The sequence below is a fragment of the Coregonus lavaretus genome (assembly GCF_964263955.1).
Source record: "Coregonus lavaretus genome assembly, contig: HAP1_SCAFFOLD_981, whole genome shotgun sequence".
Lineage (NCBI taxonomy): Eukaryota > Metazoa > Chordata > Actinopteri > Salmoniformes > Salmonidae > Coregonus > Coregonus lavaretus.
This window is the reverse complement of record NW_028161532.1, coordinates 30138-102226: the sequence shown is the minus strand read 5'-3', so window position 1 is coordinate 102226 and position 72089 is coordinate 30138. Positions and strand designations below refer to the sequence as shown.

The 72089-nt window shown below is 42.6% G+C and overlaps 1 protein-coding gene across 1 annotated transcript; it reads left to right on the top strand.

Annotated features, from left to right (window-relative positions):
- The first annotated feature begins 41485 nt into the window (after positions 1–41485).
- Positions 41486–54030, top strand: LOC311120448 (NLR family CARD domain-containing protein 3-like). Its single transcript, XM_084195039.1, has 7 exons — positions 41486–41663; positions 41793–42021; positions 42394–44152; positions 44607–44780; positions 45179–45352; positions 47335–47500; positions 52236–54030. The coding sequence occupies exons 2-7, from the start codon at positions 41811–41813 to the stop codon at positions 52752–52754; spliced, it is 3003 nt and encodes a 1000-aa protein (XP_084051165.1). The 5' UTR covers positions 41486–41663; positions 41793–41810; the 3' UTR covers positions 52755–54030.
- The last annotated feature ends 18059 nt before the right edge of the window (positions 54031–72089 follow it).

The window sequence follows — 72089 nt, the reverse complement described above, 5'->3', positions numbered from 1 at the left end:
TTAAACAAGGATAGCGAGTGAAAAGGATCTGGCTACACTCATACTGTCACTAACCATTACGCAAAACAGCTAATTGAACAATAAACTTCGGCGTCTCAACACTGTAACGAACTCCGTCGTTATTTCCCAACATCACCTCAGACCACTCTGCGCGTAACTGGACAATATGCTTGGCGCCAAACCGGACGTGGACGCGGGCAGTTCTGTACGTGGACGCGGACAGTTCCAGAACGCGGACATGAGCAGAGCAACACAATACATTTACATTTACATTTTAATCACTTAGCGGACGCTCTTATCCAGAGCGACTTACAGTTAGTGAGTGCATACATAACCCAGTCTTTACACTGGCTTACATTAGTCATATTCATTTATTTATTTTTATATGTAAAACAAACATTCAAAGTTTTTTTATAACAATATTTTGAGATCTTGGCCCATATCCACAAAGTGTCTCAGAGTAGAAAATGTGTCGTATAAGTGCTGAGAATAAAGACATTTTACACTTATGGGTATAAATTAAAGCTATGCATGAAGCCTCTAGTCCCCCCTAGTCGGCAGATATTTAGGACACCTCATGAGCTGTCCTAACCAGTTAAGAGTTAACAGCAGGTGTCTTGATAATACTATAGAATAATGCAGTGAGTCAGTGGTTCCTGCGCCACATGTAATTGCTTTGGAGTAGTTAAAAATAATATTTTTATATTTCTATATGATCAATCCATAAATAATATAGACCTACATGCAACCGTATGTCTTGTGCTTTTGGCAATGATTTCTGTATAATAATTATGTATAAGTGATACCATTAATGTCTGCATTGCATGTTGTCTTCATTTTGCCATATTAACTCATGCTTATTTCTGAAGAGTAACTCAGGTTTTCACCCAGCGGCTAAAGAGGTGGAGCTGTGGCAGGAGTTGGACCTATGGCAGAAAGGTGGCTGGTTCGAATCCCGGGCCGGGCGCTGGAAAAAACGCCCGGGCTTGATCTGACCACTGGAGGGCTGCTGGGTTCACATCCTCAAAACATTCACCTTTTGTTGATCAGAACTCTAGAGGTTCTTCTTCACTGAACCCAAAAATATATATAACTTTTAGTGGTTCCATATATTAAGGAAGTGATAGAAGCATTTCTGCTTCTATAAGGAACCTTCTTTTCTAAGTGTATAATAAACACGATTTTCTTTTGATTATTTAATTACCTACATCATGTTATTTCAAGTTATCCCTTTGGAGCTCAACATCACGTTGTTAAAAAATAATCATAAATTGGCCATGGCTATAAATTGGGAAATTGAAGGCATCTAGGGCGAAATATGTGTTCGATGAAAATGAACATTGTATGCAAAGATGTAGGCAATATTATTGACAAGGGACCCTGGAGCCTACGATGCCAAAGCTATTTCGAGTTGTTAAACGGGTGTGAAGAGTGTGTTGGTATAATGGTAATATTGTCAAAATTCTGCTTGTAACAACCATCAGAATTGGTTAAAGAAATATGCATTCCATTATATTAGGCAATAATGAAGAGTAGGTAAAGTGGTTGTGTCGTATTAAAATTCTATCAAATGTCTTCCATTGCAACGAGTCCAGTCAGGGTGCTGCAGAACCCCTGCAGTACCTCCGCTGACCCCGGATTGAGAACTCCTGATTTAGCAGATACTCTAATCCAGAGTGATTTACAGTAAGTGCATTCATCTTAAGATAGCTATTTATTTTGTAAATAAAATTAATACATTATTCATAAAATTGTAATCTCACCTCTTAGCTTTGGTGTCATGTTCCCCAGAGAGACGCATTTTAGAGGCAGGGCCCCCCTCCTCTCTCTCTCCAGAGAGACTCATTTTAGAGGCAGGGACCCCCTCCTCTCTCTCTCCAGAGAGACTCATTTTAGACCACTGACCCCTAAACAGAGATGCAGCATGTTGGTTGTGGTGAACACAGTGACAACTCATTCTAGAATGTCAATTGTTCTCTTTTACTCATGATCTCTTAGAAATAAAACATTTACTAACAGACATATCCAAACAGTCGGGTGATTTAATTTAATCACATGAACATTGCTACATTCCTCAACAATAAATAAAACATTGTCTCTCAAACAGAAGAAGGAACTAACAAAGAGTCACTAACAACAACCAAAACGAAACAGGTGGTTTTAGGAGGGGTTCTGAAAGACACTCATGGGGGTGTCCACTAGTGGTGGGAAACAGAGGCTTTTTGAACCCTTTGGGGCTTTGACCAAATTGTGCCGAAAATGCCATTGATAGATTTGAGTGCTAATAAACAACATTTAGTTAGAATGTGGGGTTCGCTTTTTGCCTCCAGGTTCACTATGTTTAATTTTACTCAAGTATGAGAATTGACTACTTTTTCACCACTGTTCTAATGTTCCATATGCGCCACAGTTTGAACAGACATTTTGTAACTGCGTAGGCTACAAAGTCACTTTCAATTCCAAATAAGGAAATGAAGTTATAACGGTGACTGGGTGAATTAGTTTTCCATTGGCCGGCTCCCCGGGTGGGCAGAGTTGGCACGTTTTAGACCATTCCATTGGTCCTTAAATTAAATGTCCACTCCCCCGTAGCACCGGGCCATGCAAAACGAACAGTACCACTGTAGCAGGGCACTGAGACAGAGTTCTGAACCCAGAGGCGTTTAGACTTCAGGAAACGCTTCAAGGTGTCTCCCCTTTACAACAGTAACCAGAGGGTGGCGCTAACAGTCAGTCTGAACCCAGAGGCGTTTAGACTTCAGGGAACGCTTCAAGGTGTCTCCCCTTTACAACAGTAACCAGAGGGTGGCGCTAACAGTCAGTATGAACCCAGAGGCGTTTAGACTTCAGGGAACGCTTTAAGGTGTCTCCCCTTTACAACAGTAACCAGAGGGTGGCGCTAACAGTCAGTCTGAACCCAGAGGCGTTTAGACTTCAGGGAACGCTTCAAGGTGTCACCCCTTTACAACAGTAACCAGAGGGTGGCGCTAACAGTCAGTCTGAACCCAGAGGCGTTTAGACTTCAGGGAACGCTTCAAGGTGTCTCCCCTTTACAACAGTAACCAGAGGGTGGCGCTAACAGTCAGTCTGAACCCAGAGGCGTTTAGACTTCAGGGAACGCTTTAAGGTGTCTCCCCTTTACAACAGTAACCAGAGGCTGGCGCTAACAGTCAGTCTAAACCCAGAGGCGTTTAGACTTCAGGGAACGCTTCAAGGTGTCACCCCTTTACAACAGTAACCAGAGGCTGGCGCTAACAGTCAGTCTGAACCCAGAGGCGTTTAGACTTCAGGGAACGCTTCAAGGTGTCTCCCCTTTACAACAGTAACCAGAGGGTGGGGCTAACAGTCAGTTGCATGCCACAGCAGTAACTCATGACATTGTACCGACTCTTGCTTCAGTTTTTTTTTTCTTATAGTCCTTCTTCAAGACATTTTTCTTACATTATTTTTGATAAACATATCATTTACTCTAAACCAGTTTTAGCTGTGTTTTTTTCCTCCAATAATAATATTAATAATAAATAATAATAATAATGTCTCACTTTCTCTTGTAATAATTTCACTCATTCTAGTGTGTTGCTTTGTTCAACAGGTCTGCTATTATTATGATATTATTGAATTTAATTCATAATATCAATGTTAAGAAAAGTACGTTCAGGTTTCATACCAAATTACACAGGAAGTAGGAGCTCATTGTAATTTTGAAAACAACAAATGTTCTTATATTCTGAAAGATTATTTAGAACTATGATAGATTAACATTTTTACAAATGGTAAAATAACCACGATATACGAATCCTATAATACGAGATATGAACAACAATATGTTTTTGAATACGACTTGCCTACGCCCAGTTAGCGCCATTTTGTATGATTGAACTGACACGTACCTGTCCCAGGTGAAATGAACTGTTAGATCTGAGTGTTCTACTGTCATTCTCTATACTATAATAACACCATATATTTAATTTCCCTACACACTTTACAATAATCCCTTGGAAGATTCTTACCTTGTAGCCTGTATTCACAACCAGAACATGTCAAGTCACTGCGATATTTTCCGTTGTGCTGAGAGAGCACCTTCCTGATGACAAGTGGCTCTGTATCTGTGTTGTAGGTACAGTTGATCTTTGGATGCAATAATATCTGGTCAAAGTCTAGTGGCACAACACCATAATATAGCATTAACATAACAGTAGTTTAACCTTTGGCCAGTAATGGCCATGGCATACTATAAAATGTAGAATCATTATGAGGGATCCAGTTTCAACATATCTCTAACTTTGAAGTATACAGTGGGGTCCCAAATTATTAAATTAAATGATTTTATACTAATACAATTGCTCAGAGAAAGAGATTTTGTTTAACAAGTAATGCTTTTTTTCTCAAAAAGGTAGGGGTCAAAATTGGCTCTCCCTTTCAATACCTCCCTTGCGAGGATAACGGCACTGAGCCTTTTTCTAAAAAAAATTCTGAGTTGGAGTGATCTTAGACCAGGGGTGTCAAACATACGGCCCGCGGGCCGGATCAGGCCCGCAAACGGGTTTAATCCGGCCCGCGAGATGATTTAGTTTTTTTTTTTTTAGTTTTTTTTTTTTTTTTTTGTATAAAAATGCGCTGCAATTTTTCAATAAAATAAACTGCTGTTCCAATTGCGTTAAGCAAGCAAACTGTTTATACCGGGGCAGAGCAAGTAGGTCAAGCACGTGCAGCCAATGAGCTACTTTGTTTTGCCCTCGATATTTATTACGGCTTCTACTTTTAACATTATGTGCTTTGGCACCCTCATTGCCCCAATATGTCTCTGTCAAAAAAGAGAAAAGTGGACGCAGAGTGCAGAGTGTTCCAAGAAAATGGTCATCCTATTTAATCACGGAATTGAATGGGAAAGCTGTATGTTTGGTGTGTTCAGAGCATGTTGCAGTGCTGAAAGAATATAACCTTCGTCGCCACTATGTGAGTCTTCATGCCGACAAATATGACAACTTTTAAGGACAGCGGAGATGAGAGAAGGTGAATGAACTGTTGGCGGGTCTGAAGAAACAGCAGTCTGTGTTTACTCACAGCCGAGACATCAGTGACGCTGCAGTGAAAGCTAGCTACCTCATTGCTAATGAAATCGCAGTGGCTTCAAAACCATTTAGTGAGGGTGAATTTGTAAAAGCATGCATGATGAAGGCAGCGGAGATTGTGTGCCCTGAAAAGCGGCAGGCTTTTGCAAATATCAGCCTGACAAGAAACACAGTTGCAGACAGGATTTCCGATCTTTCAGTGGATTTGGACAGCCAGTTGAAGCAAAAAGTAAAGTCATTTATTGCGTTTTCGGTTGATGAAAGCACGGACATTACAGATGTTGCACAACTGGCCATTTTTTCATCCGCGGAGTTGATGACACATTGACCGTCACCGAGGAGTTCGTGGAGTTGGTGCCGATGACAGATACAACGACAGCAGCTGATATTTTTACCGCACTCGTCGGCGCGCTGGACAGGGTCGGAGTGGACTGGTTCCGCGCTGTCAGCCTGGCTACAGATGGTGCGCCCTCAATGATTGGGTAAAAAAGCAGGCATTGTGACAAAGTTCAGAGAGAAAGTGCAATCTGCAAATGGAGGACGTGATTTTTTGACTTTTCACTGTATTTTGCACCAGGAGGCTTTGTGTTGCAAGTCATTAAAGATGGATAATGTCATGAAGGTGGTCATCCAAACTGTTAATTTCATCCGATCCAGAAGCCTGAATCACCGTCAGTTTGACAGCCTTCTCAGAGAGAAAGACCACATCTATGGCCTGCCATACCACACTGAGGTAAGATGGTTAAGCCGAGGTGCTGTGCAGAGGCGTTTCTTTGATTTACGAGAAGAAATTGAACAGTTCATGGAAGAAAAGGGCAAACCAGTGTTAGAATTTCATTCCGCAGAATGGATGCCGGACCTTGCATTTATGGTGGATGTTACAGAATACCTGAATAACTTGAACAAACAGCTGCAAGGGCGCAACAAAGTTGTCACGCAGTATTATGACAGCATACGTTCTTTCAAGTTGAAGCTGTCATTGTGGGAGACGCAACTTGCCGGTGGTGATGCAGCTCACTTCCCCTGTCTGAAAAATGTGTACGCAACCCAACATGTGGCAGACATGAAGCGGTTCAAAGATAAAATAACTGGACTGTTACGGGAGTTTGAGCAACGCTTTCAGATTTATGTTTATATGTTTTTATGTTGATGTGCTATTGTTTTTAATTGATTTTATTTTATTTGTATATTTAACCTATTCTTGACTCTGTGGTTCTTGCACTTGTTTGAGGAACAGGATTTCATTATTTTTATCTACATTTCTGCCTGAGAAATGACACCCTGATATAGTTCTGTGATCTGTGATATACTTCTGTGAATCACTGAGGCATTGTTTGTTTGTGTGTTCTTTGTCCTCAGAACTTTCAAATAACTTGAGGTGTTTTATGATTAATAGTGATGTTGTGCTTTTGGACACTGTCCTCAGGCTCCAGCTTTATGTTTATATGTTTTTATGTTGATGTGCTATTGTTTTTAATTGATTTTATTTTATTTGTATATTTAACCTATTCTTGACTCTGTGGTTCTTGCACTTGTTTGGGGAACAGGATTTCATTATTTTTATCTACATTTCTGCCTGAGAAATGACACCCTGATATAGTTCTGTGATCTGTGGAACAGTTCTGTTAATCACTGAGGCATTGTGTGTTTGTGTTCTTTTTCTTTAGAATTTTCAAATAAACTTGACGTGTTTTATGATTAATAGTGATGTTGTGCTTGTACTATTTTGGACACACTGTCCTCAGGCTCCAGCTTTATGTTGTATGTTGATCGTATTAAAACAAAGAAAACAATCTGAAGTTGTTGTTTTTAAGTTATATATACCATGATTTTTCCGGTCCGGCCCACTTGGGAATAGATTTTCCTCCATGTGGCCCCTGAGCTAAAATGAGTTTGACACCCCTGTCTTAGACCATTCCTCCATACAGAATCCTTCCAAATGGCCAACTACAGGAAGGTAAAGGTACAACTAAACACACAATAAAGAAACAAATCTCCCTAACTGACGGGAGGCTTGAATCTTAGTCATTTACCCACCGGCCTCTTACTACTAACTATCCCAATGTATAGATTCTACCAACATCATACATAAATAATCCCTGGTAGGATCCTTACTACTATCCCAATGTATACATTCTACCAACATCATACATCAATAATCCCTGGTAGGATCCTTACTACTGTCCCAATGTATACATTCTACCAACATCATACATAAATAATCCCTGGTAGGATCCTTACTACTATCCCAATGTATACATTCTACCAACATCATACATCAATAATCCCTGGTAGGATCCTTACTACTATCCCAATGTATACATTCTACCAACATCATACATAAATAATCCCTGGTAGGATCCTTACTACCATCCCAATGTATACATTCTACCAACATCATACATAAATAATCCCTGGTAGGATCCTTACTACTGTCCCAATTATATACATTCTACCAACATCATACATAAATAATCCCTGGTAGGATCCTTACTACTATCCCAATGTATACATTCTACCAACATCATACATAAATAATCCCTGGTAGGATCCTTACTACTATCCCAATGCAGTGGCGGCTCCTGAAAAAATTCTCAGGAGGGGCAATTTTTCTGATGATTTAGGTGACCTACACATATTTAAAAAAAGATATGTCCAGCAACAACATGAAGACAGGGGCAGCATATAAGTCAATACCAGAAGCATTTATTGACTGATCTCAAAAGTGTTGGCTTACCAGGGTTGGTGGAGCCCTCAGTTTCATCTTTGCCTCGCAAAGCTAACTCAAACACTCCGCAAAACTTCACACACTGGATTAGCCGGCTGAGGATGTGGCGGTTCTTGCTAATGTCGTAGTAAATATATTTGTTATAGTGAATATGGAATATGATATGTTGAGTAAAATGTTGTGCTAAGATCTATTTAGGTCAGGAGCTGGTTATAAGTTCTGTTCCTATCCAATAACAATGGACAAAAGGGTCCTATCTTGTCAGCCTTGTCAGCAGGTGGCCAAGGACAACACCCACGCCATAGGCCTCTCAGTTCTTCCAACTCACGAGTTCTTGCTCTGAGGACACACACACACACAAACACACACACACACACACATCATCACTGTTAAACACACACACACACACACATCATCACTGTTAAACACACACACACACACACACACACACACACACAAAAATCCCCTCTCTTAGGCTGAACATTTGAAGACAGAGAACCCGACTCAGAGCCAATGCAACAGTGACAGTAGCCTGGAGGGGACCTCGCCCAAGTCATCAGGACCAATCAGAAGATCAGAACTACTAGATTCAACCTACTTCATTTATTACATAAAATGTCTGCACACAATGTTTCGGGGCTCTCTTCAGATAATAATAATAATATGCCATTTAGCAGACGCTTTTATCCAAAGCGACTTACAGTCATGCGTGCATACATTTTTGTGTATGGGTGGTCCCGGGGATCGAACCCACTACCTTGGCGTTACAAGCACCATGCTCTACCAGCTGAGCTACAGAAAGTGGATACTCATGGATGCGCATTGCAATTGTAAAATGTCAACACAATTGGAGACACCACGTCATTTTTGGAGACATGTTATTGACAGTAAACTATTGTAGATGCGACTGCTAACTAAATAAAACATTTTAGCTGGCTAGCTAATCATCTTAGCTAAATGTGGGGCAAACAATTCAGTTATTTACCGTTAATTTGAGGGATTGGGGTGAAAGAAATCGAGTTACATAGTGATACTTTACGATATACTGTATTGACAATATCGCAATATTTGAGCGCTAGTTGGCTGTACCTGCACCAAAACACCATTATTGTTCCTTCATAGCTTGTTCTCAATCTTTTCACATTGGGAGCCAATTTGTTTTCAGCACTTTTATTTCCATGACTGATCAAAACTCGTTCTCATGGCTTTCTGATCCCTCTGCAACAGACATATGGTGCGCAATAAAATCACAGTATCGAATCGCAATACGTATAGAATCATGAGACTCGCAATGCTGATGCATATATCTTATCGTGAGGTTCCTGGCAATTCCCAGCCCAAGTTCATTTGCCACAACAAATCTCTTCGCTAGCAAACGCGATGTCTTCTCCAAAACGGCAATGTGTCTCCAGCAATGTTTACTTTTTTGACGTTCTATGGCATCTCCACTTTCCAAGCATATATGACCACATGTAATATTTTGGTAAGTGATGCAAATAGTGAACTATGTAGGGCCAGGATGTAAAATATATGTAGCTGCAGCAATTTCTCTTATCTGATATGGTAGAAACCTGTTGAATTATTAAATTTGGTCTGGGAGGTCCTAATTGTTTCGTTGCCAATTATCTCCATTTGTTTGCCGACAAAAAGGAACTTCTTTCAAACAATCCGCTCTTTTCTCAGTTACGTTCATGGTTACGTAACGTATGACGAAAGCGCGTAAGTGCAAGCCCACAGACACCCATTGAGATTGTATTGAAGGCTCTGAAATTTGAAAAAAATAGATTTTACATGGGAGTCTATGACAGACTTCTGGGCGATTTTCAACCTGACTGAAATCGCTCCAAAAGGGGGGGGAGCCATTTGAAGCACGACTTTAGCCTGATTCGACATTTAGTGGCAGTGTGGCACTGTGGCAGATCAGACGTATAGATTACAACACTGATAACTACTGTTGCCGTGATATAATTGATTAGAAAAAAAATCCCTTCCTTTTCCCGTTTGGCAGTGCGTCGCCCATATTGCCCTATTGAACAGGCCGCCCCTGTCCCAATGTATACATTCTACCAACATCATACATCAATAATCCCTGGTAGGATCCTTACTACTATCCCAATGTATACATTCTACCAACATCATACATAAATAATCCCTGGTAGGATACTTACTACTATCCCAATGTATACATTCTACCAACATCATACATAAATAATCCCTGGTAGGATCCTTACCTTGCAGCCTGAATTCAAAACCAGAACATGTCAAATCACTGAGATTTTCCTTTGTGCTGAGAAAGAAACCTTGGGAAAAGTTTATTCACCTCCCCAATGTCAAGTGACTTTGTGTCATTTTTGTTACTGATTAATTTAACATCTGCTAAAGTCTAGTGACATTGACCCCATGTAAGAATAATCAGAAAACCAGTTGAACCTGTTTAGGAGAAAAGGCATGGGTTTACAACATGGCTGTGTAGCTACTTCTAGAGGTCTCATGGATGGAATGGCATTTATATTTTTAATCATTTCATCATTAATAAACGGTTTGTTATATTTCAGTCTTCTGTCATGTATATAAAGTGTAATATTGGGATGTAAACTCAAAATGTAATACATTTCTACTCTATATCTGACATGGTACAGGTGTCTTCTTTTTATTAAGCCCATAACCATGTGTGTGAGGTGTGTACTTTGGTTTCAAAGTAGATTTGTTTAAGAATACCAAGAAACACTGTGTGACCCTGATTTAGCCCACTGCAGGACAAGGTTAATCATTAAAAACAATATGGTATGAACAACTGGCAGTGTCCAGGTCCAGTGATTCAAATCTGAAGTACCGTCCCAAATGACACCCTATTCCCTACATAGTGCACTACTTTAGACCAGGACCAATAGGGCTGTAGTAGTGCACTATATAGGGTGCCATTTGAGGAGGCAGACTGAGTGTTATCCAGTCCTCTCTCTCTCTCTCTCTCTCTCTCTCTCTCTCTCTCTCTCTCTCTCTCTCTCTCTCTCTCTCTCTCTCTCTCTCTCTCTCTCTCTCTCTCTCTCTCTCTCTCTCTCTCTCTCTCTCTCTCTCTCCCTCCCTCCCTCCCTCCCTCCCTCCCAGGCTGTTAGGTTAATGGACTATTGAAACCTACTGAGAATCTGCCATACAGAGAGAGCTACAAATTAACATGACTAAACTATTTTTGTAAAAGGAAATTGCATTAAACCGTGTTAAAAAACATTTCCATGTATGTTGTTCTCTCTCTCTCTGTTTGCAGGACTAGAAATGGGGTTTAAATCAGGTCAATATAGCCAGAGAATGAATGATATATCCTCAAACCGTAGACTCATGTCCGTCCACATGCTGACTCAAACCTAACCCTAACCCTAACCCTAACCCTAACCCTAACCCTAACCCTAACCCTAACCCTAACCCAACCCTGTCCCTAACCCTATCCCCAACCCTAACCCTAACCCTAACCCAACCCCCGTCCCTATCCCTAACCCTAACCCAACCCTGTCCCTAACCCTAACCCAAACCTAACCCTAACCCTAACCCTAACCCAACCCTGTCCCTAACCCTAACCCTATCCCTAACCCTAACCCAACCCTGTCCCTAACCCTAACCCTATCCCTAACCCTAACCCAACCCTGTACCTAACCCTATCCCTAACTCCAAGCAGCAGCACTGTGGAAAGGACTTATGCCAAGTTGTTTGGATGAATTGTGATCTGCATGATTTTTAACAAGCAACTCCACTCTACTACAAAGTTAATATTCAATGTGATAAAAACAACTTGTTCCTTACTTTTTATTTTGTTTTTAGAAACCACTTTTCAGACCTTGTTTTTCCATTACCACATTTAAATGTACCCCTTGATTTCTGTTGAAATATTTAGTGTTTGTGTGTGTATCTTGTTGCCACGTTTCCAGCAGAAGGGATCCAGGTGGGTATCCAGGTTCAATTGATCCTGATTGTTCACAGGTTTGATGCCAGGAACAACTAGTGAAGATTTCGACACACAAGAGTTTTCATTGGTTCTATGGTTGGTTCAACTAGATATGTATGCTGTACCTCATTATAGATCCATCTGTGGTTGGTTAAGCTAGATTTGTATTCTGTACCTCATTATACATCCATCTGTGGTTGGTTCAGCTAGATATGTATTATGTACCTCATTATAGATCCATCTGTGGTTGGTTCAGCTAGATATGTTTTCTGTACCTCATTATAGATCCATCTGTGGTTGGTTCAGCTAGATATGTATTCTGTACCTCATTATAGATCCATCTGTGGTTAGTTTAGCTAGATATGTATTCTGTACCTCATTATAGATCCATCTGTGGTTGGTTAAGCTAGATTTGTATTCTGTACCTCATTATACATCCATCTGTGGTTGGTTCAGCTAGATATGTATTCTGTACCTCATTATAGATCCATCTGTGGTTGGTTCAGCTAGATATGTTTTCTGTACCTCATTATAGATCCATCTGTGGTTGGTTCAGCTAGATATGTATTCTGTACCTCATTCTAGATCCATCTGTGGTTAGTTCAGCTAGATATGTATTCTGTACCTCATTATAGATCCATCTGTGGTTGGTTCAGCTAGATATGTATTCTGTACCTCATTATAGATCCATCTGTGGTTGGTTCAGCTAGATATGTATTCTGTACCTCATTATAGATCCATCTGTGGTTGGTTCAGCTAGATATTTATTCTGTACCTCATTATAGATCCATCTGTGGTTGGTTCAGCTAGATATGTATTCTGTACCTCATTATAGATCCATCTGTGGTTGGTTCAACTAGATATGTATTCTGTACCTCATTATAGATCCATCGGTGGTTGGTTAAGCTAGATATGTATTCTGTACCTCATTATAGATCCATCTGTTGTTGGTTCAGCTAGATATCTATTATGTACCTCATTATAGATCCATCTGTGGTTGGTTCAGCTAGATATGTATTCTGTACCTCATTATAGATCCATCTGTGGTTGGTTCAGCTAGATATGTATTCTGTACCTCATTATAGATCCATCGGTGGTTGGTTCAGCTAGATATTTATTATGTACCTCATTATAGATCCATCGGTGGTTGGTTCAGCTAGATATCTATTATGTACCTCATTATAGATCCATCTGTGGTTGGTTCAGCTAGATATGTATTCTGTACCTCATTATAGATCCATCTGTGGTTGGTTCAGCTAGATATGTATTCTGTACCTCATTATAGATCCATCGGTGGTTGGTTCAGCTAGATATGTATTCTGTACCTCATTATAGATCCATCTGTTGTTGGTTCAGCTAGATATATATTATGTACCTCATTATAGATCCATCTGTGGTTGGTTCAGCTAGATATGTATTCTGTACCTCATTATAGATCCATCTGTGGTTGGTTCAGCTAGATATGTATTCTGTACCTCATTATAGATCCATCGGTGGTTGGTTCAGCTAGATATTTATTCTGTACCTCATTATAGATCCATCTGTGGTTGGTTCAGCTAGATATGTATTCTGTACCTCATTATAGATCCATCTGTGGTTGGTTAAGCTAGATATGTATTCTGTACCTCATTATAGATCCATCTGTGGTTGGTTCAGCTAGATATGTATTCTGTACCTCATTATAGATCCATCTGTGGTTGGTTCAGCTAGATATGTATCCTGTACCTCATTATAGATCCATCTGTGGTTGGTTCAGCTAGATATGTATTCTGTACCTCATTATAGATCCATCTGTGGTTGGTTCAGCTAGATATGTATTCTGTACCTCATTATAGATCCATCTGTCAGCATCGTAAACAATGTCACGTCTAGAGTGTAACACACACACACACAAATCTGTAGGAATGTCACACACACACACTTTATGGAACCACGACTGTCTCACAACAGTTCCTCTGCATTACAGCCCCCCCCCCCCCCCCCTTGTGGTCAGGATCAGTACTGCAGATGTGTCTAAACATTTTTTGTTGTTGTTTTTTTTGCTGCAAAATTGTCTTTGTACAGAAAGGGCACACGTACAAGACACACATAACTATTATTATTAAAATAATTTAATAACACAACACTAACAACCAGGCTATACAGTAGAAGAACAGCAGAGACAAAACACCATTTACATTTCAGAATCCTAGTAGACAATACAGTAGTTGCTATATGGCGTATCACAAAGATTTAAAACAGTAATGCTCATTCGTTCATTAACACAATTATAATTAGTTGGATCCTAAACATATCCCCATTTTCCTTCATCAAGAAAACTGTTGTTGTTTATTAATGAACTTTGTCTGAAGGAGATGACTAGCCTGATGGCCAGTCTGTTCTTGCTTTCTTGCGAACTCTTTATGGAATTGTCATGTTTGACTTGACAATGACAAGCTAGGAGTTGACACTACTCTATAGTAAAGCAAAATAAACATTTAAAAGGTTTTTAAAATGTTCGCTTTTTCCCTAAACGCTGATATCACAGCTTTATCTCTTTGGCACAGAGGAGAAAGTATGAAAACAACAAGCGCTCTAACAATGAACTGAGCTCAACAAAGCAACTCAACCCCACTATGTACTAAAGGTGCTCTAACAATGAACTGAGCTCAACAAAGCAACTCAACCCCACTATGTACTAAAGGTGCTTTAACAATGAACTGAGCTCAACAAAGCAACTCAACCCCACTATGTACTAAAGGTGCTCTAACAATGAACTGAGCTCAACAAAGCAACTCAACCCCACTATGTACTAAAGGTGCTTTAACAATGAACTGAGCTCAACAAAGCAACTCAACCCCACTATGTACTAAAGGTCCTTTAACAATGAACTGAGCTCAACAAAGCAACTCAACCCCACTATGTACTAAAGGTGCTTTAACAATGAACTGAGCTCAACAAAGCAACTCAATCCCACTATGTACTAAAGAATCAACTCTCCATCTAAGTGGTCCACTACTCTCTTACATCCTGAAGTACGAGATACCAGAGAAACTGGTCATAACAGTGTTGTGAATATTTAGTCCACTCAGTGTATAACCTGTAGCTACACTCTGCAGTTAGCACCTTAACAGACGGCCCCTGTCTTTATCAGCATCATAAAAGATGACAGTATTTCAACCACATCAAATATGCATCCAAGCCAAAGACTAATGACACAGGAGTGGTATCTGATTCTACACTATAGGAACCTTTTCAAGTGGTTATGAGAGGTCATATTATTTCATATGAGTCTGCCATAAAACAAGGGAATGGCATGTGACTGGAGATCGTCTGCCCAACATCCTCTATTCTGACCAACAGAGACAAATCCAGTCCCTTTGAACTACCTAGATCTGTCCAGCAGGGTTGCCCACTCAGTCCTTTGCTCTTCGCTGTCTCCCTTGAACCCCTGGCGATACAAATAAGGGATCATCCTAATATCCAAGGTCTTAAAGTAGGAAACATAGAAAGCATCATTTCGTTATATGCAGACGATGTGCTTTTATACCTCTCAGACCCAGTAGCCTCTGTCCCTAACCTACTAGACTTAATCAATTCATTTGGCAAACTATCTGGAAATTCAATAAATTGGGGAAAAAGTGACCTCATGTGTATCTCAGATAATTGAACAACAAGTGAGCTAGAGAGGATACCATTTAAAGTGGTGCATGATCACTTAACTTACCTGGGACTAAACATACCTAGAAACCCAAAGTTTATCTTCAAGCTTAACTACAGTGATCTGGTTGCAAAGTGTTGTATCTGATGAGTGGTGGCAATTATTGCTGTCAACAAAAGGAGTCTGCTGATACTGAACGTTGATCATAAGGTTTATTCAGACCACAAGCTTCAGCATGAGTAACAGACTCGCGAGGTCTGGAGAACGGCTCCTCAGATTGCCATGGCCGTTCTGACTTCTTCTTCGTTTAACCCCCCTATTTATAAACAACGAAGCTGACCTCTTCTGGCCAATCCCCAGTCTCCAAGACACTTCCGGTCTGCTGGATGTGGCGTTACACCCAAAACATTCCCTCTTGCTACTAACACAACCAACATTCCATTTCTTCATGAAAAACATTTAACAAAGGCATAATCTTCAGATACGATATTCCCCCCTTCGAGACGAAATAAACGTCTCGAAAACAAACAGAATAGGATTATGACTATTAACCATTTATCTTATTGAGTATCTTTAACATTAAACCAAACACATTCTCCTCTAGAGTGTAAATACCTTTCTATGAAATAACTGTTTATGAAGTGTGAATACATTACTATGACATATGAACAAATCTCTATGGAGTGTGAATACATTACTATGAAATATGAAGAAATCTCTATGGAGTGTAAGAGCGAAAAACTGTCCGGCAGCCATCTTTTCAGATATCCATCCATCAATCAAGACAGTAAAATTCTCTCACGGTCCCTCTGCCCCAGGCAACCACCGTCGGTACTCCAGATAACCTCATTAACCATGTAAATGCATTTGAAACTATGATGCAATTAAATACACATGTAAGCCCCTGCAAACAAAATCCTATCCATAAACATCCATTGTACGGCTGGTCAACCCATAGGACCGTACAATGAAACTCTCCCTTCCTAGCCTCTCTGTCCCTAAACATTCACGAAATAAACAAAAACATCTAAGATCCTCCCATGTATCCAATTACATCAAACATCATTCTACAAAAATTAATCCCTGAGGCTATTACACAATTATGTATTACACATGTCTATATTTCATTGCCGACACTGGAATGTAGTCCACTACACTTCATCTCCCCGTAGTCCCCTCTTCCAATGGACTTGTTGATGATGGAATCAGCCACACCCTCCTTGTTTCATCTCCTCCAGTCATATTGTCCCTTCATATTGTCTTTGTTTGAGTATTTCAATCTCCACATGTTCCCCCAAATGCCTCTGGAATGAAAAGAAAAGAAACGACCAAACAGTATCTTTTGCAAAACAACCACTTTCAAATTAAACCTCAATTTCACCTAAGAATTAAAAAAATTATATATAAATGATGTATGAATCACATAAACCTATTCCCCCCTTTGATTCATAAATCATATCAAAATCACCCCAATATTGAAAAAAAAATTGAAAAATAATCAACTCATAAAAAATAAATAAAAATGATATTTATCCATCAGTAGTCCATCCATCTTCCTCCAGATCAGGAACAGTCAACACCGACATCTGAGTGTTGTCTCCAGGCATCACTCTCCAACCTATCTCAATATCATAACTTTCTCAAAGGTAAGTAACAAATTCACAGTGATATCAAAGCTGAAACTAAAATCTGACCCATCACTGCTCCTACTGGCCTAATTGATCTTGCAACCAAATCCTCTCAGATCTCCCAAACCTTCAATGATAGGCTTGAAGCCTATGACATGTCGCCATGTCACCCTTTTAACCCTAGATTTAGCTGTGTCCGGTGCTATCCCTCTTATAATGATAAAACCTCATATGGAAGCTTCAACGTTGACATGTAACCAAATCCTGTCCATCCATAATGTAAGAATATATGTATATATGCTTTATCACCACCAAACCCCTAAATATCTCTAAAATTCCCCATAGTCACATTGTCCGGCACAAGCTAATCTTTGAACCATCAAAGTCCTGCTTTCCTACTACCTGATACATAAAAATGACATTATATTTGTCATCTCTAACCTTATGTTCATGCTTATCCAAAGTTATCATATAACATCACACTCTGATCTTCCCATAAACATACCCCTTACCTCATATGTTTTATTAGAACAAAAACAACTTTTAGCCCTCAATGTTTCACCTGAATACTTCAGGGTTCTGTTGTTACCTGATTTTCCTTTCCCCTTTAACAATTCCCAAATTAATTCACTTAACCCAATTCCACCTACCCCTAGGCTTAAACCACTGTTCTGACAACGACATTATTTTATCTGTCAATGACTGTTGCTGATACCACAGTTATGACAAAGCATAAAACTGAACCATACCTGATAGAGGCCGCGCGACCGTCTAACATGTTCGGTGCTGGAATCCTCAACAGACATGGACCCTCAAGATTCCTCACTGATCTTACAGAATGAGTTAATCTATCTCTAATTTCCACAACAGAAGAACGAGCGGTACTGATCAGATACCTCTCCCTGTCTGTCATCAAAATCAAAGATCTCATCCTGTCCTTTCATGATGAATCTATATTCTCTCTACTACTCTCTGTTCTCCTATTTTAACCCTATCCGTACTATCATTGACAGCACTCTCCATCCGTAACATAAACCCCTGAGTCCTTCTTGCTAACCCCCTTTAATTTCAGAACAGTTGTTGTCGATGCCATACCCCCTACATCGTATCATTAATCCCTTCCAAAGTTACCATTAAAGTAGTTGATTTAGTTGCTGTATCAACCCTAATTACTTCTAGTGCAAAAGTTCCCATTATCCTCGGTGTATTATCTACTGTTGGAGTGACTACTGTCCATTCAGTTCTACTCCTCCTGAACTCCCTCAATGACTGTGGAGACTACAACAGACCTCAACTCTTCCATTATAAGCGTTACTTTATGAATTACATAGCCCTTTAACCAATAATTCTTAACCGGAACAAATTCTAATGCTTGCACTAGATAAGTACACATATTCTCCCTGACCTTTCTCTGTAACATTACGCAACATAAGTGAACAGTCACTCCTAACCTCTTCCACTTCATATCGTTGTACAAACTATCCCTCCTGTGACTAGGTGCAACAGCTTCTACTCCTGGTCCTGATAACAATACTTATTCTCCATAATTATCTCTCCATATGGGAGGAACGTCCCCATCCTAACCCTAATAACTATTCTTTCCCCTAAAATTGGTGCTGTATTGGTTCCCTTATAATCAAATGCGATATTTTATGACTTTAATAACTATCAATGTTGAAAGAGTTAAATTGCTTCTCACTGTTGTTTTACTAGACTCACGTGTTGATGTCCTTAGTTACTCCTAATTTGCCCCCAGTTTTCCCCTAAGACTTTGAACTCTTTACTTGTACTTCCATCTATCACCACTAGTGTCACCTTTTCCCCAAATCTCAGTCCTATCTCTAAATCCCTGACTTTCAAACTTTTGATTACACAAAATACCCCTATAATTACCTTGATCTTCCTACTCTACAGTGTCATTCATTACTGTTCTCTCTCTCTCTTATTACTAACTTTAAAACTTAGCTTACTGTCTCAGAGTTCCTTCAACCCTAATCCTCCTAACTTATTTTAATCTAATCTTTTCTCTCATAACATTTAAAACCTTTTCCCCTGATTTTCACAAAATCCCTTACCACCAAATGTTTAGACTATGTGATTGGGAAAGTTCCCCACCTGCTTCTGACTCATTACACACAGACTTGGCAAAACGACTAAACACCTTTTAGCCTAGCCTGAAATCTCTTAGTGTAAGAATGTAACCCAGAATAAACAGTCACCCCTTTTAACTTTTCCAGACAGATTGTCTAATAGACAGTTGTCTAGTGTACATCTTATTGTACAATTCAATTCTCTTCCCAACACTGCAATAACAGTATCTTCTAATATTAGTACCTTAAGAGTAATTAACCGTTTTACTACCTCAAATCCCTATCCTAATTAGTTATCAATTAGTGAGAGGTTTAACCTCTTTAGGCTGAACACAGATAAGTTTTTACACTATTCACCATTATTTCTCATAGTCCTCTGGTCGGTTGTTTTTACTTCAATTGTTGGCTATTTTCTCTTCTTCTCTAATCGATGCTCTCAGCTGGCACCCCCCTTCGTCTCTTCTAGACAATAACAGGTGATCTGCACTTGCTCTTTCATCTTCCTCTGTTGTTTTCTCCTGGCGCATTTCCATCCCAGGTAAAGTCTGAGAGTTGCTGGAAGTGTAGCCGAAATCTTCCTCCTCCTAAGTCTTCTCATCCTCTTCCTCTCATTCTGTGTCTGTCCAGAAACTGATTGTGGATATGGAACATCTGGTACCCCCCTTGGCTGGTACAATTGCATTTGATATTGTTCAGTTGAAGCTGTAACCGTGATTGTTGATTTGGTTCATTCTGATTCTTCATAACCAAAACTTATTTTCTCCTTCTCCAACTCTTGGGATTATTTTCTCAGCAGGTTTTCTTGATCCTGTTCCTTCTCGTCGTTGACATATCAGTATTCTTCAACCTTAGTTCTAAGTTCTGTCCTCGAAATATCATCTTCTATCATCTTCTTACTTTTCTTCTGTGCCAGTCCTTGTAGGACAAACTCCTCTTGAAAATAAAACACCTTTAATCTCCAAATCTTCATCGCTTTCTTCATCAGAACTCGAATCTCTTGTCTCCTTCGTTTCTCTCTTGCCAACTTCCTTCTGATCACAGAGTCATATCCACCCATGCATAACCTCTTCATCATCACTCATCTTCATCATCACTCATCTTCTTTAACTTCCCAGACATCTCGGTTTTCCTTCCTTCTGGAGTTTTGGATTCATCTTTATCGTCGTTTCTGCTTGTATTCGTCTTCATCTCTGATGCCATAATCACCCTCCTGGATGATCACTGAAAGCTTCCTTGTCATAAGGTGGGTGTCTTTCTGCTGAGTCCGTATGTGAGAAAGGTGTACTAACATCTGCCATTAGTTGTTCTAAATTAGCTTATTTTAGACTGTATAGCCTAAGGCTTCCCCCCCCTCTAATTTATTAATATAAACCTAACAAATCCATTAACAATCCTGAATAATTAAACCCAATTTTTATTCCTATGTCACCAATATCAATTAGTGTTGGCTATCTTACCACAACCCATCAAATGCAAGTAAATGAAGTTAGTCAACTTCAAAGCAATCCCCCAAAAACAAAGCCTCTAACCCCTTGCTCTATAATTACCATAAACCCTTGGTCTATCAGCACCTAATTATCTTAAATTTACCGAACAATGTCAGTCCTGGATTCCCAACACATCTGTAATTAACCCAAGTGTTGCCCATAGCCTCCAAAATGCAACTTTTAATGAAATAGCATTTGCCAAGCCTATGTAAAATCGTCACAACATCACATATTTTGTAACAGTCTCAAAACCTTATTTTTTGACTTGATCCTCTGCCGCGTCACGTGATCACTCCCTGTATCTCCTCGCTCCCCCTCTCTCCTGTCTCTCATGACACGGGACAAAGACACAGAAACAGCTTTTAATAGTTAATGCCATCACTGAGTATTTCCAACCATTCAATATTCATCCGTTCTACATTATTCACTCTAAGACTAAACTCAGAACTAAATAGATCGCTCAAAAACATTATTTTATTTTAATCCGTTATTTAATTATTTAATTCAATTTATTATAATCCGCTACCATATATCTAATTTATAAATTCAATAGGTTACAAAACAAGTTTCATCTTTAACCAATCGCAGTTTAAACTAGAATCATCGTGTTAAAATTTTCCTCTGTCTGTCTATTTTCTCCATCTCCCTGCAGCCCCCAGATGGGACCTATGACCTCAACCAACCATTTTGTTTTGTAGGCTCAGCGCGACCTCATGTCGTAGTTTTAGCCCCGTAAAATCAACACGTGTCCTAATCTCGTGTCATAAACTCCCCCTTTCTGTAGTGTAGTGTCGCAAAATTAAACGCATGCGCACAGCCATTCAAAAATACCTTTTCACCATGGAAGAAAGATTCTCTACTCTCTCTCCCCAAACAGACAGAATACCAGTCCAGCTGTAATTCCCATTTCCCCCCTATAGTCAAACAACATTTAACAGCGCTCACAAAACATATAACCTGACTTAAACACAGAGACAAATTTAAGAGACTTTAATCCATCGCAATGGAATCTCTAAGGATACGTTAGCATGTAGCACACAACACAATTAGCATTAGCATTTAGCCTTAGCCACTAGCTAACTGCGGCCTACCACACAGAAACATACCCTGCACTGCCCTATCAATTTTAACATATTTATCCTACCGTTTTTGCTACCGGGACTAATGACCATTACAGCGAGAAATCAGACCCAATCAAACATCCCGTCGGACGAAAGTCAAATCATAATCACAATCAGATAAACCTCATGAATCCGAGCTCTCTTAAAAAAAGAAACCCACCGTCCACCCATTCTATCGTGTAAACGGATTACCGGCCCAACATCTAAAATGGCCCCCCCTGGAGGTCTTAAATGGTACAGTGCCCTAAAGAATGCGCATATCTAAATTAACCATTGCCACCCGTTACCAATGGACTATACTTTCCAACCATTGTCAACCGTTACCAATGGACTATAACTTTCTAATCATTGTCACCCGTTACCAATGAAATCTATCTTAATGCTCTAAATTATCATTGTCTATCGTTACCAATGAAATATAAACTTCTACCGTTCCTTTTGCTCTAAATTTGTCATTGCCACCCGTTACCAATGAAATCTAAACATATCATTGCCCATAGTTACCAATGAAATATAACCTTATCACTCTAAATTATCATTGTCTATCGTTACCAATGAAATAACATTTTAGCAGACTCCAGTCGACCAGCAACAACGCCACCGAGGCCAGGTCATAATGGAACATCTCTCCAGTGTACACAAGTCATATCCAATCTAACAAACTCCGAAGCGGTAAGAACACTCACCCTTTTTTCCGGCCATGCCTCAGAGAGAGTTAGCCCGGCGATTGACTGAAACAAGGAAGAGACGCAAACCCAGCCCCACGTTGGGCGCCATTATGTCGTATCTGATGAGTGGTGGCAATTATTGCTGTCAACAAAAGGAGTCTGCTCATACTGAACGTTGATCATAAGGTTTATTCAGACCACAAGCTTCAGCATGAGTAACAGACTCGCGAGGTCTGGAGAACGGCTCCTCAGATTGCTATGGCCGTTCTGACTTCTTCCTCGCCTAACCCCCCTATTTATAAACAACGAAGCTGACCTCTTCTGGCCAATCCCCAGTCTCCAAGACACTTCCGGTCTGCTGGATGTGGCGTTACACCCAAAACATTCCCTCTTGCTACTAACACAACCAACATTCCATTTCTTCATGAAAAACATTTAACAAAGGCATAATCTTCAGATACGATAAAAGCTAAAACAAATCATAGAGAGCTGGGGAATATTGCCTCTTTCTATGATGGGGCGCATTAATGCCATAAAAATGGTTTCTCTTCCCAGGTTCCCTTTGTAACCAACTTCACATATCCCCCCAGAAGAAAGGCACACGGACACCCACACTTCAGGTTGACTCTGGTTTTATCTGCAGTAAAAGATATCAAACAGTGATGACAGGCATTGACAGGACGGTCACATCCACACGTTCACTGCTCTCAGAATATCTCTCTCAGACTGAATCCACAAAGTGATCGTATAGTATACATGCGTTGTGTTTAGAAAATAACAAAAAATATAGAAAAGCATACCTGCAGTAAAAGATATCAAACAGTGATGACAGGCATTGACAGGACGGTCACAGCCTCAGGTTCACTGGTTAGGTAGGACACAATATATATTTTAGATAGGAGCAACAGTAGTGAAACATACCCTCAATGTGAAGTAATATTAATCCATAAATACAGAGCACAAGTACAACCCTTTTATATAAACCTTTTAAGGTAGTAAGAAAATAAACATTCACTTAGTTTCAATAAGTCACCTGCTGGCAATAGCTAGCGTGACGTTGTAGTGCAGTGACCAACAGTGCTAGTTAGCTCATCATTAACATGGCTAGCTAAGCCAGCAAAAACTTGGTTCACTTGCTGAAATAGGTCTTCAATACATTAACGGCAAAATAAATATATACATAGCCACATTTGCTATTGACTTTAGGATATATGAACCCGTTTTCCAACAACACTTATGTTATACAGCTTTAAACCGTTTTTTATATACAGAGGAACACGAACCTGCTCTCAGAATATCTCTCTCAGCCTGAGGAGCGGGCAGACCAACTTCCCAAATAGGGGAGAGGCACTCCAAACCCACTAGTTGTTCTTTCAAAAGAAAATAGTACAAAAAATGCTAAGTCCGAAGACCTCTCGTATTACCAACCTTACTACAATGGCAGCAAATATTTTTATGAATTCAGTAACACAAAATGAAAGGAAACTTTATATATATCATCCCTTTTCCTGAAGTGAATGGTTTCACCCACTACTCTACCACGAACTGCACCGTTCTTTGATGTCTACATTGCGCCCAGGTTGATGGAAACTTTACATTTTCACTTTGTTACACTTGATCTTTGCCAGAATCTTCCTATTTGTCTTACCTCATCATTTTTTAAGACTTTGGACTCGGCAATCTTGTCATTTGTCTGGGGTTACAAAAACCATCGTATTGGTAAAGCCGTCTTGCAAAAGCCCAAGGAAAGTGGCGTCTTAGGCCTCCCCATCTTTAAGTATTATTACTGGGCAGCAAATGCCAGGGCATTAACGTCCTGCCAACTGGGTTTCCCTGATCAGTTGGACACTGTTGTCCCCCTGTGGCATTAACGTCCTGCCAACTGGGTTTCCCTGATCAGTTGGACACTGTTGTCCCCCTGTGGCATTAACGTCCTGCCAACTGGATTTCCCTGATCAGTTGGACACTGTTGTCCCCCTGTGGCATTAACGTCCTGCCAACTGGGTTTCCCTGATCAGTTGGACACTGTTGTCCCCCTGTGGCATTAACGTCCTGCCAACTGGGTTTCCCTGATCAGTTGGACACTGTTGCCCCCCTGTGGCATTAACGTCCTGCCAACTGGGTTTCCCTGATCAGTTGGACACTGTTGTCCCCCTGTGGCATTAACGTCCTGCCAACTGGGTTTCCCTGATCAGTTGGACACTGTTGCCCCCCTGTGGCATTACAGTTTTTCTCAATTGCTAAAACACTAAAACCCATTGGCTGAACAAAGTTCTCAGTTGCCTGGACTCATTTAGCTAATTATGCAGTCTGTTGTCAATACCTTAAACCATTTCACATGGTAAAACACAATTTGCAGATCTCACTTAGACTTTTCAGCAAAACTCTAAACACATTCTCATTCTCCAAACACATTCTGCACTCTAATGCACATGTCATCCATACTGGTAAACACAAGAGGCAACAATCAAATACAAATAGAGAACACATGTCATTGATTGAACACAAACAAAGAGTAGAGAGTGTTCCAGAGTAGAGAGTGTTCCTGAGTAGAGAGTGTTCCAGAGTAGAGAGTGTTCCAGAGTAGAGAGTGTTCCAGAGTAGAGAGTGTTCCATAGTAGAGAGTGTTCCAAGGTGGATAGTGTTCCAGAGTAGAGAATGTTCCAGAGTAGAGAGTGTTCCAGGGTAGAGAGTGTTCAAGAGTAGAGAGTGTTCTAGAGTAGAGAGTGTTCCAGAGTAGAGAGTGTTCCAGAGTAGAGAGTGTTCCAGAGTAGAGAATGTTCCAGAGTAGAGAGTGTTCCAGAGTAGAGAGTGTTCCAGAGTAGAGAGTGTTCCAGGGTAGAGAGTGTTCCAGAGTAGACAGTGTTCCATGGTAGAGAGTGTTCCAGAGTAGAGAGTGTTCCAGAGTAGAGAGTGTTCCAGAGTAGAGAGTGTTCCAGAGTAGAGAGTGTTCCATGGTAGAGAGTGTTCCAGAGTAGAGAGTGTTCCAGAGTAGAGAGTGTTCCAGAGTAGAGAGTGTTCCAGAGTAGAGAGTGTTCTTGAGTAGAGAGTGTTCCAGAGTAGAGAGTGTTCCAGAGTAGAGAGTGTTCCAGAGTAGATAGTGTTCCAGAGTAGAGAGTTTTCCAGAGTAGAGAGTGTTCCAGGGTAGAGAGTGTTCCAGAGTAGAGAGTGTTCCAGGGTAGAGCGTGTTCCAGAGTAGAGAGTGTTCCAGGGTAGAGAGTGTTCCAGAGTAGAGAGTGTTCCAGAGTAGAGAGTGTTCCAGATTAGAGTGTTCCAGAGTAGAGAGTGTTCCAGAGTAGAGAGTGTTCCAGAGTAGACAGTGTTCCAGAGTAGAGAGTGTTCCAGAGTAGAGAGTGTTCCAGGGTAGAGAGTGTTCCATGGTAGATAGTGTTCCAGAGTAGAGAGTGTTCCAGAGTAGAGAGTGTTCCAGAGTAGAGAGTGTTCCAGGGTAGAGAGTGTTCCAGAATAGAGAGTGTCCCAGAGTAGAGAGTGTTCCACAGTAGAGAGTGCTCCAGAGTATACAGTGTTCCAGAGTAGAGAGTGTTCCAGAGTGAGAGAGTGTTCCAGAGTAGAGAGTGTTCCAGGGTAGAGAGTGTTCCAGAGTAGAGAGTGTTCTAGAGTAGAGAGTGTTCCAGAGTAGAGAGTGTTCCAGAGTAGAGAGTGTTCCAGAGTAGAGAATGTTCCAGAGTAGAGAGTGTTCCAGAGTAGAGAGTGTTCCAGAGTAGAGAGTGTTCCAGGGTAGAGAGTGTTCCAGAGTAGAGAATGTTCCAGAGTAGAGAGTGTTCCAGGGTAGAGAGTGTTCAAGAGTAGAGAGTGTTCTAGAGTAGAGAGTGTTCCAGAGTAGAGAGTGTTCCAGGGTAGAGAGTGTTCCATGGTAGAGAGTGTTCCAGAGTAGAGAGTGTTCCAGATTAGAGAGTGTTCCAGAGTAGAGAGTGTTCCAGAGTAGAGAGTGTTCCAGAGTAGACAGTGTTCCAGAGTAGAGAGTGTTCCAGAGTAGAGAGTGTTCCAGGGTAGAGAGTGTTCCACAGTAGAGAGTGTTCCAGAGTAGAGAATGTTCCAGAGTAGAGAGTGTTCCAGAGTAGAGAGTGTTCCAGAGTAGAGAGTGTTCCAGGGTAGAGAGTGTTCCAGAGTAGAGAGTGTTCTAGAGTAGAGAGTGTTCCAGAGTAGAGAGTGTTCCAGAGTAGAGAGTGTTCCAGAGTAGAGAGTGTTCCAGAGTAGAGAGTGTTCCAGAGTAGAGAGTGTTCCAGGGTAGAGAGTGTTCCAGAGTAGAGAGTGTTCCAGAGTAGACAGTGTTCCAGAGTAGAGAGTGTTCCAGAGTAGAGAGTGTTCCAGAGTAGAGAATGTTCCAGAGTAGAGAGTGTTCCAGAGTAGAGAGTGTTCCAGAGTAGAGAGTGTTCCAGGGTAGAGAGTGTTCCAGAGTAGAGAGTGTTCCAGAGTAGACAGTGTTCCAGAGTAGAGAGTGTTCCAGAGTAGAGAGTGTTCCAGAGTAGAGAATGTTCCAGAGTAGAGAGTGTTCCAGAGTAGAGAGTGTTCCAGAGTAGAGAGTGTTCCAGGGTAGAGAGTGTTCCAGAGTAGAGAATGTTCCAGAGTAGAGAGTGTTCCAGGGTAGAGAGTGTTCAAGAGTAGAGAGTGTTCTAGAGTAGAGAGTGTTCTAGAGTAGAGAGTGTTCCAGAGTAGAGAGTGTTCCAGAGTAGAGAGTGTTCCATGGTAGATAGTGTTCCAGAGTAGAGAGTGTTCCAGAGTAGAGAGTGTTCCAGAGTAGAGAGTGTTCCAGAATAGAGAGTTTTCCAGAATAGAGAGTGTCCCAGAGTAGAGAGTGTTCCACAGTAGAGAGTGCTCCAGAGTAGACAGTGTTCCAGAGTAGAGAGTGTTCCAGAGTGAGAGAGTGTTCCAGAGTAGAGAGTGTTCCAGGGTAGAGAGTGTTCCAGAGTAGAGAGTGTTCTAGAATAGAGAGTGTTCCAGAGTAGAGAGTGTTCCAGAGTAGAGAGTGTTCCAGAGTAGAGAATGTTCCAGAGTAGAGAGTGTTCCAGAGTAGAGAGTGTTCCAGAGTAGAGAGTGTTCCAGGGTAGAGAGTGTTCCAGAGTAGACAGTGTTCCATGGTAGAGAGTGTTCCAGAGTAGAGAGTGTTACAGAGTAGAGAGTGTTCCAGAGTAGAGAGTGTTCCAGAGTAGAGAGTGTTCCAGAGTAGAGAGTGTTCCAGAGTAGATAGTGTTCCAGAGTAGAGAGTGTTCCAGAGTAGAGAGTGTTCCAGAGTAAAGAGTGTTCCAGAGTAGAGAGTGTTCCAGAGTAGAGAGTGTTCCAGAGAAGAGAGTGTTCCAGAGTAGACAGTGTTCCAGAGTAGAGAGTGTTCCAGAGTAGAGTGTGTTCCAGGGTAGAGAGTGTTCCATGGTAGATAGTGTTCCAGAGTAGAGAGTGTTCCAGAGTAGAGAGTGTTCCAGAGTAGAGAGTGATCCACAGTAGAGAGTGTTCCACAGTAGATAGTGCTCTAGAGTAGAGAGTGTTCCAGAGTGAGAGAGTGTTCCAGAGTAGAGAGTGTTCCAGAGTAGAGAGTGTTCCAGAGTAGAGAGTGTTCCAGAGTAGAGAGTGTTCCAGAGTAGAGAGTGTTCCAGGGTAGACAGTGTTCCAGAGTAGAGAGTGTTCCAGGGTAGAGAGTGTTCCAGAGTAGAGAGTGTTCCAGAGTAGAGAGTGTTCCAGAGTAGAGAGTATTCCAGAATAGAGAGTGTTCCAGAGTAGAGAGTGTTCCACAGTAGAGAGTGCTCCAGAGTAGACAGTGTTCCAGAGTAGAGAGTGTTCCAGAGTGAGAGAGTGTTCCAGAGTAGAGAGTGTTCCAGAGTAGAGAGTGTTCCAGAGTAGAGAGTGTTCCAAAGTAGAGAGTGTTCCAGAGTAGAGAGTGTTCCAAAGTAGAGAGTGTTCCAGAGTAGAGAGTGTTCCAAAGTAGAGAGTGTTCCAGAGTAGAGAGTGTTCCAGAGTAGAGAGTGTTCCAGAGTAGAGAGTGTTCCAGGGTAGACAGTGTTCCAGAGTAGAGAGTGTTCCAGGGTAGAGAGTGTTCCAGAGTAGAGAGTGTTCCAGAGTAGAGAGTGTTCCAGAGTAGAGAGTGTTCCAAAGTAGAGAGTGTTCCAGAGTACAGAGTGTTCCAGAGTAGAGAGTGTTCCAGAGTAGAGATGGTTCCAGAGTAGAGAGTGTTCCAAAGTAGAGAGTGTTCCAGAGTAGAGAGTGTTCCAGAGTAGAGAGACCCACAGTAGCTACTGTAATTGAGTACTGACAGTGTCTGCTGTGGCAGGTGGGAAGGTGCAAGTTACCTGAGAAATATCTAATCTCTCAATGTTCTAATCTCTCAATGTTAATCTCAAAGTGCATAAAATTCATGCATTTAGCTGTTGAAATGCTCCGGACCCCCATACTGTCTTTGGGCTAAGCCCCCAATGTCTTTAAATCCTAGAAAAGCCCCTGGACATGCCTCATTCCAGTCACAGCTACAACCACCACCACCGACTACCACTACTGTTACCTCTGGGAGAGAGGAACTTCTACCCCTGGGGAGAGAGGAGCTGCTACCCCTGGGGAGAGAGGAGTTGCTACCCCTGGGGAGAGAGGAGTTGCTACCCCTGGGGAGAGAGGAGCTGTTACCCCTGGGGAGAGAGGAGTTGCTACCCCTGGGGAGAGAGGAGTTGCTACCCCTGGGGAGAGAGGAGCTGTTACCCCTGGGGAGAGAGGAGCTGCTACCCCTGGGGAGAGAGGAGCTGTTAGCCCTGGGGAGAGAGGAGTTGTTATCCCTGGGGAGAGAGGAGCTGTTACCCCTGGGGAGAGAGGAGTTGCTACCCCAGGGGAGAGAGGAGTTGCTACCCCTGGGGAGAGAGAGGAGCTGCTACCCCTGGGGAGAGAGGAGCTGTTACCCCTGGGGAGAGAGGAGTTGCTACCCCTGGGGAGAGAGGAGTTGCTACCCCTGGGGAGAGAGGAGCTGTTACCCCTGGGGAGAGAGGAGCTGCTACCCCTGGGGAGAGAGGAGCTGTTACCCCTGGGGAGAGAGGAGTTGCTACCCCTGGGGAGAGAGGAGTTGCTACCCCTGGGGAAAGAGGAGTTGCTACCCCTGGGGAGAGAGGAGTTGCTACCCCTGGGGAGAGAGGAGTTGCTACCCCTGGGGAGAGAGGAGTTGCTACCCCTGGGGAGAGAGGAGCTGTTACCCCTGGGGAGAGAGGAGCTGCTACCCCTGGGGAGAGAGGAGCTGTTACCCCTGGGGAGAGAGGAGCTGCTACCCCTGGGGAGAGAGGAGCTGTTACCCCTGGGGAGAGAGAAGCTGCTACCCCTGGGGAGAGAGGAGCTTTTACCCCTGGGGAGAGAGGAGCTGCTACCCCTGGGGAGAGAGGAGCTGCTACCCCTGGGGAGAGAGGAGCTGTTACCCCTGGGGAGAGAGGAGTTATAATAATAATATGTGTATTAATATAGTTGATGATATTGTTATGTGTATTAATATAGTTGATGATATTGTTATGTGTATTAATATAGTTGATGATATTGTTATGTGTATTAATATAGTTGATGATATTGTTATGTGTATTCATATAGTTGATGATATTGTTATGTGTATTCATATAGTTGATGATATTGTTACGTGTATTCATATAGTTAATGATATTGTTATAGTGTTATAATAGGCCTACTCTCCTTAACATGTTTTCAATATAAATTAGATGTGGAATGTGAATTCGTTCTGTTTCCATCTGTGTGCCCCAGGGTGATCACTCCTACAGTATCTAGAATCTAAAAGGGTTCTTTGGCTGTCCCCATAGGAGAACCCTTTGTAGAACCCTTTTTGGTACTAGGTAGAACCCTTTTGGGTTCCATGAAGAATCCTTTCCACAGAGGGTTCTACATGGAAGCCAGAAGGGTTTTACCTGGAACCCAAAAGCATTCTCCTGTGGGGACAGTCAGAGGACCCTTTTGGAACTCTTTTTTCTAAGAGTGTACTGTATCATAGGTCTATAGACTTGTCTTCTCAAAACAGGCTTAAAACACAACAAGCAACAACATTTTCTCTTTCTAATCTACTGTTAACTCTTTTCACTCAGGAAGGTATGCTGTGTGAAAGAGATACAAATAAATATTGTGGAAAGGCTGTGTGTTCATTTGTGCCCACCGTAGCAAAACGTTTGGCAACAGAAACCGTTAGGGTTGTTGTACAGCTTATGTACTGTTTATGCAACATTTTAAAACTGTTGTCTGTGGTGTAAACTAATGTGCCCAGGTAGTAGCCTACAACTCGGCTGTTGATGCCTGCCTCATGCTGAAACCTGAACGTAGCCTGAGGGGTGTACTATGATGCAAGCTAGATATACTGTTTTTTCAAAGCTTATCTACATTTCAGTTAGCTTCACATTCCAGATCAGACTTCACCCATAAGAATACACAGAGTGCTAGTCATCAGGAAGGTGCTCTTTCAGCAGAACTGAAAATATCTCAATGACTTGACATGTTCTGGTTGTGAATTCTGGCTACAAGGTGAGAATCTTTCCAGGGATTATTATAAAGTGGTAGAGAAATGTAATGTCTGGTGTAATTTTAGTACTGAATGGAAGTAAAACACTCAGACCTAACAGTCGACTTCTACTGAGACAGGTACGTGTCAGTTTAATCATACAAAATGGAGCTAACTGAATGTGGGAAAGTCAAATTCAATATATTCATATATTATAGTTCTACATTTAACATTTCATATGATAACTGTAATTGTATCATAGTTCTACTATATTGTAGCGAACCTCGCTAAATGAGCCACGTCACAATTCCAACCAATTAACCCAATTGGCGCCAACGACACGATGCGTAGGTTGTTTGCCTTTTTACAAGTGCAACCTGGGTTCGCTTCCCTGCCCCACTGTTTGCTACATTGGTGTCAGAAGTAGTATGGTGTCTGTGAGGCCATCAGAATTTATGGTCCGGATGTATGAGGGGTCTGAGTAGTCGAAGCACGGGACTTTTGTAGGGGACAGTGTGAGTCAGGTTACAATTCCCATTTCTGCGATGTGTAGGGTGTTTGCCTTTTTTCGCCAGTGACCTGGGTTTACCGCCCTGCCGGCTGTTGATATCATAATCTTCCTGACATCGTTTGGACACACCTACTCATTCCAGGGTTTTTCTTTATTTTTACTAATTTTGACATTGTAGAATAATAGTGAAGACATTAAAATATATAAAATAACACATATCGAATCATGTAGTAACCAAAAAAGTGTTAAACAAAAATATATTTTATATTTGAGATTCTTCAAATAGCCACCCTTTGCCTTGATGACAGCTTTGCACACTCTTGGCATTCTCTCAACCAGCTTCATGAGGTAGTCACCTGGAATGCATTTCAATTAACAGGTGTGCCTTCTTAAAAGTTAATTTGTGGAATTTCTTTCCTTCTTAATGCGTTTGAGCCAATCAGTTGTGTTGTGACAAGGTAGGGGTGTATACAGAAGATAACCGTATTTGGTAAAAGACCAAGTCCATATTATAGCAAGAACAGCTCAAAAAAGCAAAAAGAGATGACAGTCCATCATTATTTTAAGTCATGAAGGTCAGTCAATACGGAACATTTCAAGAACTTTGAGAGTTTCTTCAAGTGCAGTCGCAAAAACCATCAAGCGCTATGATGAAACTGGCTCTCATGAGGACCGCCAAGGAATGGAAGACCCAGAGTTACCTCTGCTGTAGAGGATACGTTCATTAGAGTTACCAGCCTCAGAAATTGCAGCCCAAATAAATGCTTCACAGAGTTCAAGTAACAGACACATCTCAACATCAACTGTTCAGAGAAGACTGTGTGAATCAGGCCTTCATGGTCGAATTGCTGCAAAGAAACCACTACTAAAGGACACCAATAATAAGAAGAGACTTGCTTGGGCCAAGAAACACGAGCAATGGACTTTAGAACGGTGCAAATTTGTCCTTTGGTCTGGAGTCCAAATTTGAGATTTATGGTTCCAACCGCTGTGTCTTTGTGAGATGCGGTGTGGGTCTCCGCATGTGTATTTCCCACAGTAAAGCATGGAGGAGGAGGTGTGATGGTGTGGGGGTGCTTTGCTGGTGACACTGTCTGTGATTTATTTAGAATTCAAGGCACACTTAACCAGCATGGCTTCCACTGCATTCTGCAGCGATACGCCATCCCATCTGGTTTGGGCTAAGTGGGACTATCATTGGTTTTTCAGCAGGACAATTACCCAACACACCTCCACGCTGTGTAAGGGCTATTTTACCAAGAAGGAGAGTGATGGAGTGCTGCATCAGATGACCTGGCCTCAACAATTCCCTGACCTCAACCGATTTGAGATGGTTTGGGATGAGTCGGACCGCAGAGTGAAGGAAAAACAGCCAACAAGTGCTCAGCATATGCGGGAAGTCCTTCAAGACTGTTGGAAAAGCATTCCAGGTGAAGCTGGTTGAGAGAATGCCAAGAGTGTGCAAAGCTGTCATCAAGGCAAAGTGTGGCTATTTAAAGAAACTCAAATATAACATATATTTTGATTTGTTTAACACTTTTTTAGTTTCTACATGATTCCATATGTGTTATTTCATAGTTTTGATGTCTTCACTATTAATCTACAATGTAGAAAATAATAAAAATAAAGAAACAATGGTTTTGGGAAACAGCTTGGAGATTTAACAATACTCCTACAAAGGTTCTAACGATTAACTTAGCCTTCAGGTGCTTTAGGGAAACCGGGCCCAGGTGGTCTCTTTAGGAAATGTTTTGAAAATATTTGGCCTAGGCTACATGCCCTGTTATTTGGACTTAAAACCGATTTGTAGGTGATCAATCCTGCTACTGATAACCTATGTGAACTGATATGAACCGGTTTAGGCTGGTCATCTAGGATATGTAGGCCATATCAGAAGTACAGTACCAGTCAAAAGTTTGGACACACCTACTCATTCCAGGGTTTTTCTTTATTTTTAATGTTTTCTACATTGTAGAATAATAGTGAAGACATTAAAACTATGAAATAACACATACACATATTGCTCATGCCTAGGCTACATGCTCTGTCCTGCTACTGGTAGGCCTGTAACGTTATGGGAACTGATCTGAACAGGTTTAGGCTGGTCATCTAGGATATGTAGGCTATAGCTGAGGTATAGACCTCCATCTGCATATCACTAACAAACCTCTGTTATATATTATAACCTAGCCTACTTTACATAATATAAATCTCCTACTTGTTGCAAAAATACTTTCTGAATGTATCAATGATTTCCCCTCAGATCAATCATGCCCGTTTTAGCCCTTCTGTCTACATTCTCAGATACGTTTAGAAAAGAACAGATTGAAAGAAATAGTCTACTTTTAATAAATACACATTAGCCTGAGAGAGTGGAAGGGGTGAGAGGAATGTGGCCTTGTGTTGCTGCACTGTCTATAACTACCTTAACAAACAGTAACAGGGAGATGAGGTGAAATATATCAGTCACGACTAGATGTTGTTACAGGCTTTGGTATTTCCATTTATATTTTGAGGTTGGACGTTAGCACGTTGGCCGCACCTCTTGGCGCCACCTCAATAGACAGTATGCTTATGCCTGTGCTGGCTTGTCATCTCTTTAGTCAGAAGGGTTCCATCTGTTATGTGATATTGAAGAGCAGCTGGTCCAGTGTTCTGGTTGGCCTTAGAGATGTTAGAAGACTGGCACCTCTTTGTAGCTCTGCTTCTTTAAGTTGATGAACAAAGTCTTTCTGTCTTGTATCTCCCAGGGTTTGGTTTGGTCTGGTTTGGTTTGTTCTGGTTTGGTTTGGTTTGGTCTGGTTTGGTCTGGTTTGGTCTGGTTTGGTGTGGTCTGGTTTGGTCTGGTTTGGTCTGGTTTGGTTTGGTTTGGTTTGGTCTGGTTTGGTTTGGTCTGGTTTGGTCTGGTTTGGTCTGGTTTGGTCTGGTTTGTTGTGGTCTGGTTAGGCCTGGTTTGGTCTGGTTTGGTCTGGTTTGGTCTGTTTGGTTTGGTTTGGTCTGGTTTGGTCTGGTCTGGTATGGTTTGGTTTGGTTTGTTCTGGTTTGGTCTGGTTTGGTATGGTTTGGTTTGGTCTGGTTTGGTCTGGTGTTGTTTGGTTTGGTTTGGTTTGGTCTGGTTTGGTGTGGTCTGGTGTGGTCTGGTTTGGTTTGGTCTGGTTTGGTCTGGTTTGGTCTGGTTTGGTTTGGTCTGGTTTGGTCTGGTTTGGTCTGGTTTGGTTTGGTTTGCTCCACTTGTTTTTTTACTCCATATTGTAAGTTGGAGGGTTTTTATTTCAGATGTCCTCGTCTGGAGCCACTTCAATGGGCACTCATGGTGGGTGTCCTGTAGGTACCACTTTCTTGTTGCTAGTCAACATTCAGTGGACACTAGGGATTGGACGATTAATACCGGAGCTACGATGCGCCGTTGCAGTTTTCAAAGCACTACTGATTCGACACAACGTATCAATGCTTGTATCAAAGTAACAATACTACGTGATGATGACTGTCGAAGCTTCGGATATCACACTACCATCTGACAGGTGTCAGAAGAGCACTGACCTCTGCTGGAAGCTTTGTGTTTTTATCTATACAGAACACAAATATAAACGCAACATGTAAAGTGTTGGTCCCATGTTTCATGAGCTGAAATAAAAGATTCCAGAAATGTTCCATTCGCACAAAAAGCTTATTTCTCTCAAATTTTGTGCACACATTTGTTAACATCCCTGTTAGTGAGCATTTCTCAGTTGCCAAGATAATCCATCCACCTGACAGGGGTGGAATATCAAGAAGCTGATTAAACAGCATGATAATTGCACAGGTACACCTTGTGCTGGGGACAATAAAAGGCCACTCGAAAATGTGCAGTTTTCTCACACAACACAATGCCACAGATGTCTCAGGTTTTGAGGGAGCGTGCCATTGGCATGCTGACTGCAGGAATGTCCACCAGAGCTGTTGCCAGAGAATTGAATGTTCATTTCTTTACCATAAGCTGCCTCCAACATCGTTTTAGAGAATTTGGCAGTACGTCCAACCGGCCTCACAAAATGCGAGAGATCTCACTGATTTCTCCCTGGTGCCAGTGCTTTTTTTTTGTTGATGCAAAGTCTCTTTCAAACACTGACCTCTACTGGACACCTTATTTACACATTTAGTTTGATGTCTTCCAGTTTGTAGCCCCTGAATGGGAGCTCTGCAAGTAGGGACGGGGATTGGGATTTCCCATTGTTGTTTAAATAATTTGTTTTATTTAGTGTAACCTATGATAATCTTCTGTATTTAGTATCCTAAATAATACCACAGATGCATAGTTTTTGAAAACATAACTAACTAAATGTTATTTATTAGTACTCAAATCTATCAATGGCATTTTCGGCACAATTTGTTGAAAGCCCCAAAGGGTTCAGAAAGCCTCTGTTTCCCACCACTAGTGGACACCCCCATGAGTGTCTTTCAGAATCCCTCCTAAAACCACCTGTTTCGTTTTGGTTGTTGTTAGTGACTCTTTGTTAGTTCCTTCTTCTGTTTGAGAGACAATGTTTTATTTCTTGTTGAGGAACGTAACAATGTTCATGTGATTAAAATAAATCACCCGACTGTTTGGATGTGTCTGTTAGTAAATGTTTAATTTCTAAGAGATCATGAGTAAAAGAGAACAATGGACATTCTAGAATGAGTTGTCACTGTGTTCACCATAACCAACATGCTGCATCTCTGTTTAGGGGTCAGTGGTCTAAAATGAGTCTCTCTGGAGAGAGAGAGGAGGGGGGCCCTGCCTCTAGAATGAGTCTCTCTGGGGAGAGAGAGGAGGGGGGCCCTGCCTCTAAAATGAGTCTCTCTGGGGAGAGAGAGGAGGGGGTCCCTGCCTCTAAAATGCGTCTCTCTGGGGAACATGACACCAAAGCTAAGAGGTGAGATGACAATTTCATGAAGAATTTATTAATTTTATTTACAAAATAAATAGCTATCTTAAGATGAATGCACTTACTGTAAATCACTCTGGATTAGAGTATCTGCTAAATCAGGAGTTCTCAATCCGGGGTCAGTGGAGGTACTGCAGGGGTTCTACAGCACCCTGACTGGACTCGTTGCAATGGAAGACATTTGATAGAATTTTCACGACACGAACACTTTGCCTACTCTTCATTATTGCCTAATATAATGGAATGCATATTTCTTTAACCAATTCTGATAGTTGTTACAAGCAGAATTTTGACAATATTACCGTTATATCAACACACTCTTCACACCCGTTTAACAACTCTAAATAGCTTTGACATCGTAGGCATCAAGTCCCTTGCCAATAATGTTGCCTACTACGTTGCATACAATGTTCATTTTCATCGAACACATATTTCGCCCTAGATGCCTTCAATTGCCCAATTTATAGCCATGGCCAATTTAGGATTATTTTTTAACAACGTGATGTTGCGCTCCAAAGGGATAACCTTGAAATAACATGATGTAGGTAATTAAATAATCAAAAGAAAAACGTGTTTATTATACACTTAGAAAAGAAGGTTCCTTATAGAACCAAAAAGGCTTCTATCACTTCCTTAATATATGGAACCACTAAAAGTTATATATATTTTTGGGTTCAGTGAAGAAGAACCTCTAGAGTTCTGATCAACGAAAGGTGATTGTTGAGAGGATATGAACCCAGCAGCCTTCCAGTGGTCAGATCAAGCCCGCCCGTTTTTTTCAGCGCCCGGCCCGGGATTCGAACCAGCCACCTTTCTGCCATAGGTCCAACTCCTGCCACAGCTCCAACTCCTTAGCCGCTGGGCGAAAACCTGAGTTGCTCTTCAGAAATAAGCATGAGTTAATATGCCAAAATGAAGACAAAATGCTATGCAGACATTAATGGTATCACTTATACATAATTATTATACATAAATCATTGCCAAAAGCACAAGACATACGGTTGCATGTAGGTCTATATTACTTATGGATTGATCATATAGAAATATAGAAACATTATTTTAACTACTCCAAAGCAATTACATGTGGCGCATGAACCACTGACTCGCTGCATTATTCAATAGTATTATCAAGACACCTGCTGTTAATTCTTAACTGGTTAGGACAGCTCATGAGGTGTCCTAAATATCTGCCGACTAGGTGGGACTAGAGGCTTCATGCATAGCTTTAATTTATACCCATAAGTGTAAAATGTCTTTATTCTCAGCACTTATACGACCAATGTTCTACTCTGAGACACTTTGTGGATATGGGCCCAGATCTCAAAATATTGTTATGAAAAAACTTTGAATGTTTGTTTTGCATATAAAAATAAATTAATGAATATTACTAATGTAAGCCAGTATAAAGACTGGGTTATGTATGCACTCACTAACTGTAAGTCGCTCTGGATAAGAGCGTCTGCTAAGTGATTAAAATGTAAATGTAAATGTATTGTGTTGCTCTGCTCATGTCTGCGTTCTGGAACTGCCCGCGTCCACGTACGGATTGGCGCCAAGCATATTGTTCAGTTACGCGCTGAGTGGACTGAGGTGATATTGGGGAAAAACGACGGCATTCGTTACAGTGTTGAGACGCCGAAGTTTATTGTTCAATTTGCTTTTTTGCGTAATGGTCAGTGACAGTATGAGTGTAGCCAGATCCTTTTCACTCGCTATTCTTGTTTAATTGTGTGGTTCACCGGATTCGTCATCATCCTCGAGGGACAGACGAACGACCTGCTAGCTAGCCAAGCTAGTCGGTACAGCTAGCTAAGCTAGCTACTCTACCAGCAGCATCCTAGTTATCCTAGCTACCACTACATCATCACTGGCTGCCTGCATTTCTTGTGGACCGATGGAGATCCTTGGTTGTTTCTTCCACCTGTTAAATCCCGTGGAGGGCTTCTCCCTCTCTCGTTGACGGATGTTGGCCTCTGTCCGGTTCTCCTATCTTCACTAGATGGACGGTAACTTTAGTGTTTAACCCCTCTGTGTCCAAGGTCTGAACTTTTTGAATATTATTTTCGGGGCGCCTCAAGATTTTTTTTTTACAACGTTTATTTCTGATTAAATTTGTTCATTGCATTCACCATGGAGCCCAGTTTCATAATATTACCTTCTGTCCCTGGTTATGAAATAATCGCGAAAAAAACAGGCCTCATGTTTGGGCATTTTTCACCCTAACAGCTCCTATTAGTTCTATTGAGCTCCGTGACACCGACTCGCCTTCAGAACATTCTATTCCCAGCCCATTGTTCTGCGTCACAATGCCAGCTTCACTATTGTTATCAATGAGACCTGCCTGCGTTAACCCTGTAGGTTTACCTCAGGTAACTTATTATTAACAAGGTTACGGCTACTTGGTGAGCGTTAACCCTGTAGGTTTACCTCAGGTAACTTATTATTAACACGGTTACGGCTACTTGGTGAGCGTTAACCCTGTAGGTTTACCTCAGGTAACTTATTATTAACACGGTTACGGCTACTTGGTGAGCGTTAACCCTGTAGGTTTACCTCTGGTAACTTATTATTAACAAGGTTACAGCCACTTGGTGAGCGCGCACACTGTTCAACTGATTACATGTTGTGGTCACCTATAGTGAGGTGAGACACAGTTTTAGAGCTGATGGCTGGCGGATAGCCATCAAACATTAAACATTTTCTGATCATGGTTAACCATATTTGTTTTAAGAAAAAAGTGTACAATCTAAACAAAACGCATGTCCCTGTCCTCTTTTTCAAGATGTGGCGGATTTAAACAGCCAAAAGACATTCTTTAATTAAGAAATAACAATTTTTTTTGACGACTTGTTGTTTCTAAGTGGCTGCTGGGTAATTTGATATGCATCGAACTCTTCATTCGTAGGCATCAGTAGGCATCAAATTGAGCGAATGCTGCGCAGGTTCACTGAGTTGCAAACCAAATGGGTATAATGGGGTGATTGTTGTCTAATCGGGTGGTCTAGCTAATGGATTTGTAGATCTGACACAGTTGCTACCTCAGATTATGAGCCTAGCAAATGTCATGAATGAGTTATGTAGTACCCACATACGGCCACAAGGAGGAGCAAGAGTGCCATAAACCCATACTGTTTTTTGCCATATAAACCCTAAACCCAACAATCAATCAAATGTATTTATAAAGCTCTTTTTACACCAGCAGATGTCACAAAGTGCTATACAGAAACTCTTACCCTACTTATAACCTATTTTAGCCATGACCCTAACCCCTAATTCTAGGGTAGGGTAGCCTAGAACACTTTTAGAAACGATTTCAGTAATAATATTATCTTAGTAAATACAATTATAGTATTAAATAGCGTTTTGATTATTTTGTTGTCATTTTATTATATGTATAATTGCAAAACAGAACACTTGATAAATAAGACACATTTGTTTTATTTTTCAAATGTGGTTTGAATTGGGTGACCTAGTAACCTCTGTGTGAAAGTCCAGCAATTGGCGTGGGGCAGGTTTGCGACTGCTCTAATACACTTTATTTCTCAGCTGCCTCACCAACGTCTGTACGTGAATTAATAACTTTTAATTGCTAAATATGTCCAATAGATGGCAGCATAAGACCACGAAGCATCAGTTATAGGCTACAAGCAGCAATATGATTAACATAAAATAGCATGCAACCAAATACTATATGTCCCATGACTTTCTAAAATGGTGACTCATTACTTTAGTTAGCTATATATCTCGTATTAGGCCTGTGATGCTTTTGGAAGAGCAATTAAATAGTGACTATAGCAGGTGTTGAACCCCTGGTAAATAATCACTAGTCAGATGCTCCAACCTCAACCCTAGTATACATGCATTTAAAAATAGGTAATAATAAACATGAATCATCATTATATTATTTCACAGTAATCTGTTAAATGCTTTTTCAGTCGTTCCTCTTGCGTTAGCAGTGTGGAAAGGGACAGTAAAAAGTGTGTGCAGGAGTTTTCTTGTGAGGGGGAGTGGTGGTGTATCCAGGGAGAAAACTAAACTGATCTTCTGAAATGTCATTAATGGTCTTAAGCTGCCATCTATTGGAATTATTTAGCAACTGCAGTAGTACTGAATAAAGTATATCCTTACTAAAGTAGTATTTAATTAATTAGTTAATTTTACCACTAACAACCATAAAATAACTATTTATAGCATAACAAACAATGAAACTGACATAAACCAAAAACACCATACATTTAGTTAACTATATATATTTAAAAAACAATTTATTTAGATGGGGTGACATTATCTGCCACTGTAGATAAAGAAGAGCTCTCCAGTAGGTGTACCAAAACATTCAAAGACCATTTTCTCAAAATTGAGGTTACAAGTTTATCATCTTTCAAAGCAGAATTACTGTCCCATTGTTCCTCAACTGTAGTGTATGATTTACCTTTTTCTAGCTGAGTCTCTACTATTATCCAATGTAAAAAACACAATTAAAATTTTTGCTACATAAGATCGAATCGAGCCGGTCGGCCACATTTGACTGTGTAAAACCTAGCAGTACTACTTATTTCTCTGAGAGTGAGGCAGATATATTATTACTGTGTAAAACCTAGAAGTACTACTTATTTCTCTTGAGAGTGAGGCAGATATGTAGCATTTTGCAATAAAAACATGATTATTTGTCTCTCTGAAATGAAACCATCAAGTGATAGATTTTAAACAAATACATGTCTGTCATTGAACAATCGTATACCATGATTAGCTAGTGAAAAAACACACCTATCTCTTTCATAATTTCTTTAAACAATAAAAGCTAATTGACGAACATTTCTGAATATGGATATATAGCGTTTTAGAATGAAACTCTTGTTATGTTTCCCCATCTGAGCTCAGAGTAGATGAGAGACGTAATGTTTGTCTCTGTTGTGTTGAAGCCCAATCAAGCAGGAGAGACCAGCCTCCCCTGTACCCAGCTGTGTGTCCATGAAGAGTGACCGGTCTATGAGTCAACCTATATACTTCAGAGAGGGAGACTTTTCTACTGAACAAAGGTAAGAAGAACTCATGGGTCATGGTCAGGGAGTTAAACAACACTGTCTCTAGTCATTTCTCCTCTCCCATTTTCCCATTTATTGTTGTTGTTTTCATAATCCATAGGCTAATACTTTTTTCCATTTTCATAGTCCTGTTTGTGTGTTTGTGTGTATGTGTGTGTATGTGTGTGTGTGTGTGTGTGTGTGTGTGTGTGTGTGTGTGTGTGTGTGTGTGTGTGTGTGTGTGTGTGTGTGCACTCCCTGGATGAGGAGATGTAATCTCATGTTTTGTCCCCAGAAACCAACAGGAGAGATCAGAGTCAGAGATTCTCAGTGGTCAGTCTTCCCAGAGTCATCAAACAGACCTGGCCTCCATATTCAGTGTATGTGGTCCTGTTATGTACATTTGTTTTTGTTTACCTCAAGTAAAGTTGATCTGTCAATCATTCATTCATGTGTTAATGAGAAAGCATTTCTTCTCTTGCTTAACTTATTTACTTGATTTATTTCAGTTGCTTGAAGAGAATATTATGACATTTGTGAAGAACGAGCTGAAGAGGTTAAAGAGGATTCTTAGTCCAGAACTCCCAGAAGGCTTTGAGAGTCAGAAACAGGATAAGGAAGTGGTGGATGCTGAAGATGAGAAGCAGGAGAGCAGTGCCAGAGAGGGGGCTCTGAAGATCACACTGCACGTCCTGAGGAAAATGAACCAGAAAGAGCTTGCTGACACACTGGAGAAAAGTAAGAGCTGTCTGCCTCATGTTGAATGCTGTTTTATAACAAACATTTAAAAGCTGTAGCTAAAGTACAGCTAAAGTAGCTGTGTAACTCAGATATTGTAGCAGCCTTAACACAACACCTAGTGACCTCATCAAGTAGCAACAGGGATGTGTAGCAGAGAGAGAGAGAGAGAGAGAGAGAGAGAGAGAGAGAGAGAGAGAGAGAGAGAGAGAGAGAGAGAGAATTAATAATACCAATAATGTGTGTAATGCATTATGAAAATCAGTTAAGCGAAGAAATGATTATAATTAAATTTTTTATAACAGTCCTAGAATACTGTAGGCATTAAAACAGATGTTATATTAATATCCTCTGTGTTATTTCTTCATTCAGATGATCTTGCTGTGATTTGCCAACGTGAACTCAAATCTAATCTAAAGAAGAAGTTTCAATGTGTATTTGAGGGGATCGCTAAACAAGGAAACCCAACACTTCTCAATAAGATCTACACAGAGCTCTACATCACAGAGGGTGGAACAGGAGAGGTCAATAATGAACATGAGCTGAGACAGATTGAGACAACAACCAGGAAACAAGCAAGACCAGAGACTGCAATCAAATGTAACGACATCTTCAAACCCTTAACTGGACAAGACAAACTTATCAGAACTGTGCTGACAAAGGGAGTTGCTGGCATTGGAAAAACAGTCTCTGTGGAGAAGTTCATTCTGGACTGGGCTGAAGGAAAAGCAAATCAGGATGTCCAATTTGTATTTTCATTCCCTTTTCGGGAGCTGAATTTGATGAAAGGGGAAAAACACACTTTGACTGAACTTCTCAATCACTTCTCAATGGAAACCAAAGAATCAAGAATCTCCAACTACGACAAGTACAAAGTTCTGTTCATCTTTGATGGTCTGGATGAGTGCCGACTGCCCCTAGACTTCCAGAAGAACAAGATCTGTTGTGACGTCACAGAGTCAACCTCAGTGGATGTTCTGCTGACAAATCTCATCAAGGGAAATCTGCTTCCCTCTGCTCTCCTCTGGATAACTACCCGACCTGCAGCAGCCAATCAGATCCCTTCAGTGTGTGTTGACCAGGTGACAGAGGTACGAGGGTTCAATGACCCACAGAAGGAGGAGTACTTCAGGAAGAGATTCAGTGATGAGGACCTGGCCAGCAGAATCATCTCACACATAAAGACATCAAGGAGCCTCCACATCATGTGCCACATTCCAGTCTTCTGTTGGATTTCTGCAACAGTCCTTGAACACATGTTGAGTAGAGACAAGACAGAAGAGATGCCCAAGACTCTGACTGAGATGTTCATACACCTTGTGGAGTTTCATACCAAACAGAAGAATGAAAAGTATCTTGGGAAAGAAGAGGCAGGTCCACACTGGAATAAAGAGAGCATTCTGTCACTGGGAAAACTGGCTTTTCAACAGCTTGTGAATGGCAATCTGATTTTCTATGAAGAAGACCTGAAAGAGGCTGGCATTGATGTCAATGAAGCCTCTGTGTACTCAGGATTGTGCACACAGCTCTTTAAAGAGGAATGTGTGCTGTACCAGGACAAGGTGTACTGCTTCGTGCATCTGAGCATTCAGGAGTTTCTGGCTGCTGTATATGTGTTCCTCTCATTCATCAACAACAATGAGAATCTAATGGCCGAACCTCAAGTTACTGAAGTTACCGTCTACAAGAGTGCTGTGGATAAAGCCTTACAAAGTGAGACAGGAAACCTGGACCTGTTCCTCCGCTTCCTTCTGGGCCTCTCACTGGAGTCCAATCAGAAGCTCTTACGAGGTCTACTGACAAAGACAAGAAGCAGCTCACAGAGCCATGAAGAAACAGTCAAGTACATCAAGGAGAAGATCAGGGAGAATCCCTCTCCAGAGAGGTGCATCAATCTGTTCCACTGTCTGAATGAACTGAATGACCATTCTCTTGTGAAGGGGATCCAAAGATACCTGAGATCAGGAAGTCGCTCAAAAGCCAAACTGTCACCTGCACAGTGGTCAGCTCTGGTCTTTGTGTTGCTGACTTCAGAAAAGGAGCTGGATGTGTTTGACCTGAAGAAATACTCCAGATCAGAGGAAGGTCTTCTGAGGCTGCTGCCAGTGGTCAAAGCCTCCAGAGCTGCTCTGTGAGTACATAAAATGACATTTAAGTACTAATCATCAGGAAGAAATATTCAGTTTAGAGATATAATAATATAATATGCCATTTAGCAGACGCTTTTATCCAAAGCGACTTACAGTCATGCGTGCATACATTTTTACGTACGGGTGGTCCCGGGGATCGAACTCACTACCTTGGCGTTACAAGCGCCGTGCTCTACCAGCTGAGCTACAGAGGACCACGAGATAAATATATATTTTAATATGTATATAATATATTATATTATATTGAAAAACTTACTGAATCAGTGTATTGGTGTTCACATTGTTATAACAATATGACCATACAATTCTAGGAGACAGAAGATGAATCTATATGTTGTTTGAGAGAATAAACCAAATGCATCTGCCATTGTCCTTCTACACTACTGGTGTTAAATTAACAGTGTGTTTGTGAAATCATGATGATCTCTCTGTCAGACTGTCAGGCTGTGGAGTCACAGAGGAAGGCTGTGCTTCTCTGGTCTCAGCTCTGAAGTCAAACCCCTCACACCTGAGAGAGCTGGATCTGAGTAACAATGACCTGAAGGATTCAGGAGTGAAGCTGCTCTCTGCTGTCCTGGGGAATCCCCACTGTAAACTGGAGACTCTGAGGTCAGTATTCCTGTAGTTGGTCAACAAGTGATAACTGTTCACCAGATCCACATGTGTTTACCAGGCACACATAGTCCACACCATATGTGTTTGGACAGTGAAGCTTAGAGTTTTACATTTGGTGCTATGCTCCAGCATTTTGGATTTCAGATTGAATATTTCATTATAGAATGTCACCTTTTATTTTATGTTAATGGTGAGAGGTTAGCATGTTTTGTTGTAGCCTTTGTAACTTTCTCACTCATTATTATTCATGATTCATTCATGATCTTTCTCAATCATGGCATCATTAGGATTCATTCAGTAGTGTTTAGAAACATGTTATCTACTCACATTAAGAAAATTACTCACCACCAAAGAATAGCAGTGTGGTTTTAATATGATTTGACTCTTTGCAGGCTGTCAGGCTGTCTAGTCACAGAGGAAGGCTGTGCTTCTCTGGTCTCAGCTCTGAAGTCAAACCCCTCACACCTGAGAGAGCTGGATCTGAGTAACAATGACCTGAAGGATTCAGGAGTGAAGCTGCTCTCTGCTGGACTAGGGAATCCCCACTGTAAACTGGAGACTCTGAGGTCAGTATCCCTGTATCACTCAATGAACACACACACACTGGACACACACACACTAGACACACACACTGGACACACACACATACACACACTGGACACACACACACACACACACACACACACTGGACACACACTCATTGGACACGGACACACACACACACACACACAAACACACACTGGACACACACACACACACAAGGATTAATTTAGTAGTGTTTAGAAACATGTTATCTACTGTTAATAATGATACATTAATTCATTTATATACACTACCAGTCAAAAGTTTGGACACACCTACTCATTCAAGGGTTTGTCTTAATTTTTCTTATTTTTTACATTGTAAAATAATAGTGAAGACATTAAAACTATGAAATAACAAATATGGAATCATATAGTAACCAAAAAAGTGTTAAGCAAATGAAAATACATTTTATATTTGAAATTCTTCAAATAGCCACCCTTTGTCTTGATGACAGCTTTGCACACTCTTGGCATTCTCTCAACCAGCTTCACCTGGAATGCTTTTCCAACAGTCTTGAAGGAGTTCCCACATATGCTGAGCACTTGTTGGCTGTTTTTCCTTCACTCTGCGGTCCGACTCATCCCAAACCATCTCAATTGGGTTGAGGTTGGGTGATTGTGGAGGCCAGGTAATCTGATGCAGCACTCCATCACTCTCCTTCTTGGTCAAATAGCCCTTACATAGCCTGAAGGTGTGTTGGGTCATTGTCCTGTTGAAAAACAAATGATAGTCCCACTAAGCCCAAACCAGATGGGATGGCGTATCGCTGCAGAATACTGTGGTAGCCATGCTGGTTAAGTATGCCTTGAATTCTAAATAAATCACAAACAGTGTCACCAGCAAAGCACCCCTACACCATAACACCTCCTCCTCTATGCTTTACGGTGGGAACTACACATGCCGAGATCATCCGTTCACCCACACCGCTTCTCACAATGACACGGCGGTTGGAACCAAAAATCTCCCATTTGGACTCCAGACTAAAGGACAAATGTCCACAGGTCTAATGTCAATTTCTCGTGTTTCTTGGCCCAAGTAAGTCTCTTCTTCTTATTGGGGTCCTTTAGTAGTGATTTATTTGCAGCAATTCGACCATGAAGGCCTGATTCACACAGTCCCCTCTGAACAGTTGGTTGAGCTGTGTCTGTGACTTGAACTCTGTGATGCATTTATTTGGGCTGCAATTTCTGAGGCTGGTAACTCTAATGAACGTATCCTCTGCAGCAGAAGTAACTCTAGGTCTTCCATTCTTGTGGTGGTCCTCATGAGAGCCAGTTTCATCATAGCGCTTGATGTTTTTTGTGACTGCACTTGAAGAAACTTTCAAAGTTGTTGAAATGTTCCGTATTGACTGGCCGTCATGTCTTAAAGTAATGATGGACTGTCATTTCTCTTTGCTTATTTGAGCTGTTCTTGCCATAATATGGACTTGGTCTTTTACCAAATAGGGCTATCTTCTGTATACCCCCCCTAACTTGTCACAACACAACTGATTGGCTCAAACACATTAAGAAGGAAAGAAATTCCACAAATTAACTTTTAAGAAGCCACACCTGTTAATTGAAATGCATTCCAGGTGACTACCTCATGAAGCTGGTTGAGAGAATGCCAAGAGTGTGCAAAGCTGTCATCAAGGCAAAGGGTGGCTATTTGAAGACTATGAAATATAAATTATATTTTGATTTGCTTCACACTTCTTTGGTTACTACATGATTCCATATGTGTTATTTCACAGTTTTGATGTCTTCACTATTATTCTACAATGTAAAAAATAGTAAAAAATAAAGAAAAACCCTTGAATGTGTAGGTGTGTTCAAACTTTTGACTGGTAGTAGTGTGTATATATACATATATGAATAGATATGGCAGGTTTCAGGACACTGATGTATCTGAAATTGTTGAACGAATATATTTTCACACCAAAGAATAGCAGTGAGATTTTAATATGATTTTACTTTTGCAGGCTGTCAGGCTGTCTAGTCACAGAGGAAGGCTGTGCTTCTCTGGTCTCAGCTCTGAAGTCAAATCCCTCACACCTGAGAGAGCTGGATCTGAGTAACAATGACCTGAAGGATTCAGGAGTGAAGCTGCTCTCTGCTGTCCTGGGGAATCCCCACTGTAAACTGGAGACTCTGAGGTCAGTATTCCTGTAGTTGGTCAACAAGTGATAACTGTTCACCAGATCCACATGTGTTTACCAGGCACACATAGTCCACACCATATGTGTTCGGACAGTGAAGCTTACAGTTTTAAATTTGGTGCTATGCTCCAGCAATTTGGATTTGAGAGATAATGTTTCATATTAGGTGACAGTACATAATGTCACCTTTTATTTGAGAGTATTTTCATACATATCTGTGTTACTGTTTGGAAATGAAATCACTTTATGTATCTAGTTCTCCCATTTGAAAAAGTCTTTATAATTTGGACATATTCACTTATATTGTATTAAAGTAGTCATAAGTTTAGTATTTGGTCCCATATTCCTTACCCACAGTGATTACATCAAGCTTGTGAATCAACAAACTTGTTGAATGCATTTGCAGTTTGTCTTGGTTGTGTTTTGGATGATGTTTTTCCCAATAGAAACTGAATGGTGAATAATGTCCTGTAATTTTGGAGTCACTTCACTTGTATTGTCAGTAAGAACAGAAGATGTTTCTGAACACTTCTACATTCATGTGGATGCTACCATGATTATGAATAATCATGAATGAATCGTGAATTATGATGAATGAGAAAGTTACAGAGGAACAAGTATCATACTTCCTCTGTTATTGGTAATGGTGAGAGGTTAGCATGTTTTGTTGTAGCCTCTGTAACTTTCTCACTCATTATTATTCATGATTCATTCATGATTATTCTTAATCAAGGCATCATCAGGATTAATTTAGTAATGTTTAGAAACATGTTATCTACTCACTTAGACAGAAAATTACTCCAGTCATCATCCACCATTCAGTTACTATCGGACAAAACATAACCCAAAACACATCCAAAACAAACTGCAAATGCAACCAACAAGTTTACAACCAAATACTCAACTTTTGACTACTTTAATACACTGTAAGTGAATTGGTCAGAATACTTATGACTTCTTCAAATGGGGGGACTAGATACATAAAGTGCTTTCATTTCTAAATGTTGAAACAGATATGTATTAAAATATCCTCAAATAAAAGGTGACATTATTTACTGTCACCTCATATGAAACATTTGATCTTAAATCCAAAATGCTGGAGTATAGAGCCACATTTAAAATGTTAGCTTCACTGTCAAAATAGATATGGTGTGGACTGTATACTCAATACAATCTAAATCTGATACCTCACTGTCTGTCTTTTGACTGATACTGCTTTTTAAACTGCTCTGGTCAGTCTAATCAAATATCTGTACTTTATATTCTTCTATCTACAAGCAGTACTTTGATAATTTGTCATTTATAATAATGATACATTAATTTATGAATAGATATGGCAGGTTTCAGGACACTGATGTATCTTAATATGTAGAAAAAATATACTGCCACTATTTTCACCACCAAAGAATAGCAGTGTGGTTTTAATATGATTTGACTCTTTGTCAGGCTGTCAGGCTGTCTAGTCACAGAGGAAGGCTGTGCTTCTCTGGTCTCAGCTCTGAGGTCAAACCCCTCACACCTGAGAGAGCTGGACCTGAGCTGCAATCACCCAGGAGACTCAGGAGTCAGACTGCTCTCTGCTGGACTGGAGGATCCACACTGCAGACTGGAGAAACTCAAGTATGTAGAGGGTTTATGTCAATGTTCATATCAGACATGTTGGAGTTATCAGGCTAGTTAAGACAAACATTCTGACCACCACTTGGACTACATTATATAAAGACTGTGTGTGTGTATGTGTGTGTGTGTGTGTGTGTGTGTGTGTGTGTGTGTGTGTGTGTGTGTGTGTGTGTGTGTCTGTGTGTGTGTGTGTGTCCAGTGTATGTGTGTGTGTGTGTGTGTGTGTGTGTGTGTGTGTGGGTCCAGACACACACTCACACTGGACACACACACACACACTGGACAAACACACACACACTGGACACACACACATACTAGACTCACCCACACACACTGGACAAACACACACACACACTGGACACAGACACACACTGGACACACACACACACATACACACACACACTGGACACAAACACACACACACACACACACACACACACACACACACACACACACACACACACACACACACTGGACACACACACACACACTGGACACACACACACACTGGACACACACACACACTGGACACACACACAAACACTCACACTAGACACATACACACACTGGACACACACACACACACACACACTGGACACACACACACTGGACACAAACTCACACACTGGACACACACTGGACACACACACACACTGGACACACACACATACTGGACTCAAACACACACACTGGACAAACACACACACACTGGACACACACACATACTGGACTCACACACACACACACTGGACACACACACACACACACTGGACACACACACACACACACACACACACCCTAGACACACACTCACACTGGACATACACACACACACTGGACAAACACACACACACTGGACACACACACATACTAGACTCACCCACACACACTGGACAAACACACACACACACTGGACACAGACACACACTGGACACACACACACACACATACACACACACACTGGACACAAACACACACACTCACACACACACACACACACACACACACACACACACACACACACACACACACACACACACACACACACACACACACACACACACACACACACTGGACACACACACACACTGGACACACACACACACTGGACACACACACACACTGGACACACACACAAACACTCACACTAGACACATACACACACTGGACACACACACACACACACACTGGACACACACACATACTGGACTCAAACACACACACTGGACAAACACACACACACTGGACACACACACATACTGGACTCACACACACACACACACTGGACACACACACACACACACACTGGACACACACACACACACACACACACACCCTAGACACACACACACACTGGACACACACACACACACTGGAAACACACACACACTGGACACACACACACTGGACACAAACTCACACACTGGACACACACACACACACACACACACTGGACACACAAACACACACACACACACACACACACACACACACAGACACACACACACACAAACACACACTGGACACGCACACACTGGACACACACTCACACACTGGACACATACACACACACTGGACACACACACACACACACACTAGACACTCACACACTGGACACATACACACTCACAGGACACACACACACACACTGGACACACAAACACAGAGTGGACACACACACACACACACACACACACACTGGACACACACTGGACACACACATTGGACACACACACACACACTGGACACACACACACACTGGACACACAAACACTCACACACCGGACACACACCCACACACACACTGGACACACACACACACACACACACACACACACACACACACACACACACTGGACACACACACACTGGACACACACACAGATTGGACACACACAAACACTGGACACAGACACGCACACACTGGACACACACACACACACACACACACACACACACACTGGACACACACTGGACACTCACACACACTGGAAACACACACTCACACTGGACACAAACACTGGACACAAACTGGACACACAGGACACACACACACACTGGACACACACACACACACACACATACACACTGGGCACACACAAAGAGGACACACACACACACACACACTTGACACACAAACACACTGGATACACACACACTTGACACACACACACTGGACACACACACACACACACACTGGACACACACACACGCACACTGGACACACACACACACACACACTGGACACACACACAGACAAACATTCTTACCACCGCTTGTACAAAGTTATATGCTGAATGTGTGTATGAGTGTGTGTGTGTGTCCAGTGTGTGTGTGTGTATGTGTGTGTGTGTGTGTGTGTGTGTCCAGTGTGAGTGTGTGTGTGTGTGTGTCCAGTGTGTGTGTGTGTGTGTCCAGTGTGAGTGTGTGTGTGTGTGTGTGTCCAGTGTTTGTGTTTGTGTGTGTGTGTATGAGTTCAGGTGTATCCCTCAATGACTGTCTGTTCTTCTGCTTACCGCTACAGTGTGGAACATGGTGGAGAGAAAACAATGAAACCTGGACTTAGAAAATGTGAGTGTTGACTGCTGTGAAGAATATGACTAAGAATAAGTCTTAATTCAAGTGAAGTCAAAGTCAAAGACCACCATCATTACTTACTTGGTCATATTAAATAGCAGCTGTAGTTCTACAGAAGCTTTTCTTTGACAATGTGTGTTCGTGTTACGTTAGAAATGTGTGTGTGTTCAGGACTTGTGTGTGTGTGTGTGTGTGTGTTCAGGACTTGTGTGTGTGTGTGTGTGTGTGTTCAGTGTGTGTGTGTGTTCAGTGTGTGTGTGTGTGTGTTCAGGATGTGTGTGTGTGTTCAGGATGTGTGTGTGTGTCCAGTGTGTGTGTGTGTGTGTGTGTGTAATTAATGGGAATAAGTGTGTTTTATATTACCATACAGTATAACATATGATCATTCAACAAGTCTCAAGTTACCTTAACCTTTTGATACCTAGAAACATCTACATTAAATGAATTAGTGAAAAGTGAGTTAACATTCTAATGTGAATGATGATGATTTCTAATATTGTGTCTGGTTTCATCCATCAGATGTCTGTGATCTCACACTGGACCTAAACACAGTAAACAGACGCCTCTCTCTGTCTGAGGAGAACAGAAAGGTGACATGGAGGAGAGAGAAGCAGCCGTATCCTGATCACCCAGAGAGATTTGAGGGCTGTGAACAGGTGCTGTGTAGAGAGGGTCTGACTGGGCGCTGTTACTGGGAGGTAGAGTGGAGTGGGAGAAGGGCTGTTATAGGAGTGACATATAAAGGAATCAGCAGGAGAGGATGGGGTGATGACTGTTGTCTTGGATGTAATGACAAGTCCTGGATTCTGTTCTGCTATGGCAACCGTTACTCTGCCTGGCACAATAATAAGTCCACTACCATATACGTCCCCTCCTCGAGCTCCCACAGAGTAGGAGTGTATCTGGACTGGCCAGCCGGCACTCTGTCCTTCTACAGAGTCTCCTCTGACACACTGACCCACCTGAACACATTCCACTCCACATTCACTGAGCCCCTCTATCCAGGGTTTTGGGTTGATGATGTTGACTCCTCAGTGTCCCTGTAAATAATAACCATGGTAACACTGACACACACACACACACACACACTGGACACACTGGACACACTCACATTGGACACACACACACACACACTGGACAAACACACACACACTGGACACACACACACTGGACAGACTCACACTGGACACACACACACACACACTGGACACACACACACTGGACACACACACACTGGACACACACACGTCGGACAAACACACACACACACACACACACACACACACACACACACACACTGGACACACACACGTAGGACAAACACATACACACACTGGACACACACACACACACACATACACTGGACACACACACACAAACACACTGGGGACACACACACACACACACACACACACTCTAGACATACACACACTGAACAGACACACACACACACTAAACACCCCCACACACACACACTGGACACACACACACACACACACACACTAGACACACACACTGCACACACACACTGAACACACACACGCTGAACACACACACTGGACACACACACACACTGAACACACACACACACACACACACACACACACTGGACACACACTGAACACACATACACACACTGGACACACAAACACACTGAACACACACACACACACACTGGACACACACACACACTGGACACACACACACTTGACACACACACACATACACACTGGACACACAGTGGACACACAGTGGACACACACACACACACACACACACTGGACATACACACACACACTGGACACACACACACACACATGCTGGACACACACACACACTGGACACATTTCCATTCGTATTTTGATGAAAGGAAATCCCATATAGCCTACTGGACAGGACTTTGCTATGGCATCTTCTGTTTGGGTGTCTCAGGTCAGGTCTGAGCCATGATCAGAATGTGTCTCTGTGTCTATTTCCAGCCCTGCCATTTCTACCTGTCCTGATCTAGTGTTTCACCCCTGACCTCCTCACACCGTCTCACTGTCCATGTCTGCTTTTAGCTCCCACCTCTACTTCACTGTGTTATAATGGACCTCATGCTTGTTATGTCACCTCTGTAACCAGTTATCAAACATACTGACCTTTCTGACCCTATCCCATGGCCCTACTTTCTAAAACTGAACATTTAAATTCCTCTATGAGTTTTGTTTAGTACCCATTTACTTATCTATGTATTTGTTGTATATTGGGGTTGTGCTGCAGAGCATCATGGGGGTTTGTATGTGTTGAGATGATCACGTTCCAGATAAATGGTTGATCTGATTCCTGTCTCCTGTCTCATCATTATTGAATTGTTATACAGACGTGGTTTTGAAACCCACGAGACATAACAACAGATTGGTGATGAGTAAGTCTGAATCTACAGGAACTATTCTGTCTGGAAGAAGTGGGTTTTTACAACTGTTTAAAACTGTTATTTTCTGTGGTCCAGAATAGGCTAATGTTAGCACAGTGTATTGATAGCAGAGGCAAGTGCATAGTCGAGCTAGCTAATAAAGAGCGTTAACATCGTCATGACGTCAGAAAAGGACTGGAGACGGACGTCGGAGCGGGAAAACAACGTGATTAAAAGGAAGGAATATACAGTGATTAAAGGAAAGGACATTTATTCAACTGTGAAGATGAACTTTGGAATAAAAAATTGCTAAATGAGCGAACTTAGGAGGAAACGTCAGTGAGTGAAGTGAATGAAGATCACATGACTGAGGAAAATATTGCTTTGGTTGAGGACAATACTGAAGTGAGTGATAATCAGGAGCTTATTGAGAAATGAACAATTATTGGAATTGTTGGAAACATTGGACAGTTTGATGAAAGTATTGATCAGTGGAGCTCATATACAGAACAGTTTGAATATTTTGTTCTTGTAAATGACATGGATGAGGACAACATTGTGCCTCCATGTTTTAGTGTAATGGGGCCAAATACATTTAATTTACTAGGCAGCCTGCTACAGCCAGACAGAACAGGTAATAAGACGTATGGGGATATTGTGGAGATACTTAAAGGACATTTTTCACCAGAACCACTAGTTAATGCTGAAAGGTTCAGGTTCCACAGGAGACATCAGGAAGAGGGAGAATCAGTAACAATGTTTGCTGCTGCATTAAAGAAACTACCAGGACACTGAGTTTAATGCTGTTCTAAATGACATCATTAGAGACAGACTAGTATGTGGGCTACGGAGTGAAGCTACACAAAAGAGACTGTTGACTGAAAGTCATCTGACCTTGGCAAAGGACATTGAAATCAGTGTGTCCATGGAACTAGCTGCTAAAGAGGCTCACCAGTTGAGTTCATCAGGAACTTAGTGGGTTCATCTAACAATCCTAATCATCAGCTGATACATTGTAATCTCATACACAGGGTATACCTTCCACCTAGAAAACATAATTTAATAGAAATCACAACCGCTCCTCTGTGTGATCTATGTAATCAAGGTGCCTTGGGCTCCTTTAATCATATGTACTGGGAGTGACCAGGGGACATGTTTTGGAAAGAGGTATCCTCATACCTTGTTCCCCCAAACTGTTATTACTGAATGATAATTCACCACTGTCATTACAGCAAAGACGTATAATGTTGTCAGGTTGGACAGCAGCTAAAAAGATGTTGGAACTAAGATGGCAACCACCACACCTCATTGGATCAGCACTTTTATAGATATAATTTATTTAGAACTATCCACTGCTAGGATCCATGGGGCTAGCCAAACAACAATTGCAGCTGAAACCATAAAATAACTTCTGTAGTTGGTTTTACCCAACAGATTAACTGTTAATTATCATTTTTGTGATTTACTATTTTATTTAATGGAGATCAGGTTGGGTGTGTTGGGGTGGTCCCAGGAGGGGTTGGATGGTGGGTTGGGGTGGTCCCAGGAGGGGTTGGAGGGTGGGTTGGGGTGGTCCCAGGAGGGGTTGGAGGGTGGGTTGGGGTGGTCCCAGGAGGGGTTGGAGGGTGGGTTGGGGTGGTCCCAGGAGGGGTTGGAGGGTGTGTTGGGGTGGTCCCAGGAGGGGTTGGAGGGTGGGTTGGGGTGGTCCCAGGAGGGGTTGGAGGGTGGGTTGATGCAGCTGAGGTGGGTGATTGTATATGTGGTTTATTATAATTGTATTTATCTGCAATAACTAGTTTCCATAACATACTGATATATATTTTAACAGTATTGTGTTTCTAGCTGTATAACCATTCCTGCTGCTATTTGTTCTTGTCTGTGTTCCTTTCAAATAAATAAAAAAGGAAAAGTGCACAGAGTTTCAACTGAAAATCAGAGACAGGAATGTGGCAAGTGTCACGTTGTGGCAAGTGTCACGTTCGTTCATAGACGGGACGGACCAAGGCGCAGCGTGATATGCATACATGTTTATTATAACGAATAAACACAACGACAAAACAACAAACTAAACGAAACGTGAAGTCCAAGGTAAACACAAACAACATACCTTACACGGAACAAGATCCCACAACCCACTAGTGCCAATAGGCTGCCTAAGTATGGTCCCCAATCAGAGACAACGAGCGACAGCTGCCGGTCAACATTCACAAGGCCGCAGGGCCAGACGGATTACCAGGACGTGTACTCCGAGCATGTGCTGACCAACTGGCAAGTGTCTTCACTGACATTTTCAACATGTCCCTGACTGAGTCTGTAATACCAACATGTTTCAAGCAGACCACCATAGTCCCCGTGCCCAAGGACTCTAAGATAACCTGCCTAAATGACTACCGACCCGTAGCACTGACGTCTGTAGCCATGAAGTGCTTTGAAAGGCTGGTCATGGCTCACATCAACAGCATTATCCCAGAAACCCTAGACCCACTCCAATTTGTATACCGCCCCAACAGATGCACAGATGATGCAATCTCTATTGCATTCCACACTGCCCTTTCCCACCTGGACAAGAGGAACACCTACATGAGAATGCTATTCATTGACTACAGCTCAGCATTCAACACCATTGTGCCCTCTAAGCTCATCACTAAGCTAAGGATCCTGGGACTAAACACCTCCCTCTGCAACTGGATCCTGGACTTCCTGACGGGCCGCCCCCAGGTGGTAAGGGTAGGTAACAACACATCTGCCACACTGATCCTCAACACGGGGGCCCCTCAGGGGTGCGTGCTCAGTCCCCTCCTGTACTCTCTGTTCACCCATGACTGCATGGCCAGGCACGACTCCAACACCATCATTAAGTTTGCAGACGACACAACAGTGGTAGGCCTGATCACCGACAACGATGAGACAGCCTATAGGGAGTAGGTCAGAGACCTGGCCGTGTGGTGCCAGGACAACAACCTCTCCCTCAACGTGACCAAGACAAAGGAGATGATTGTGGACTACAGGAAAAAAAAGAGGACTGAGCACGCCCCCATTCTCATCGACAGGGCTGTAGTGGAACAGGTTGAGAGCTTCAAGTTCCTTGGTGTCCACATCACCAACTAACTATCATGGTCCAAACACACCAAGACAGTCGTGAAGAGGGCACGACAAAGCCTATTCCCCCTCAGTCTGATGAGTCACTCACCTCAGTGTTCTCCTGGTCTGATGAGCAGACCAGGAGAACACCGTCGGCACTGTTGGCACCGTTTCTCCTCTCTATACCGGGCCTCCACTGTCTCCTCCCAAGGACGGCGATCCATCCCAGCCTGAATCTCCTGCCAAGTCCAGGATCCCTTACCGTCCAAGATCTCCTCCCATGACCACCAATTGCCCACCTGTGACATGGCTACTCTCTCCGCCTGGCCACGCTGCTTGGTCCTCGTTTGGTGGGATCTTCTGTCACGTTCGTTCATAGACGGGACGGACCAAGGCGCAGCGTGATATGCATACGTGTTTATTATAACGAATAAACACAATGAAAAAACAACAAACTAAACGAAATGTGAAGTCCAAGGTAGACACAAACAACATACCTCACACGGAACTAGATCCCACAACCCACTAGTGCCAATAGGCTGCCTAAGTATGGTCCCGAATCAGAGACAACAAGCGACAGCTGCCTCTGATTGGGATCCACACCGGCCAACATAGATCTAGACATACTAGATCCTACAACATAGAACAAACACAACAAGGAATGTACACACCCTGACTCAACATATAAGCGTCCCCTGAGTCAGGGCGTGACAGCAAGGTGGGACATCAAGTATCTACATGCTGGTGTAAGGACATGGATTGTCCAGAGACATTCCAACAAATGAAAAAGAGATGTTCACACTGTTGAGCAGGAGAACACTGAGGTGAGTGACTCATCAGACCAAGAGAACACTGAGGTGAGTGACTCATCAGACCAAGAGAACAATGAGGTGAGTGACTCATCAGACCAAGAGAACACTGAGGTGAGTGACTCATCAGACCAAGAGAACAATGAGGTGAGTGACTCATCAGACCAAGAGAACACTGAGGTGAGTGACTCATCAGACCAGGAGAACACTGAGGTGAGTGCTCATCAGACCAGGAGAACACTGAGGTGAGTGACTCATCAGACCAAGAGAACAATGAGGTGAGTGACTCATCAGACCAAGAGAACACTGAGGTGAGTGACTCATCAGACTAGGAGAACACTGAGGTGAGTGCTCATCAGACCAGGAGAACACTGAGGTGAGTGACTCATCAGACCAGGAGAACACTGAGGTGAGTGACTCATCAGACCAAGAGAACACTGAGGTGAGTGACTCATCAGACCAGGAGAACACTGAGGTGAGTGACTCATCAGACCAGGAGAACACTGAGGTGAGTGACTCATCAGACCAGGAGAACACTGAGGTGAGTGACTCATCAGACCAAGAGAACACTGAGGTGAGTGACTCATCAGACCAAGAGAACACTGAGGTGAGTGACTCATCAGACCAAGAGAACAATGAGGTGAGTGACTCATCAGACCAAGAGAACACTGAGGTGAGTGACTCATCAGACCAAGAGAACAATGAGGTGAGTGACTCATCAGACCAAGAGAACACTGAGGTGAGTGACTCATCAGACCAGGAGAACACTGAGGTGAGTGCTCATCAGACCAGGAGAACACTGAGGTGAGTGACTCGTCAGACCAAGAGAACACTGAGGTGAGTGACTCATCAGAGCAAGAGAACACTGAGGTGAGTGACTCATCAGACCAGGAGAACACTGAGGTGAGTGAGTCATCGGACCAAGAGAACACGGAGGTGAGTGACTCATCAGACCAGGAGAACACTGAGGTGAGTGACTCATCAGACCAGGAGAACACTGAGGTGAGTGACTCATCAGACCAAGAGAACACTGAGGTGAGTGACTCATCAGACCAGGAGAACACTGAGGTGAGTGACTCATCAGACCAAGAGAACACTGAGGTGAGTGACTCATCAGACCAGGAGAACACTGAGGTGAGTGACTCATCAGACCAGAGAACACGGAGGTGAGTGACTCATCAGACCAGGAGAACACTGAGGTGAGTGACTCATCAGACCAGGAGAACACTGAGGTGAGTGACTCATCAGACCAAGAGAACACTGAGGTGAGTGACTCATCAGACCAGGAGAACACTGAGGTGAGTGACTCATTAGACCAGGAGAACACTGAGGTGAGTGACTCATCAGACCAAGAGAACACTGAGGTGAGTGACTCATCAGACCAGGAGAACACTGAGGTGAGTGACTCATCAGACCAAGAGAACACTGAGGTGAGTGAGTCATCAGACCAAGAGAACACTGAGGTGAGTGACTCATTAGACCAGGAGAGAACACTGAGGTGAGTGAGTCATCGGACCAGGAGAACACTGAGGTGAGTGACTCATCAGACCAAGAGAACACTGAGGTGAGTGACTCATTAGACCAGGAGAGAACACTGAGGTGAGTGAGTCATCAGACCAGGAAGTCACACTGAAAATCCTAACTGTTGCTTGGGGGCCGCACGGCTACTATGTCTCCCTTGCTAGAGGGACAGCTGGTGAGTATGGAGATTAACACAGGGACAGCTGGTGCATATGGAGATTGACACAGGGCCAAGTGAGTATGGAGATTGACACAGGGACAGCTGGTGAGTATGGAGATTAGCGGCAGGTAGCTTAGTGGTTAAGAGCATAGTGCCAGTAACCGAAAGGTCGCTGGTTCTAATCCCAGAGCCGACTAGGTGAAAAATCTGTCGATGTGCCCTTGAGCAAGGCACTTAACCCTAATTGCTCCTGTAAGTCGTTCTGGATAAGAGCGTCTGCTAAATGACACAAAAAAATAAAAAATAAAAATAAAAAAATAAAAACACAGGGCCAGCTGGTGCGTATGGAGATTAATACAGGGCCAGCTGGGGAGTATGGAGATTAACACAGGGCCAGCTGGGGAGTATGGAGATTGACACAGGGACAGCTGGTGAGTATGGATATTGACACAGGGCCAGCCGGTGAGTATGGAGATTGACACAGGGCCAGCTGGTGCGTATGGAGATTGACACAGGGCCAGCTGGTGAGTATGGAGATTGACACAGGGCCAGCTGGTGAGTATGGAGATTAACACAGGGCCAGCTGGGGAGTATGGAGATTGACACAGGGCCAGCTGGTGAGTATGGAGATTGACACAGGGCCAGCTGTTGAGTATGGAGATTAACACAGGGCCAGCTGGTGCGTATGGAGATTGACACAGGGGCCAGCCGGTGAGTATGGAGATAGGGACAGCTGGTGCATATGGAGATTGACACAGGGACAGCTGGTGCGTATGGAGATTGTACCTTATGCTATCAGACCAAAAGTCAAGGCTGACTTGGACACTTTAGTCAGAACAAAGTACTGGAGCTGGTCAGCGTGAGTCTCTATGGTGTGGAAGCAGTCTTGTCCCATATCATGCCTTCTGGTGAAGAAAAGGCTTTCACATCAAGGACATTGAACGAAGCAGAAAGTAACTAATCAAGACAGAGTCAGATGGACTCCAGGTTACCACTACCTGTGGTCAAGACAGAGTCAGATGGACTCCAGGTTACCACTACCTGTGGTCAAGACAGAGTCAGATGGACTCCAGGTTACCACTACCTGTGGTCAAGACAGAGTCAGATGGACTCCAGGTTACCACTACCTGTGGTCAAGACAGAGTCAGATGGACTCCAGGTTACCACTACCTGTGGTCAAGACAGAGTCAGATGGACTCCAGGTTACCACTACCTGTGGTCAAGACAGAGTCAGATGGACTCCAGGTTACCACTACCTGTGGTCAAGACAGAGTCAGATGGACTCCAGGTTACCACTACCTGTGGTCAAGACAGAGTCACGCCAAGTAGACATCTTCTACTTCAGACAAGTGGAAAACTGCACCAGTCACTTCAGCACAAGTGTGGAGAAACACCAGAAACGGCCCGGTTTCATCTGAAGTGATGGACATCATCATCATCAAAGGTAAAGCCTCAGGAGATGCTCTGGAACTGAGATATCAATACAGTCCGTTGTCTGCTGTGGGAGAGGAGAGTTATCATTCCACCTTCACTGAGGAAACCGGTGTTGCAACAGTTACACTCAGGTCATTGTGGAATGGTTCACATGAAGTAAATCACACAAAGCTACTTCCAAATAGAGAAGACAGAGGTGAAGTATGTCCCAATAGAGAAGACAGAGGTGAAGTATGCCCAAATAGAGAAGACAGAGGTGAAGTATGCCCCAATAGAGAAGACAGAGGTGAAGTATGCCCCAATAGAGAAGACAGAGGTGAAGTATTCCCCAATAGAGAAGACAGAGGTGAAGTATGCCCCAATAGAGAAGACAGAGGTGAAGTATGACCAAATAGAGAAGACAGAGGTGAAGTATGCCCCAATAGAGAAGACAGAGGTGAAGTATGCCCCAATAGAGAAGACAGAGGTGAAGTATGCCCCAATAGAGAAGACATCGGTGAAGTATGCCCAAATAGAGAAGACAGAGGTGAAGTATGCCCCAATAGAGAAGACAGAGGTGAAGTATGCCCCAATAGAGGAGGAGGCCCTAGGGATCATATTTGGGGTAATGAAGTTCCATGACTACCTATATGGTGGTAAGTTTACATTGACAGACCATCAGCCTCTTGTTAAAATACTAGGACCAACAACAGACGACCCAGCTCCAGCAGCAGCCAGACTCCAGAGGAGGGCGTTAATACTAGCTGCATATCAGAATGACATACAATACAAGTCCTCTCAGCTGCATATCAGTATGACATATAATACAAGTCCTCTCAGCAGCATATCAGTATGACATACAATACAAGTCCTCTCAGCAGCATATCAGAATGACTTACAATACAAGTCCTCTCAGCAGCATATCAGAATGACATACAATACAAGTCCTCTCAGCAGCATATCAGTATGACATACAATACAAGTCCTCTCAGCTGCATATCAGAATGACATACAATACAAGTCCTCTCAGCTGCATATCAGTATGACATACAATACAAGTCCTCTCAGCTGCATATCAGAATGACATACAATACAAGTCCTCTCAGCTGCATATCAGAATGACATACAATACAAGACCTCTCAGCTGCATATCAGAATGACATACAATACAAGTCCTCTCAGCAGCATATCAGAATGACATACAATACAAGTCCTCTCAGCTGCATATCCAAACTATCCAGTGTCATTTGTAGATGTACTTCCCATTTCAGAGCAATCCAAACTATCCATTGTCATTTGTAGATGTACTTCCCCTTTCAGAGCAATCCAAACTATCCAGTGGCATTTGTAGATGTACTTCCCATTTCAGAGCAATCCAAACTATCCAGTGGCATTTGTAGATGTACTTCCCATTTCAGAGCAATCCAAACTATCCAGTGTCATTTGTAGATGTACTTCCCATTTCAGAGCAATCCAAACTATCCATTGTCATTTGTAGATGTACTTCCCATTTCAGAGCAATCCAAACTATCCAGTGGCATTTGTAGATGTACTTCCCATTGTAGCTAAGGACACAGCCAGGGAAACTACCAAGGACAAGGGTTTGGCTGAAGTGAAGCACTTCCCACTTACAGGGTGACCTAACCACGTTACTGATCCTGAACTAAAGCCTTATTGGGTGAGAAGGGATGAGCTCACTGTAGACAGTGGTTGTGTGTTATGGGGTATGAGAGCGGTGGTGCCGGCTACTCTACAGAGGAACCTACTGAAGGAGCTACATGAAAACCACTGGAGCATGGTTCAAATGGAAGCTCTGGCAAGGAGACACTTTTAGTGGCCCAGGTTAGACTCAGACATAGAAGACATGGTAAGGAGATGGCCCAGGTTAGACTCAGACATAGAAGACATGGTAAGGAGATGGCCCAGGTTAGACTCAGACATAGAAGACATGGTAAGGAGATGGCCCAGGTTAGACTCAGACATAGAAGACATGGTAAGGAGATGGCCCAGGTTAGACTCAGACATAGAAGACATGGTAAGGAGATGGCCCAGGTTAGACTCAGACATAGAAGACATGGTAAGGAGATGGCCCAGGTTAGACTCAGACATAGAAGACATGGTAAGGAGATGGCCCAGGTTAGACTCAGACATAGAAGACATGGTAAGGAGATGGCCCAGGTTAGACTCAGACATAGAAGACATGGTAAGGAGATGGCCCAGGTTAGACTCAGACATAGAAGACATGGTAAGGAGATGGCCCAGGTTAGACTCAGACATAGAAGACATGGTAAGGAGATGGCCCAGGTTAGACTCAGACATAGAAGACATGGTAAGGAGATGGCCCAGGTTAGACTCAGACATACAAGTTTATCACTGGTTAAACCCAGCTTTTCAGCTGACATGCAGTCTAAGATACAGGACAAGGGGTTGGGCAAGAGTCTTCGTTTTTTACAGTCGGAACAAACAGTGCTTGTCCCAGATTGCCGGGGAGGAGAGAGAGAGAAATGGAGACCCGGGGTTGTGAAAAGGCTACTTGGTCCTGTAACATACTTAGTGCAGACTGAGGGAAAAACTGTGTAAGAAGCATGTGGATTAAATGATGATGCAACCCAATGAAAGAGAAGAGCTGAATGTGTCAGAGTGGAACATCTCTGATTGGGACTTGGACACTACGACTGGGACGGGCACCAATACAGACACACAGATGGTTCCAGGCCGTGAGCCTGAGGGTCCAGAGCATCATGAGAGGCCAAAAAGGGTCAGAAGGCCTCCGGACCGATTGGATCTGTAAACAGGTTGTATATGAGTTGAGAAGTGAAAGACTGTTTTGGAAAACTCATGATGTTCATCGAGGATGTTTTCAGAGGAAGTTAAAATTTCCGTGGAGGAGTTTGGTGTATTGAGAAATGTATTATGTGTTAACGAGTTTAGATTTAAAATGGTTGCAAATAGCCAATGGGATTTGTATGCAGGAGTTTATTTGAATTAACAAATGACATTGGGTTTTCCATTCTTGCATCGAAGTGATTGGATTACGAGATGCAAGGGCGGTAAAAGTTCAATGATGTATTGGGGAGTTGGGCTGAAGACGCTGTAGAGAGTGGTCCACTGGAATGTGTTAAGGAGAACATGAAATAAATCTTTTCAGTTTATTATAAGTACGCTTCGGAGTCTTCAGTAAAAGAACCCAGCATCTTAGGATGCAACAATGATCCTTTATCACGTTTAGAAAATAACAGATTGAAAGACAACAAATAGACTACTTTTAATTAATTAAAAATATGTTAGAGACATGGGACATGGCCTTGTGTTGCTGCACTGTCTAAATATGTTAGAGACATGGGACATGGCCTTGTGTTGCTGCACTGTCTAAATATGTTAGAGACATGGGACATGGCCTTGTGTTGCTGCACTGTCTAAATATGTTAGAGACATGGGACATGGCCTTGTGTTGCTGCACTGACTAAATATGTTAGAGACATGGGACATGGCCTTGTGTTGCTCCACTGTCTAAATATGTTAGAGACATGGGACATGGCCTTGTGTTGCTGCACTGTCTAAATATGTTAGAGACATGGGACATGGCCTTGTGTTGCTGCACTGTCTAAATATGTTAGAGACATGGGACATGGCCTTGTGTTGCTGCACTGTCTAAATATGTTAGAGACATGGGACATGGCGTTGTGTTGCTCCACTGTCTAAATATGTTCGAGACATGGGACATGGCCTTGTGTTGCTGCACTGTCTAAATATGTTAGAGACATGGGACATGGCCTTGTGTTGCTGCACTGTCTAAATATGTTAGAGACATGGGACATGGCCTTGTGTTGCTGCACTGTCTAAATATGTTAGAGACATGGGACATGGCCTTGTGTTGCTGCACTGTCTAAATATGTTAGAGACATGGGACATGGCCTTGTGTTGCTGCACTGTCTAAATATGTTAGAGACATGGGACATGGCCTTGTGTTGCTGCACTGTCTAAATATGTTAGAGACATGGGACATGGCCTTGTGTTGCTGCACTGTCTAAATATGTTAGAGACATGGGACATGGCCTTGTGTTGCTGCACTGTCTAAATATGTTAGAGACATGGGACATGGCCTTGTGTTGCTGCACTGTCTAAATATGTTAGAGACATGGGACATGGCCTTGTGTTGCTGCACTGTCTAAATATGTTAGAGACATGGGACATGGCCTTGTGTTGCTGCACTGTCTAAATATGTTAGAGACATGGGACATGGCGTTGTGTTGCTCCACTGTCTAAATATGTTCGAGACATGGGACATGGCCTTGTGTTGCTGCACTGTCTAAATATGTTAGAGTCATGGGACATGGCCTTGTGTTGCTGCACTGTCTAAATATGTTAGAGACATGGGACATGGCCTTGTGTTGCTGCACTGTCTAAATATGTTAGAGACATGGGACATGGCCTTGTGTTGCTGCACTGTCTAAATATGTTAGAGACATGGGACATGGCCTTGTGTTGCTGCACTGTCTAAATATGTTAGAGACATGGGACATGGCCTTGTGTTGCTCCACTGTCTAAATATGTTAGAGACATGGGACATGGCCTTGTGTTGCTGCACTGTCTAACTACCTTAACAAACAGTGACACATTATATTATTATTATTATTATTATTGACATTTAACATGGAAAAGAGGTGACCCCTTGACTTTTTCCACATTTTGTTACGTTACGGCCTTATTATAAAATTGATTAAATAAAACAATGTCCTCATCAATCTACACACAATACCCCATAATGACAAAGCGAAAAACAGGTTTATAGAAATGTTTGCAAATGTATACAAATTCTAAATGAAAAAAACGTATGTACATAAGTATTCAGACCCTTTGTTATGAGACACTAAATTGAGCTCAGGTGCATCCTGTTTCTATTGATCATCCTTGAGCTGTTTCTACAACTTGATTGGAGTCCACCTGTGGTAAATTCAATTGTTAGTATATGATTTGGAAAGGCAAACACCTGTCTATATAAGGTCCCACAGTTGACACACCCTTCTCTATTGTCATGGTTGCACTAATTGCATTTGTCTACATAACCTGGTTCAATCATTCATAACATCAGTTGATATACAGAGTGTGAGACTCTCTATATATTTTATATCTTCCAGTTCATTCTCCGTTAGTCAGCACCTCTGCACTAAATAATGTTCTCTGGGGGTGCGCCAGCTCATGCTTTTTATTAGAGACTTTAGTCCCCAGAGGTCTTAACCTGGAAAAGGACTATAGTATGTTTTAGAGACTTTAGTCCCCAGAGGTCTTAACCTGGAAAAGGACTATAGTATGTTTTAGATACTTTAGTCCCCAGAGGTCTTAACCTGGAAAAGGACTATAGTATGTTTTAGAGACTTTAGTCCCCAGAGGTCTTAACCTGGAAAAGGACTATAGTATGTTTTAGAGACTTTAGTCCCCAGAGGTCTTAACCTGGAAAGGGACTATAGTATGTTTTAGATACTTTAGTCCCCAGAGGTCTTAACCTGGAAAAGGACTATAGTATGTATTAGAGACTTTAGTCCCCAGAGGTCTTAACCTGGAAAAGGACTATAGTATGTTTTAGAGACTTTAGTCCCCAGAGGTCTTAACCTGGAAAAGGACTATAGTATGTTTTAGATACTTTAGTCCCCAGAGGTCTTAACCTGGAAAAGGACTATAGTATGTTTTAGAGACTTTAGTCCCCAGAGGTCTTAACCTGGAAAAGGACTATAGTATGTTTTAGAGACTTTAGTCCCCAGAGGTCTTAACCTGGAAAAGGACTATAGTATGTTTTAGAGACTTTAGTCCCCAGAGGTCTTAACCTGGAAAAGGACTATAGTATGTTTTAGAGACTTTAGTCCCCAGAGGTCTTAACCTGGAAAAGGACTATAGTATGTTTTAGAGACTTTAGACCCCAGAGGTCTTAACCTGGAAAAGGACTATAGTATGTTTTAGAGACTTTAGTCCCCAGAGGTCTTAACCTGGAAAAGGACTATAGTATGTTTTAGAGACTTTAGTCCCCAGAGGTCTTAACCTGGAAAAGGACTATAGTATGTTTTAGATACTTTAGTCCCCAGAGGTCTTAACCTGGAAAAGGACTATAGTATGTTTTAGAGACTTTAGTCCCCAGAGGTCTTAACCTGGAAAAGGACTATAGTATGTTTTAGAGACTTTAGTCCCCAGAGGTCTTAACCTGGAAAAGGACTATAGTATGTTTTAGAGACTTTAGTCCCCAGAGGTCTTAACCTGGAAAAGGACTATAGTATGTTTTAGAGACTTTAGTCCCCAGAGGTCTTAACCTGGAAAAGGACTATAGTATGTTTTAGAGACTTTAGTCCCCAGAGGTCTTAACCTGGAAAAGGACTACAGTATGTTTTAGAGACTTTAGTCCCCAGAGGTCTTAACCTGGAAAAGGACTATAGTATGTTTTAGAGACTTTAGTCCCCAGAGGTCTTAACCTGGAAAAGGACTATAGTATGTTTTAGAGACTTTAGTCCCCAGAGGTCTTAACCTGGAAAAGGACTATAGTATGTTTTAGAGACTTTAGTCCCCAGAGGTCTTAACCTGGAAAAGGACTATAGTATGTTTTAGAGACTTTAGTCCCCAGAGGTCTTAACCTGGAAAAGGACTATGGTATGTTATAGAGACTTTAGTCCCCAGAGGTCTTAACCTGGAAAAGGACTATAGTATGTTTTAGAGACTTTAGTCCCCAGAGGTCTTAACCTGGAAAAGGACTATAGTATGTTTTAGAGACTTTAGTCCCCAGAGGTCTTAACCTGGAAAAGGACTATAGTATGTTTTAGAGACTTTAGTCCCCAGAGGTCTTAACCTGGAAAATGACTATAGTATGTTTTAGAGACTTTAGTCCCCAGAGGTCTTAACCTGGAAAAGGACTATAGTATGTTTTAGAGACTTTAGTCCCCAGAGGTCTTAACCTGGAAAAGGACTATAGTATGTTTTAGAGACTTTAGTCCCCAGAGGTCTTAACCTGGAAAAGGACTACAGTATGTTTTAGAGACTGTAGTCCCCAGAGGTCTTAACCTGGGAAAGGACTATAGTATGTTTTAGAGACTTTAGTCCCCAGAGGTCTTAACCTGGAAAAGGACTATAGTATGTTTTAGAGACTTTAGTCCCCAGAGGTCTTAACCTGGAAAAGGACTACAGTATGTTTTAGAGACTGTAGTCCCCAGAGGTCTTAACCTGGGAAAGGACTATAGTATGTTTTAGAGACTTTAGTCCCCAGAGGTCTTAACCTGGAAAAGGACTATAGTATGTTTTAGAGACTTTAGTCCCCAGAGGTCTTAACCTGGAAAAGGACTATAGTATGTTTTAGAGACTTTAGTCCCCAGAGGTCTTAACCTGGAAAAGGACTATAGTATGTTTTAGAGACTTTAGTCCCCAGAGGTCTTAACCTGGAAAAAGTCTATAGTATGTTTTAGAGACTTTAGTCCCCAGAGGTCTTAACCTGGAAAAGGACTATAGTATGTTTTAGAGACTTTAGTCCCCAGAGGTCTTAACCTGGAAAAGGACTATAGTATGTTTTAGAGACTAGTCCCCAGAGGTCTTAACCTGGAAAAGGACTATAGTATGTTTTAGAGACTTTAGTCCCCAGAGGTCTTAACCTGGAAAAGGACTATAGTATGTTTTAGAGACTTTAGTCCCCAGAGGTCTTAACCTGGAAAAGGACTATAGTATGTTTTAGAGACTTTAGTCCCCAGAGGTCTTAACCTGGAAAAGGACTATAGTATGTTTTAGAGACTTTAGTCCCCAGAGGTCTTAACCTGGAAAAGGACTATAGTATGTTTTGTGAAGAATCCATTCCCTTGGTAGTCCAGTCCCCCCCCCCCCCCTTCCCAACTTGTTGATGTTTATTTTCCAATACCTAACATATTGAACATGTGTTATATAGCTATGGTTTTACATCAATGATATCTACTGCAGTTGAAATATGATTGCCCTGTCTCCCAAATTGTTTTAGTGGTTCCATTTGTGTAATTGACCACTAGGTGGAGACATTGACCACAGTACCGCTCACCCTGAGGACCAACTTGTATAGTCCACCACACCCTCTCTCATTAGCACCACCAGCTGAAGAGAGTTTCTCCCTAATTGTGTTCCCCATGCAGGCCCTGCGCCACGAGGGTGAAAAAGGGGGAAATGGCATTGTGTGCATGGAGCACTTTAACAATTCCATGTCCAAGGAGGTCTGGGTGCAGTGTTGGGAATGATGGGCTCACCAAGCCTGAACCCCAGGACAGCCATACCACTGTCACCAAGCCTGAACCCCAGGACAGCCATACCACTGTCACCAAGCCTGAACCCCAGGACAGCCATACCACTGTCACCAAGCCTGAACCCCAGGACAGCCATACCACTGTCACCAAGCCTGAACCCCAGGACAGCCATACCACTGTCACCAAGCCTGAACCCCAGGACAGCCATACCACTGTCACCAAGCCTGAACCCCAGGACAGCCATACCACTGTCACCAAGCCTGAACCCCAGGACAGCCATACCACTGTCACCAAGCCTGAACCCCAGGACAGCCATACCACTGTCACCGAGCCTGAACCCCAGGACAGCCATACCACTGTCACCAAGCCTGAACCCCAGGACAGCCATACCACTGTTACCAAGCCTGAACCCCAGGACAGCCATACCACTGTCACCAAGCCTGAACCCCAGGACAGCCATACCACTGTCACCAAGCCTGAACCCCAGGACAGCCATACCACTGTCACCAAGCCTGAACCCCAGGACAGCCATACCACTGTCACCAAGCCTGAACCCCAGGACAGCCATACCACTGTCACAACTGTGACTCTGATTAAATGAACATGTCCAACATTCAGTCACACACACAGACATGCACATACAGACACGCACATACAGACACACAGACACACACATACAGACACACACACACGCACATACACACCACAAACGTTCAGGTGTTTAGTTTTGCCTAGAAGTTGTTTGGTTGAGAAAGACCATTTAGTGGAGGGGAAAATAATACAATATTTATTATTATTTCTGCCAAATATTTCTGCAATGTTGCTCTCATGGTCTCAATAAAGTTGTACAATATTTAGTTGCATGTCAAGATTTATGCACTTTTTAATTCTGTTACAATTCAGCCCAAGCACTGTTACAATTAAGCCAGACCATGGGGTAAATTGTAACACTTCACTCCTTGTAGTTAAGACAACACCATTCATTTGCAGTTTGATTTACATATATAATAACCACACCAATTTGTAAAGGACAGATGTAGGTTGTTTGTATCAAGTTTTGGACACACCACCATAAAGGATCTCTGAGAAACTGACAAAAATGTGAAAAGTGTTACAACCATCTCCGGTCTCCCTACATGTTCAACTTAATGGACATGTTTTCCATCTCAAGAGGTCAAATAAACAAATGTCTATAGTGCCTATTAAGTGCAGGCCCGGCGCCACCAGGGGGCAGAAGAGGGCAATGCCCCCTTAGTTGGAATATTGTGCCTCCTCAGTTCTGTATCCATATTCTGTCCCACAATCTGCCCCCTCCGTCACGCCCAACCCATTTGTCGTGTATGCTTCATTCATGCAAATCCCTTGCAAGCATCATACCTACGTCATACACATTTTACCGGTTAGAGGGGCGGGGTCAATCTGACCGTTTAGGTTTACTTTCAAAGTATGTTTGAAAGTAAACTGCTGGTCCGACGCTAATCACCGAAGCCAAGGCCGCTGGGCCGACGCTAATCACCGAGGCCAAGGCCGCTAAGCCGACGCTAATCACAGAGGCCAAGGCCGCTGAGCCGACGCTAATCACCGAGGCCAAGGCCGCTGAGCTGACGCTAATCACCGAGGCCAAGGCTGCTGGTCGACGCTAATCACCGAGGCCAAGGCCGCTGGTCCGACGCTAATCACAGAGGCCAAGGCCGCAGAGCCGACGCTAATCACCGAGGCCAAGGCCGCTGAGCCGACGCTAATCACCGAGGCCAAGTCCGCTGAGCCGACGCTAATCACTGAGGCCAAGGCTGCTGGTCGACGCTAATCACCGAGGCCAAGGCCGCTGGTCCGACGCTAATCACAGAGGCCAAGGCTGCTGAGCCGACGCTAATCACCGAGGCCAAGGCCGCTGAGCCGACGCTAATCACCGAGGCCAAGGCCGCTGAGCCGACGCTAATCACCGAGGCCAAGGCCGCTGAGCCGACGCTAATCACCGAGGCCAAGGCCGCTGAGCCGACGCTAATCACCGAGGCCAAGGCCGCTGAGCCGACACTAATCACCGAGGCCAAGGCCGCTGAGCCCAGCAGCAAAGGCACCTGCTCAACCGTCTTGCAGCCTGGTGACATAGGAGGTAACCAACCCGGCCTGCAGCCTGGTGACATAGGAGGTAACCAACCCGGCCTGCAGCCTGGTGACATAGGAGGTAACCAACCTGAGGAGGGGCCTGCAGCCGCCAAGACCAAACCTAGCCGCAGCACCGCCAGTATATTACAAGCACCGACGCCTCCGTTAGTGCCTGATGACCTCGGTGATGAGGAGCCAGCGCAGGTTTGTCTGGGGAAATACCCAACCCGCCTGTAATGTGGGAGAAAACTGACATTTTGTAGCACGTGGTTCAAAGGCAGAGAGTGACTGCTGCAAGCCAGATGCAGTTTGATGAGTTATGGGAGAAATACAAGCACACGGACACCCCCGCTCCAAGCAAACGGCAAAGAGTAGTGAGTAGTAATCTGAAAGAACATGTGGTGGAAACAACAATGGGCCAGCTAGAAGAGGACAATGAGAGGGAGTGGAACAGACTGTTTTTCAGCACTCTGGATGCTGTACTGGGAGAAATGTCAGCAAGATTTAACCAATGAAACAGCCAACTTGCCTTGCACCCAGAGAATGAAACCTTTATGGATGTGGAAAAAGTGGAACCACTGCTGGACTTAATCTCAGGAGATTTTGTGGAAACTGAGTTTACTGTCGCACGGCAGTTTCTACAGACTGAAATCGCCCGATCT

Coding starts and splice junctions, on each gene's coding strand:
- LOC311120448 (XM_084195039.1), top strand. CDS start 41,811: ATGACATTTGTGAAGAACGAGCTGAAGAGGTTAAAGAGGATTCTTAGT. Junction 42,022..42,393: donor TGCTGACACACTGGAGAAAA/GTAAGAGCTGTC, acceptor TTCTTCATTCAG/ATGATCTTGCTGTGATTTGC. Junction 47,501..52,235: donor ATCCCCACTGTAAACTGGAG/ACTCTGAGGTCA, acceptor TCAGATGTCTGT/GATCTCACACTGGACCTAAA.